Here is a 60290-nt window from a genome sequence, read left to right on the forward strand (position 1 = left end):
ATTGATTGAAGAAACCTTCCTAGATGCACTTAACAAATTCTGCCCCATCTGAACTTCTTGCACTGGGAAGTTCCCAGTTTATATTAAGGAAGTTGAGGTCTCCTATGACACCAAACCTATTGTTTTTCCATCTTTCCTTAATCTCTCTGCAAATCTATATTTCAAAGTCCCAGTGGCTGATGAGGGGACAGGGAGGGGAGGATCTGTAGTACAATTCCAAGGTCTTAGAACGTTTGATTGTTTTACATATGAAGAGTATATTATGTCTGTATTCTACCTAGTCTGTATGTACTGCTCCCCTTGTGTGTGAAGTAAGCACACACTAGGAAATACAGCACAATTCAGCGCTAAGCCAGAGTCCACTCGAGTGAACACAGGATATAGTGTCCAGGCTCCAGGTGCTTTATTGGGCAGCACTCACATATATGGTTGAATAAGTGTAAAACTGACAGAGAACAGAAAATGCCCTCAGTATTTAATGCAGCAAACTTATGATGACTATAACTCACACATTCATAAGAAATTAGGAATATATGAAGCTAGACTTACATACAAGATATTCAAAAATTACACACAACATCGGTAAACAAAGTTTTAAATTACGTAAGAAGATTAATATCATGTAAGCATTCTTTAAATTACCAAGGCTGGTTAAACACTATATTGATAATCAGGAATAACCTTTTACTTACATAAACATGAGATATTGCTCAAATAGTGTTCTCCTTTATGAACTAAAACAATAATGGTTTTGATGGCACAAATGAAAAAAAAGATGGCACAGGGTTGTGAAAACGTGCTTTAATCTGACTGAAAATCAAAAATGGCTGTCTTCCTCTTGCGGTCCAACTGAATTTCAAAATACAATGTTCCGGTTTTTATTTAACAGATAATAGCTTGAACATTGCGTGAGTACTTCAACAAACAGACTGGAAGTTTTTTCATCAAGTCAGTAGTCGGCTGTTTTGGGGTGTATACATCTCGAAAGTTGCTATGACAGCTTTCTGAGTAAAAACTAGTAAGATTTAAGATAAGGATACTGACATTGGAGATTATCAGAAAAATAATTGAATGAAATGGTTTCAATGAAAAACTACAACAAAGATGGACAAACAACTAATGTGCAAGAGAAGACAAGCTGTGCAAATACAAAGAAAAAACAAATAATAATAAAAATTGTAATAAATAGTATTGAGAACACAAGTTGCAGAGTCCTTGAAAGTGAAGCACCAATGCTTGTGGCATCAGTTCCTTGTCGAGGTCAGTGGAGTTAAATATGCTGGTTAAGGACCCTGATGGTTGAAGAGTAATAACTGCTTCTGAACCTGGTGGTGTGGCACCTCCTCCCCGATGGTCGTGGCAGGAAGAGAGCATAGGCTGGATGATGGGACTCCTTGAGGATGGATGTTGCTTCTGTTGCGGCAGTTTTACTTGTAAATGTGCTCAAGGATGGGCAGGGCTTCACCTGTGATGTACTGAGCTGTATCCACTACCTTTTTTGAGACTTTTCTGTTCCTGGGCATCGGTGCATCCATACCAGGCCATGATGCAACCAGTCAGGATACTCTATTAGAAGTTTGTCCAAGTTTTAGATTATATGCCAAACCTGCACAAATGTCTAAGAAAGTAGAGACACTGCTGTGCCTTCAATGTAACAGCACTTGCATGTTGGTCCCAGGACAGATCCTCTGAAATGATAATGCCAATGTTCTGAATGTCTCCATCTTCGATTCCCTGATGAGGACTGGTTCATGGACCTCTGCTTTCCTCCTCCTGTAGTTAATAATCAGATCCCTGGCCTTACTGACACTGAGTGTGAGGTTGTTGATGTGGTGGCACTCAGCCAGATTTTCATTCTCCTTCCTACAGTATATGCGGATCCGTCACCACCTTTGATTCAGTCGTCAGCAAACTTAAATATGTCAACAGAGCTTTGCTTAGCCTCACAGTAATAAGTATAAAGCAAGTAGAGCAGGGGGCTAAGCACACAGCCTTGTGGTGCACCAGTGCTGATGGTGATTGTGGAGAAGGTATAACTGAGTGGGATCTGCAAGCTGGAAATCGAGGATCCAATTGCACAAGGAATTATTGAGGCCAAGGTCTTGGAGCTTATTGATTAGTTTTGAGGGGATGACAGGATATTATGAACACTTTATTTCTATATAAATATCCTACTTCTATTTATTATAAGCACCCTATTCTAGAAAGTTATTATTATTTTGAAAAGTCCATAGTTCCTGTTATCATTAATAAATTAACTTTAATCAATGAAAATTGGATCACAATTATAGCCTCTGCTGAAAAACAATTATTGTTTGAATAGCTTTGTGAAACATTAAAGAATCTGAATTTGAGTATTTTTGGCAATGTTTCGGTGTACTTCAATAATTTCCACAGAAGTTTCCACCCAAAGGATCTTTTTTTACATGCTAGCTGAGACTTAGGCAAGCAGCCCACATGAATATTCATTACTCTGGCCTGAACTAAATGTCCCCAACTTTTCACACTTGCTTTCAGCCATCCTAATTCGTGGAAATACACCAATTTGTGGGATCAGGCTGGTGTTCCTTTCCACATTTACAACTTTGCTCCATTTTCCACTATGGAGCTGTTGGACATCCCGATCACTCCCCCACCCCTCCACAGAAAAGTGCTCAAAAAAAACGTAGTCATATCTGAACTGCTTTGCATCACAATACAAATGAGACCCAAATCCAAAAATAGTTGAAGGCTCTCTACTGTGGGTGGTCCATTTCCTAAAGCTTTCACATGGTTACCCCCACCTCCTGACCTGAATCATAAAGTTGCTATTATTATATGGCCTGGCCTTCCTTGGTTGGGGTGCACTTCCTTACTCTTGATTAATGAGATTTACTCTCTCCACTGTCTGCCCCACACGAGTGAATGTCGAACATTCTGCCCCCAGAGTCTTTCATCTGTGGTTGAGCAGCTATTCCCAATGATAAAGGTTCTTTATCCTTCCGTATATAAACAAACTGATAAGGATTGAATATTATCTTAGAATTTCCCATGTTTCCAGAAGATTACACCATGAGATAATTATATTAACAAAAAGAAGGGTACTTACAGTGTTCCATAACACAGTTAGTGGAATACATTATGTCATACCAAAAACTTAACATCATTGCTGCTGCTGGGATTCTTATCAACTCCTGCACAAAAATAAAGACTATCAGGGATAATAATTTAGACAAGAGGGTGACATCATCTGTAGCGGTTAGTAATTTATTCTTCAAATTACTCAGTAATTTAGTAAGTGTAATAACGATAATTCAGGACTTCATAATGACATTTTTGTACTTAATTATTGAAAAGTAATTAATGTTTACAAGCTGACTGCGAAGAATATATTTCTGAGCTCATTAACTGCGCTGTGAAAATATTTATAAATGAGGGGGTAGTTAGAACTTATTTTAAGAGCCGGATGAAGGTTAGTGAAGAAGGCCCCCGAGCAAACAGTCTTGTGAATCTCACTGTTCGGAAGCAGGAAAGCCTAATGAATATAGCTGAGAAACTCATCAATTAAGAAAGAAAGGAGAGCAGTATGAAATCATTAGAAATATTAGGATTCAGGTCAGGGAGATCATGTGAAAGCTGCTGGAGATGATTTTGGACCACCCACACCAATTTATCCATAGTGCCTGATTGTAGCTAGATTTGAACTGTGGGATGAATATCACAAAATTAAATCTATGTGATACAATTTAATAGGAGTATTCTGTGCATGTCAACCAAAAATAAACTTCCTTATTCTAGTCTTCTGAAACGTTGCATGCATCTTCACGTTCTTTTCCAAAAATAATACTTCAGCTTGTCATCTCAGTCATACAAGCAACAAAGAATACAAATGATACAAAGAGGAAATATAATTGGACCCTGCTGAGCCTTACTTTCAGCACAAAATTCACTTCTTGAAACTGATTTCTATGCTCAACCCATTGACTCTTTTCCTGGGCTTTGTTTCCACTGTGAGAAGCTAATAATTTATCAGAAATTGAGTGGATCATACAGCATTCATCCAATGCCTATTCCTATACAGTGTGCAATGACCCTAAGGTTCAACCAGTGACATTCCATACCAGATTTATATAATGCTATTCCAGATTTTATATAAAGCATGGCATCAAATATCCTGTTTAACATTGTAGTGGATATTCAGAGCACAAGCAAAGTTAGGAAGATAGATTGTCAAAAATACCACAAGGCAGTGAGCATATCATCTTCCATTAACCCTCTAGTTGTTTGCTTATACTGAATTTCATGCCTTGTAATGGAGTCATCTTGTTGGATCCTTGGCTGAACTTTGGAAGCCAAATTTAGTTCAGCACTAAGGGCAACTCTGTTGCTTGATTATTCCAATGTAGCTGTACCCTCTGTCTCTCTGCTCAAATTCTTCAATAGTCTTGGCACAGTATTTCCAAGAATCACACAGCAAACTTCCAAAAACCTAACATGCACTAAATTCAAAGGCATCCTCATCCTCACTCATTGGTTCACTTTTAAAATATCATGATTCCCAACAATATATTCTTCCATAATCTTACAATAACTAACCTCTGTGAATTCCTCCATCTCTATTTTCCAGTTTAGGCCTCACTATCACTCAGTTCCTGTAAATTAGTTTTCCCCTCACCATTGTTCCCCTCTTAATAATCTATCCTGATATCCTTGAAATACCCATTATCTTCAAGATGTGTTCAGCAAGCAGCTCCTTCATTTTGTGTTTGGCTACTTCCTGTGATCCTTGCAATGATTCAATAAGTAATGCATGTAAAGGACAGGAAAGATCACATTGCCCATAAATCTGTTCCACCAGGCAAATTGAGTAATTTAATTTCTGAAATTAAAACATTTAGATATGGTCAGAATGACATTGTTCTGCACAAATATGTCAATATTTCAGCAATAGATGTTGTCAAATTCCTTCCTATTTCATTGTTGGCTGATTTATTTCAGATATCTTTAAATTGAATCATCAAACATTCAAACTCTTTATTTAGAGTGTAACTACATAGACTAATTGATGAAATACTTTGAGATTTATTCCATACATCTTTTCTAATCCTATTTACCTGCAATATCTCCCTCTTTCATAAATTTATACTCGGTGTGTACCCAGTGTAATGACAACCTGCAAAGTTAGATACTGTTAAATAAACTATCTAATACAATTCTTTATGCAAATATGATATATTGCTCTTTAACACCTCCTTAAATAAAAGTGCCAAACAAATTAAATCTAATCTTCTCAATATTTTAATAATCATAATTGTATGTCAATATGAATGGGCAATGCCTATTGGCACTCTGATAACTTCAACCCTTCAAACTGAGTGTCATTTTGAATGTAATTTCCTGATGAACGTGGATGCCAAAAAACTGAATCCTATTGCAAATGCATTTTTTCAACAATAGCAACTGCTAATTTGCAATTGGATGTGATTAACTTAGCTATGTGCACTAATTTAAGTTCAAACATCGCACAGTTTTGAAACAATGTGGATTTATTCCAGCCGGTTGAAGCACCCATATTGATAGCTTCATTCTCCATATTGCCAATAAGGCCACGGGGCTGGACCCCTGCAGCTTTATCAATATGCCATTTTAACAGATGACAAAAGGCAGAAATCACATACAACAATCAAGAAACAATCAAAAGCTCTTCTATTTGTCTCATTATTTTACTAATGAACACACAAGTACACATATTGTGACATATATATGTCAGCACTGTAATCTCAGGTCAGGTGGCAATGTCTTCCTTGTATCAGTGGAAGCACACTTCTGTCAGTTTCTAGAAACTTCAAGCCGTAAGCTAGGTAGACTCAGTGTCAGAACTGTTGAAGATGTTGCCTTCTCAGAAAGGCAGCGTCCATTATTAAGGACCTCCAGCACCCAGGGCATGCCCTTTTCTCACTGTTACCACCAGGTAAGAGGTACAGAAGCCTGAAGGCACACACTCAGTGATACAGGAACAGCTTCTTCCCCTCCCCTCAAATAAACATTGAACTCTTGAACACTACCACATTTTTTAATACATATTATTTCTGTTTTGGCACGATTTTTAATCTATTCAATATATGTATACTACAATTTATTTATTATTATTTTTTCCTCTTCTATATTATGTATTGCATTGAACTGCTGCTGCTAAGTTAAGAAATTTCACCACACATGCCAGTGATAATAAACCTGATTCTGATTCTGATTTCAGTTCAGTCATTTGACAGACACATTTCTGTAAAGGATTCAAAGGTATTTTTATTTTAAAAGGAGCTGCAGAAATTCCCCAGTGTTTAGTCCAATATACACAATATATCAATGAACAAATTTGCAAAGGGAACCATCAATATCGTCAGCTCGACCAATAAGAATAAACTCATAATGCATGTGAGATCTCGCAGTGTCCAATTTCACTGCCGAGTTCCCAGTGTTAATACAGTGACAACACTTGACTGTGTTTCATTGGAATTTAAAACTTTACTTGTCATCTCATTATGAATTCACACACTTTTAAAATGTATTAATAAAAAATGATAAATAACTGCTTGAGAATTTTTGCAAGCAGATGACCCTGCTAATTTGCAGCCTATCAGCGAGAAACAGAAACTTCTGGAAATGCTCAACAGGTCAGGCTGCACCTGGGGGAAGAAAAACAGACTCAACATTTCAGGATGGAGCCATTTGTCAGGTTTTGTTTTAGATTCTCAACATCTGCATTTTTAAAAATTTTCACAGTCAGCTGGAAACTCTACCTAGAAATTCTCATATTCAGTTGCACAAACACAGGCCCTTGTCTGAGTTGTTTGGTGACTTGAAGTACACAAATAAATCCCTGTAATCCAGCTATTTTATTAAAACAATAGAAACTGCAGGGAGTTCCCAAATTCATTGATATCCAAACAGCTATATTTAATTTGTGGTTGAAGTCTTGGCAAGTAGTATGTGATTTGCCTTTACAGTCTCACTATCATATTCAGAATTCTTCGTTGACTTTGGCTTACATTGCAAAGTAGGCAAGCTTTTCCTGTGCCAGAATTTCCATTATTTTCCACCATACATCTGTCAACACAAAGATGCAGATTATTAGAAAGTCTGTGCATTGTCGCTCTGTCTGCTTGTTTAACTTCTGTGCTTCAGTCTGTGCCCTTGTGAAGGAACTCGTATTCGTTAGCAGACTTAGGAACCATGGGCGCCATGGGGATTGCAGTGCTGGTTTGATGGAAAAAATAAATGGTGCAATTTGGATGTTTGTTTGTCTTGTGCTCCTCAAAACTGAGGATAGTTTTGTCATGTTTATATTTCATTTAGGTTGATTTTGTATAATGAGACTTTTACCAAAGTGGGCACATCAAGGGTACAGGTTTCATATAGATGGGTGACCACTAGTTAGAATAGGCAGATAGTACAGGGTTTCCTGTGGCCATTCCCATCACTAACACATGAATCTCTTTGGATGCTCTTGAGAGGGATGTTTTTTCAGGGGCTCTTCACAGTAATCAGATCTCTGCCATTGTGACTGGCTCTTAGGCTAAGTGGGAAGGGTGCTATCATAATGGTAGAGGAGTTCACAATGAGGGGGACAGACAGGAGATTCTGTGGCCGTAGAAGAGACACCAGGATGGTATGTTATGATATATGAACGGATACGTAGACTGTTTATGGAAAACTTCAGATTCAGATTAATTTATTTACCACATGTACAAAGAAACAGTGAAAGGCTTTGTTTGTGTTAACAGCCAACACATCCTAAGGATGTGCTGGGGCAGCTCACAAGTGTTGCCACACATTCTGGCGCCAATATAGTATGCCCACAATATCCAGCAGAGCAAAACAAGTAACACCAATAACAGCACATTGGTAGAAACAAACCAAGACAACGGCAGCAAAACAAATTTGCTTCATCCCTCCCACCCATTCACATACTGATAGGCCCCCAACCTCCTCCAGGCCTCTAGTCTCCAGTCCTTGACCTGGGCTCATGGAGTCACAGTCATCAGGCCTCCGCTTTCCAGACATGCCATTGGGCCCCTGACTTGCAGACTTGCAGATATAGGGCCTCCAACTTCCAGACCCTGTGAACCAGGGGCTTCAATAACCAGGCCTCAACTTCCTGACTTGCTGACTTCAGTCTTCAACATTTGGTATCGACCCCAGGACTTACTGATCATTGATATTTGAAATCAGGGTCTCAAACTGCGGACTTACACAGACCTCTGACCCTGGGACTTGCCCACCTGAAGCGTCACCAGTCTTCATCCACACGGCCTGCTGACCTCAGTCATCGACTACAGGAATTACTTGTCTTTGTGCTCAGTGCCCGCTGACCCAACATCCATTTGTGGTGAACACTGACCTTCTATTGCAGAGTGCTCAGTCCTAAAATCCAGTGAATTGTATTGCATTGACAATATTTCTTACATCCTTCACATACACGAGGTGTAACAATCTTTACATTACGTCTCCTTCTAAATGTTAGTGCCTGCCCTAACTCTTCATTTACTGCCCTTGATCGCTAACTCTCCTAATCTCTGTCCTTAAACACTACCCTGTCCCCTAACTCCCCACGCTTCCCTGAAAGCATCCTTGCAAACCGAAAGCTGAATCTGAGCCACAATCTCAATGGACATTGCAGCTCGGCACCATCTCCTGCAGAAGGAAATGATATATGACCAGATATGCACATAACCTGGCACTAGTAGAGTGATCACTGAAGTCGAGTAAGGTGTTCTTCTGAGGGGTTGTCTATCAGTGGTTCCTCAGGTCGATCCAGGATCCATACATTCTGGTGCAGTGTGGGCAAGAGTAAGTGGTGACTGTGCTTAGTGACTGGGTCTTTCGGTTCTTCATTCTCACCTTTCACAGCTGTCGCTTGCTCTCTGTGGCACAGCAGGAGTCGCTCTGATGTAGCACAGCTCCTTGTTGAACACATTTCTACCATATGCATCTATTGAGTACAGTTTCATCCCAGTTTTTAGATGTAATGTTAAGTTTCTCTGGCGGATCTTGATGTCATCTTTGAAGCATTTCCTTTGTCCAGCAGGGGCTCACTGACCTTCCTTCAACTGGGAGTAAAGAATCTGATTGGGGAGACATGAGTTAGGCATCCGAATGACATGACCTATTCATCAGTATTTTGTTACTTTATTGTGGTGAAGATGCTGTATTGGCCTCCTCCAGTACGCTAGTGTTAGTGTGTCTGTCCTTCCAGCTGATCTTCAAAATCTTTCCTAAGGCTCTTTGGTGGTATTGTTCCAGGGCTTTCAGGTGTCAACAGTACATGGTCCATGATTCAGCTCCATTCAATAATGTAGGAAAGACGACTGCTTTATAGACCAAAAGTTCTCTTAGGACCTGTAGGTCATAGTCTTCAAAGACACTTTTCCTTAATCTTGCATAGGCTCCACTAGCACTACTCTGGTTGATCTCTGGGTCGATGTTTGATTTTGAGGAGAGAATGCTGCCAAAGTAGGGAAGGTAGTCTACGTCTTCATTGACAATATCACCAACTTTTATGGTGGGCTGGATAAATGGCTGGTTGGGTGAAGGCTGATATAGAATTTCTGTCTTTTTTTATGATCAAAATGAAACACAGAGCCCTCTATGTCTTGGCGAAGGCATTCAGGATACATTGGAGGTCTTCTTCATATGGTGCTGCAATGGCATTGTCGTTCACGTTCAGAAGCTCTGTGGTACCAGTGGTGCTGACCTTGTTCTTGGTCTTGAACTGGTTGAGGTTGAAAAGCATGATTGGGATTCCCCATGGCAGGTCTTCACCAGTGAGGTTAAGAGATGGCAGCAATAAAGATGGAAAATATGGTGGGTGCAATGATACTGACTGCTTGACTCCTGTCTTCACAGTGAAGGTTCTGGTTCAGTGCAACTATTGTTGAGTACTGTGGTTGACACGCCATCATACAGTAGCCTCAGTATTTGTAACTACTTGTCAAGGCAGCCATGTCTTGATTGTATATTCCAGAGACGTCTGCAGTCAACCATATCAAATGTCTTTGTCAAATCTATGAAAGTCAAGTACAAGAGTTGCCTTTGTTCGTGGTACTTTTCTTGTAAGTGGCATCCTGTGAAAATCATGTCTGCAGTACCTCTGGATGGTCGGAAACGACACTTATAAGTATTCAAGGAGTACTTCTTCAGATAGTGGAAGGAGTTGGTTGACAAGGATATATGCAAGTCCTTTGCCTGTTGTTGATAGGAGGAAGATGCCTCTGTAATTGCCACAATCTGCCTTGTCTCCCTTCCTGAATACTGTATGGTTGCTATTAGAGTATCCCTGAGCTCTGAAGGCAGTAACCTATTTTTCCAAGAATAAGGAATAAGGCATGTATGTGTTGCAGGAGTGCTGGTCCACTTTCCTTACGGATCTCTGCCGGGATCTCATCAAGACCAGTGGCTTTATTGTATTTCAGGCTCCTGATGGCATCATGGACCTCTCTCATACTGGGAGATTCCCTCATGTTGTCTCTCACAGGTCTCTGGAGGGGTTGGTTCCTAAACTTTGGTTCCACAGTGCTGTTCTTAAGAATTTTAAGAAGTTCTTGAAAATGCTCTCTCCATCAATTGTTAATATCCTTCCAATTCATTAGCAGTTCTTCCCATCATTTGACTGCATGAAGTTTAATCTGAAGTAACTTGGACCATAGACTGCTTTGGTGGTACTGACGAAACCTCTTGTGTCTGGTAGTCTCTGAATTTCCAAGGTTTTCTCTGTACACTAAGAATTTTTAGCTCCTTCGTCCTATGCTGTACATTTGCCTTGGCTCTGGGATAAGATTCTCTTTTGGCCTTGCTGCTGATGTCATTCTGCCAGACAGAAAAGGCTTTCCTTTTCTTGGAGATAAACTTTTCTATCTCCATGTTATTATCATCAAACCAATCCTGATGTTTTCTGGACCTGTACCCAAGGATGTTTCAGCAAGTATCAAGGATGATGGATTTAAGCAGACTCCTGTGTTCTTCGATATCCCTTGGATATTGCTGTTGGAGGTTTTCTCCACACGAAGCCAGAAGATGCTGTTGGGTAGCATTGTCCAGCAGGCTCCTCAGCTTTAATCTTGGCCTGGTCTGCTTCTTATGAACCCTCCTCCCTATCATGAGTCTCATGGAGATCATATGATGATCTATCCAGCAGTCATCTGTTCCAGTCCTGGCCCTTGTGATATTCACATCATGACAGCCCCTAGCTCAGACAATGACACAGTCAAAGAGATGCCATCGTTTAGATCGGGCACGCTGCCAAGATGTATTGAATTTTTTTTCTGGGGAAGAGAGTGTTTGTGATGATATGAACATGCTCAGCACATATAGTGAGAAGCAGTATCCCATTTGAATTGATGTTGCCAATCCGTCCTTTCCTATGATACCCTTCCAAAGGTTGAAGTCCTAACTGACCTTGGCATTGAAGTCTCCAAAGAGAATTATCTTATCATCCTTGGGGATGCTCAACAGTGTCACATCTAGGCAAGCACAGAAGGCCTCTTTTTCATACCCACGTGAGTCCGGAGTTGCTGCACAGGCACTCATGATGGTTGCCTTCTGGTTGTTGGCAAACACCAAATGAATGGTCATGACACGATCACTGATCACCATGGGAAGTTTAGAGAGCTGACTGACAAATTGGTTCTTTACTGCAAACCCAAAGGATTCGGCTTTCCATTTCCAGACGAAGGTGAACCAATCTTCTCTTCCTTCAGTTGCCTGTCATCTGTCAGACAGGTTTCAAAAAGAGCAGCTGGGTTAATCTGGCAATTCCCTGCAGTTTTCCTCTCTAGTCGATCACTGGTTGCATAACTTATCAGAGTATGTACATTTCAGGCTCTAAAGCATATGGTGATCCGATTGGATGCAGTGATTCAGTGAGGATATTTTGAGCCAGGCTATTTTAGGGCACCTTTTCTAGCCCCTTTCCCAAATGGGGTGAGCAGATGGATCCTAAATAGGGATGTTCGTTTGTGAGTTGAACTTGCTCTTTCTGTCTCAGTCCAGGAGCCCAGTGACTGGATCAAGCACCTACCAACCAGTGTGCCAGCTCATGACTAGTGGCTTCCAAACGTCATAATTCTGCTCCCCTCACCACTTGCTGATTGCCGTAGGACTTAATCAAGCACACTAGGATGGATTCATTTAATGGAAAATGCCTGTGTGTGACTTTGTTTAACATGGGAAGGCTGATGTACTGGCAGCCACCACACGGTGCTTGGCAAATTGGGAAAAGGGTCCAGTGGCATGGAGTGTAAGTCAACTGGGTACCTTTCAGTGCTGTAGGCTTCCTCCATTTTCACTGATATTGTGACATCTCATTATCTTCCGCCAGCTCCACCAGTAAGATCTTAGTTGGATGGCTTTTTGTCTGGAACCCCTCCCTTGGCCTTACTGTCATGGGTGACACGACAAGGAGCTAAACCTCAGATGGCATTACTCTCAGGATCTCAGGGACTCACAAGCCTCTTCACTACGACAAGGTGACAATCCTCGGAAAAGGTCCCGGTACTACAACACAATTGTCATAATACTTCTGAGAACCTGCCTCCCGGGTACCAGGTCAACATTGTCTCTGAGCGGCTGCAGAAATTTCTCAAAGGGGAGGGCAAACAGCCAGAGGTCATTATACTCCATAAGACCATAACAATAAGACATTGATGCGCAATTGCGCCATTTGGCCCATCAAGTCTGTTCCGCCATTCCATTATGGCTGATTTATTATCCCTCTCAATCCCATTCTCCTGCCTTCTCCCCATAACCTTTGGCGCCTGTACCAATCAAGAACCTATCAACCTTCACTTTAAAAAATATGTAATTTTTTGTCCTCCACAACTGTCTATGGCAATGAATTCCATGGATTCACCATCCTATGGGTAAAGAAATTTCTCCTCATCTCAATTCCTCCACAAAGGTTAGGGGTGTTGTGGATAGTCTGGAGGGTTGTCAGAGGTTACAGCAAGACAAGAACTGTTAGGAGGGGAAACAGCTTCTTCCCTCAGACTGCAAGGGTACTGAACTCCGTGCAAGGTTAGCAAGGACAGGCCAGAGAACTACAGGGTGGTGACCCTGACTTCATTTGTAGAGGATTTACTGGAGGGTATTCTGAGGGACAATGTACTCTATCACTGGATACTTAATGCCCATTCTGGAATAGTCAGCATGGTTTTGTGTGTGGGAAATGATGACTGACAAATCTTTTGGAGTTAAGGGGATAGATGAAGGTAGGGCATGAACATTAGTAAAGCTTTTGAAAAGGTCCTGCATGGCAGGCTGATTGAGAAGATTAAGTCACATGGGATTCAAGGGGGAGCTAGTGAGATAAATTTAGAACTAGTACGATGATAGGAAGCAAAGGGTGATGGTTGAAGGTCAATTCTGTATCTGGAGGCCTGTGACTAGTAGGGTTCCCAGGAGTCAATGTGGGGATATCTGTTATTCATTGTTTATATAAACTATTCGGATGTGAATGTACTGTATATTGCATGATTAGGTTTGCTGATGATACTAAATTAAGGGATCTTGTTGATAGTGAAGCAAGTTACAATGGATTATAAAGTGATCTTGATCAGTTCAGAAATGGGCTGAGCAATGGTAAATGGATTTCAACCTAGATAAATAAGAGGTGATACATTTTGTCGGGATATGAATTATACAGTGAATGGCAGAAAACTACGAATGCTGTGGAACAGAGGGATCTGGGAGTACCAGTGGTCAGTTCACCGAAAGAGGCTGCACAAGTAGACAGGGTAGTGAAGAACAACACACACAAAATGCTGATGGAACACAGCAGGCCAGGCAGCATCTATAGGGAGAAGCGCTGTCGACGTTTCGGGCCAAGACCCTTCGTCAGGACTAGCTGAAAGGAAAGATAGTAAGAGATTTGAAAGTAGTGGGAGGAGGGGGAAATGCGAAATGATAGGAGAAGACCGGAGGGGGCTGGAGGGTAGTGAAGAAGGTGTTTTAGCATGCTGGCATTCATTAGCTGGGGCATCAAGTTTAGGAATAGGAACATTATGTTGCAGTTATCTAAGTTAATGGTGAGGCCACACTTGGTGTATTGTGTACAGTTGTAGTTGCCATGTTACAGAAGACTGTCACTGTCTTTTCCCAAGGGGTATGGAGTCCAAAACTAAAAGACACAGATAGAGTAAAAGAGGGAAAAGGTTTAAAAGAGATCTGAAAGGTAAATGTGATTTCTTTACATGAAGGGTAGTGAACATCCGGAATGAGCTGCCAGATGAAATCAGATTTATTATTATTGACTTAGATGATATGAAGTCTGTTATTTTATGGCAGCAGCACAGTGTAAAGACATAAAATACTATAAATTACAATAAATAAATAAATGAATACAAAAATAGAAGAGTCAGGTAGTATTCATGGACTGTTCAGCAATCTGATAGCTGAAGGGAAGAAGCAGTTTCTGAATCATAAGCATAGGTGTTCAGGCTCCTGTTCTTCATGTCGGGCCCAGGAATTTGAAACTGCTCACCCTTTCCAATGCTGACCCCTCAATGAGAACTGACTCCCCAAACTTGCTCCTTGTTGAAGTCACCAATAAATTCCTTGACTTTGCTGATGTTCAGTGCAAGATTGTTGTGACACCACTCAACCAGCTGATCTATCTCACTCTTGTACACCTCCTCATCATCATTTGGGATTCTGCCAAGTATAGATTGGGCGCCATGGTAGTGTAATGGTTAGCGCACCACTATTACAGCACAGGGTGTCGGAGCTCAGAGTTTAATCCTGGAATCCTCTGAGAGGAATCTCTCCATGCCCTTCCCATGGAATGCCTGCATTTTCTCCGTGTCTTCCAGAGTCAGCCCAAAGATGAACCAGAGAGGTTAATTGGACATTGTAAATTGTCCTATGATTAGGTTAGAGCTAAATCGAGGTTGTTGGGCGGTGTAGCTCGATGGGCCAGAAGGGCCTATTTCTCGTTATGTCACAAAATAAATAAATAAACGACATAGTGCTTGATAGTGCTTAGCCACACAAGTGTGAGCACAGACCACAGGGTTAAGCATGCAACCTTGAGCTGCACCAGTGTTGATTCTCAGTAAGGGGGAGATATTATCACTGATCCATACTGACTGTGGTCTTCTGACGAGGAAGTTGAGGATCCAGTTGCAGAGGGGTTTAGAGGCCCTGGTTTTGAAGCTTTAATTTGCATGACTGGGGTTAAAGATTGCGGTCATGTACGTTCCTGCTGTTGATGATTCATGCTTAGTTCTCAGCTGCCAGATCTTTTGTGAGTTTATCCTAATTAACACAGTTGTTGCTCTGCAAAACACAGTGGTATCCTTGGTGGGAAAATGGGATTTTGTCTTTCCATGGACTTTGGAGCAGTCACTTCTAAAAGTGTTGCCCCAAATTAGTTTAGTGCTATCAAGATCAGGCAGGTTCATCCTAGTTGGTTCTCTGCTTCTGTTTGATATTGTGTTCAGTGGTGATTCAAGATTTAAGATTTAATATTCAAGATTCAAGATTGCCTCATACCATTTTCAGTACACAAGTGTAAAGGAGAATGAAATAATTGTCAGTCTGGAACCAAAGCAGCACAAAAAAAAAACACAATGAGATAAAGAACACAAAAATAATAATAAATTCACAAAAAACACATAAGGTAAGCCCATAAAGTGATGCAAGGCATAGGAAAGTTTGTACATAAGGTGGCTGATCGGAAATGATAAAATAATGGTGGTTGGAGGTGTTGATTAGCCTTACTGCTTGGGGAAAATAACTGTCTTTTGAGTCTGGTGGTCCTGGTGTGGATGTTACATAGCCTCCTGCCTGAAGCAGTGGAACAGGCAGTCCATGAGCGGGGTTGGTGGGATCCTTCATGATGTTATTGGCTCTTTTTCAGCACCTATCATTTTACAATTAAACATAAAGGTTCAACTGTAAGTAGATGTGCAGCATAAAAAGGTCTATCAGTGAGAACATAACTTTTTTAAAACATTTTTTTCCTTTTTTTCCTGGTCTACTGGCCTTGATGCAGAATAGATAATCAAGCTCCAGGCCTTCACCACTGCACCTTCCAAACTGAGCTATAGGAAATGCATTACAAATGCTAAAGGAATCTGTCTTTACTATAAACAGATTTGTGCTTTTGTGTTGATTGCTAAATGTGTGGACAACATGAAGATAGGTGGAGGGGCAAGTAGTGTTAAGGAAGAAGGGGGTTTGCAGAAGGACTTAACCAGATTAGGAGAATGGGTAAAGAAATTACAGATGGAATACAGTGTAGGGAAGTGTATGGTCATACACATTGGTAGAAGGAGTAAGGATGTATACCATTTTCTAAATGGGGAGAAAATTCAGAAGTCAGAGGTGCAAAGGGGCTTGGGAGTCCACATGCAGAATTCCCTAGATTAACTTGCAGTTTGAGTCTGTGGTAAGGAAGGCAAATGTCATGTTAACATTCATTTTGAGAGTATGAAGATAAATGCAAGGATGTAATGCTGAGGCTTTATAAGACAATGGTCAAACTGCACTTAGTGCATGAGCAGTTTTGGGCCCCTTAACTAAGAAGAGACATGCTGTCATTGGAAGAGTCCAAAGAAGGTTGATGAGAATTATTCCAGGAATGAAAGGGTAGTGTACGAGGAGCATTTGATGGCTCAGGGCCTGTATTCACTGGAGATGAGAAGAATGAGGGGGGAATGTCATTGAAGCCTAAATAGCGTGGATGTGAAGTGGTGTCCTAAAGTGGGGAGCCTAGGACCAGAGGGCACCATCTCAGAACATCGCTTTAGAACAGCAATGAGGATGAATTTCTTTAGCGAGAGGGCAATGAATCGGGGAATTCATTGCCACAGATGGCTGTGGAAGCCAAGTCATTGGGTATATTTAAAGCGGAGGTTATCAGTTCTTCATGAGTCAGAATGTCAAAAGTTACAGGGAGAAGGCAGAAGAATGGGAGTGAGAGAATACTGTGGTCTGCATGCACCAGTTAGACCAAAGAGCCTGTTTTTGTGTTGTGTTATTCTATGATTCTGTGGGAATTAAGTGACTGCAGTGAGTGTAACAACTACTAGACCTTTGTCTTGTGAACATAATGGGAAATTTACCATGTTGCCTTGACCAGAATGTAGATGTTGGCCAAAGTAATTTACCCTGAATGCAGCATGGTTTTAAATCTGTGAGATTCACAATTGATACAATCTCAGTCGGGCATCAGCAAAAGAAATGCTGTGAACAAAAAAGACCATTATGTCTTTCTTCCCTTTATCAACCTCACCAAGATTGTATGAGTGGGGTGGTTTACTCATGCTGCTGAAGGGAATTGGCTGCTTGCCAAAGCTATTCAGTGTGATCTTTTGTTTTCATAATAATACAGGAGATAAGGTTAGCTAGCTCTGAGACTGCACATGATCTCTAAAAACAGCAGCAGGGTTAGTCAGGATGGATTCTGGTTCTGCCACTCTAGATGCTCTCTATTGATGTGGTTACGTCTTATGTCCTTTTGCAGAGGGTGTCCATTTACAAACCTAAACCAATAGAAATTTAGGTTACACACACGTTGCTGGGGGAACTCAGGAAGTCAGGCAGCATCTATGGAGGGGAATAAACAATTGAAATTTGATTAGTTTTGTTCACTGACTGCCAAGACGAAGTATACTGGGTCATCTTTAGGGAGTGACTCCAGCCAAAATGGTGCACCACTATCCCATACAAGGGTTTATCTGCAGCAGCTAATAATGATCTTACTTGCTCACATAATAATTTTCAGTTGATCATTAACACCTTGAAGACAAATGCCATGCCCTGGTCAATGGCTTATCACTGTTATGGAAATAAATCTGTAACCCTTAAGTCCTTATGAACTTGTAACTTCTGTAAAATGTAATGTGTCAGAATAGAACCTATGAAATCCCAGTTTGCTGTTTTGGATGGGAGGCTTACAAGTGCCTCTGTGTGTATGATTTATCAAGACGTATGTTTTATGACAGGAACATGTGTGTTTTATGGAGGGAGGATGTTTTGACAACAGAGGTAAACATGACACAGCCTCTTAAGAACAAATGTCAGGAACTAGATAAACATGCAGATAATGGAGGAATGTTATGGAATGGAATTAATTACTGTTCTCTGTAAGAAGTATAGAAGTACTTTGTTTGAGATATAAGATTGAAGCTATTTCCAGACGATAACGTCTTGCAAGTGAATAAATGTGTCCATAATTTGAACCACTCTGGATTTGTTGTAGTATGTTTCTGTACTTTAGAAGACCTAGCTGAATGGTATATAACACTGTCAATTAGAATTTATAAATAGTGACTGAAACTTGTTGAGAGCACTGTAAATCAAGATGCCACTTTTCACCAACATTGCATGATGCTGAATATGGTGCATTGCAAACATTGCAAGTGTGTTTTCCAATCTGAGCTGGAGCGTGTGGCTAACAGTTAGCAACCTAACAGAGACATCTAGATTACTAGTCCATCAAACTTGTGCCCTCTGTACACTCATGTAGTCTTGACAAAATATACAAGCCATGAGGAAAGGCCTAAACTTTTGACCTTGCTACTTGAGTATCTGACATCTAGTTTTTGGTACCTCATCTACCTAGATGACCAGTGTAGAGATCCAAGAGTATGATACATCTGTCAACATACTTTCATCACTAATATAGCTGTGTCTGTAGTGGATTGCACACATTCATTGGATGGATGATTAAAAAGAACAATAGAAAATAGCTGCAGGGATAGATCATATGACCCCTCAAATTTGCCCTGCCATTTAAAATGATTATGGTTATCTGCTCCAGTCCTCATCTCCTCTTCTCTGGCAGATCCCCATAGCCTTCAATCCACATAATAATGAACAACACAACTGTTTGTGCCCATGACAATGTGCCAACCCACGTAAACATACTCCATGATCAATCTGACCCTTCCCTACACAGCACATAACCCTCCATTTTCCCTCCATTCATGAGCCTGTCTCTGAAGTGTTCTAATTGTATCATCCTCTGCCACCATCCTAACAGTGTGCTCCAGGCATCTACCATACACTGTGTGAAAAACGTACAATTGACATCCACCTGTAAACTTTCCTCTAAGTGCCTTAAATGGATGTTCTCTGGTATTAGTCATTGCTACCCTGGGGAAAAGTGGCTGTCACTCTATGCCCCTCATAATCTCATGCACCTCTATCAAGTCACCTCTCATCTTCCTTCATTCCAAAGAGAAAAGCTCGAGCTCTCTCTACCTTTCCTCATAAGACATGTTCTCTAATCCAGGCAGCATCTGGTAAATCTCCTCTGCACTTCTTGATTGTGACAAGGCAAGTCAAGTCAAGTCAAGTCATTTTTTATTGTCATTTCGACCATAACTGCTTGACAGTCCACAGTAAAAATGAGACATTGTTTTTCAGGACCATGGTGCTACATGAAACAGTACAAAAACCACACTGAACTATGTAAAAATGACACAGAAAAAAAACTAGACTACAGACCTACCCAGGACTGCATAAAGTGCACACAACAGGGCAGGCATTACAATAAATAATAAACAATAGGCACAGTAGAGGGCAGTAAGTTGGTGTCAGTCCAGGCTCTGGGTATTGAGGAGTCTGATAGCTTGGGGTAAGAAACTGTTCTCATCCTTCCCATAATGAGGTGACCAGAAATGAAGACTGTACTGCAAGAGTGGTCTCACAGTTTTATAGAGTAGCTACCTTACCTTTTGGGCTCTTGAACTTAATCTCCCGTCTAATGAAAGCCAACACATCATATGCATTCTTAATCACCATATCAACTTTCATTGCTTTGAAGGATCTGTGGACTTGGACTCCAAGGTCCCTCTGTTCTTTCGCATTTTCCCAATCTTCAAAAATTTATCTAGTTCCTCTTTAAATGCTCCTAGTGATTACCTTCTGCATTCTGGAGATTTACTATTCTCTGTGAGATATGGCTTTAGATGATCATCCCTTAATCTTGTTATTAGTTCCATCGTTCGAGATTCCCCCATTTATGTAAACAACTCTACGCCCTTCCCATCATGACCTCAACTGATGTAATATGTTTCAATATAATCATTGCTCATTCTTCTAAACTAGAAAGAATACAGATCCAATATCTTTGGCAGTTTATGAAAGGACAACCTTCTCCCAGGAATCAGCCAGGTGAATCACCTAGACCTTTTCCATGAGTTTCTCTCAGAATGTTCTGGATGGCAAACTGGACAAGGTCACTATCTGGATGTCCATATCTCTGGTTCTTGAAAGCAAGATATAAAGATAAATATATAAATTCTGCAGTTGCTAGAAATCCAGAGCCACACACACAAAATGTTGGAGGAACTCGGCAGGTCAGGCAGCATCTATGGAAATGAACAAACTATTGACATTTTGGGCTGAGACTTTTCTTCAGGACTGGGAAGGAAAGGGGAAGACACCATAACAAAAAGGTGGGGAGAGGGGAATGAGGACTAGCTAGAAGGTTATAGGTGAAGCCAGGTTTGTGGGAAAGGTAAAGAGCTGGAGAAGAAGGAATCTGAAAGGATAGGAGAGTGGACCATGGGAGAAAGGGAAGGAGGAGCTGCAGGGGTAGGGTGATAGGCAGTTGAGAAGAGGTAAGAGGCCAGGTGGTGAATAAAAGACAAGAGAAAGGGGAGGGAAAATTACTGGAAGGGGAAATCGATGTTCATGCCATCAGGTTGGAAGCTACCTAGATGGAATATGAGGTGTTGCTCCCCCACCCTGAGAATGGCCTTATTGTGGCAAAAAAGGAAGCCATGGACTGACATGTCAAAACAGGAATGGGGACAGGAGTTCCTCCTTCCTTTTCAGTCCTGAAGAAGGGGCTCAGCCTGAAATGTTGACTGTTTATTCATTTCCATAGATGCTGCTTGACCTACTGAGTTGCCCCAGTATTTTGAAGATAAAAGGGTGTCTGCTGCAGACATTGTTGGGACTTCTGGTTGACTGTTTAATGGGGCATCAGAAGAGGCAAACAGAAACAAAAAAGCTCACCTGGCTGAGGCCAGCAAACTTCCAGCTTAATAGCTTGATTTGCATCATGTTTACTATTATGCAGCCTGGTGACAGACCCTTCCAGCCCATTGAACCTGCGCTGCCCAATTGCACCCATATGATCAATTCATCTACTAAACCTGAGACCACCAGATCAGTGTGAGCTGCACCAGATATAGTTCAACAGGGAGCTGACCACCAGGATGCAAACCATAATCTGGGACTGCTGGTTGGTCTCATTCGCTGAATCTATGAATGAGTCTATGAAGGAGCTCTGGAATGTTGACTGCTCATTAAGATTCTGGGCTCCCCCCCGACAGCCGATGGAGGCGGATTCATGTGGGACGGTGCTTGGAGTACACCACGATATAATTGCGACCGTGTGCTCCTTCGGGAGGGAATGCCAGAATAATATTAGCGGTGTTAAAATTGCTGGAGCGAAACACGTAACCTGTTGCCCGATGTTCTTTGTCCCCTGTCTACAGTCCTCTCACTTCCCAGGTTAAACACAACTGCCCGCACCGCCTGCTGCACAGGCACCGACGCTGAATTTTGCAGTTGCGTCACCTTTGACACAAACAAGAGAGAGAGAGTTGCGGGTCCGCAAGCCAATAGGGCGATACCGGCCCGGTCTGGCATGGGCTTTTTCGAGAAACTAATCGCACGTCTGAGACTGCGGCGCAAGAATGCCAATGTTCTTTGTTTGGGGCTGGACAATAGCGGGAAGAGCACCATCATCGATCGTTTGAAACCTGCCAGTGTGAGTAACTGGAGCTGCAGTTCACAATGGAATTAAATTCCCCTTCCTTTGTGTGTTACTGATTACAGTCACGCCCCATGAGGAGGCGATTTATTCTATCCCCAAATATAACATAGAACAAATGAATGAGGGACACGAGAGGTACTGCAGATGTTTAAAATCTAGAGCAATACATACAAATGTGCTGGAGGAGCTCAGTAGGTCAGGCAGCATCAATGCATGGGAACCAACTGGGAAGGCGCACAATACATACTACATCCTAAGGAGGAAGGGGTATTATCAACGCAAGATGACAAGAGACACAAGGCCAACATAAAGCCAAAGAGAGGACATAAGTTAGAGCAAACATTAGAGGGAAGTTAGATGATTAGGAAGCTTTTAAAAACCAACAGAAGGCAAGTAAAAAAAAGTCATGAAGAAGAAAAAGATGGAATATGAAAGTAAGCTCGCCAGTAATATTAAAGACACTACTAAAAGTTTCTTCAGTTACATAAAGCATAAAAGAAAGGCTAGAGTGGATATCGGAGTGCTGGAAAATTATGCTGAGGTGGTAGTGATGGGTGTCGAAGAAATGGCAGATGAACTGAATAAATATTTTGTATCAGCCTTCACTGTGGAAGACCTCGCAGTGTGCTGGAAGTTCCAAAGTGTAAGGGGTCATGAAGTGTGTGAAGTTGCCAGTAGTGGGGGAGAAGGCTCTCGGGAAACTGAAAGGTCTAGAGGTAGATAAGTCACCTGGACCAGATGCTGTAGGTTCCAGTGTTCTGAAAGAGATGTCTGTGTCATGGTCCCAACTGGTAATTCCCCATCTTGCCATTATCTTGATTGTGCCTTAACTCCTGTCGGCTAATTCCCTATGATTGCTAGTCCCATTAATTACCGCACACCTGGTTCCCATTAGCGAACATGGGATAAAACTCGGGCGTCACAGCCATGCTGTGCCAGTTTGTTGGTCGACTCTAGTGTGAGTAATCCTCGTTTCCTGATTCCTTAGGACTGTCAGTTCTAAGCTCTGCATCATTTCCTGGATACTCTATGTAAACCTTGCCTCTGTGTAAAGACTCTCCTGAATACTGGTTCCCTGTTTGCGACAGTGCTAACGCCTCACGACTCTGCCTCCGCGCCTGTGTCCTGCACTTGGGTTTGTCCTCAGCCTCGTCCTTGCAACCGTCTGAAGAGATTGTGGAGGCATTCAAGGATCAGAATCAGAATCAGGTTTAATATCACCAGCATAGTGGCAGTACTAGATTTTGGAATGGTTCCAGAAGACTGGAGAATTGCAAAAGTCACTGCACTCTTCAAGAAAAGAGAGAAGCAGAGAAAAAGAAAGTAATGACCAGTTAGTTAGTGGTTGGGAAGATGTTGGGACAGATTGTTAAGGATGTGGTTTTGGGGTAGTTGGAGGCACATGATAAGATAAGCCATTGCACGGTTTCCTCAAAAGAAAAACTTGCCTGACAAATCTGTTAGAATTCTTCAAAGAAATAACAGGCAGGATAGACAATGGAGAGTCGATTGATATTGTATACATGGATTTTCAGAAGGCCTTTGACAAGGTGCCACACATGTGGCTGCTTAACAAGTTATGAGCCCATTGTATTAAAGGAAAGATTCTAGTATGGATAAAGCAGCGGCTGATTGGCGGGAGGCAAAGAGTGGGAATAAAGGGAGACATTTCTGGTTGGCTGCCAGTGAATAGTGGAGTTCCACAGGGGTCAGTGTTGTGATTACTTCTTTTTACATTATATGTCAATAACTTTAATGATGGGATTGATGGTTTTGTTGTAAAGTTTGCAATCAATATAAAGATAGGTGGAGGGGCATGTAGTTGTGAGGAATTAGGCTACAGAAATTTGAAGACAGAATAGGAGAATGTGTAAGGAAGTGGCAGATGGAATATAGTGTTGGGATGTGTATAGTCGTGCACTTTCGGAGAAGAAATACAAGAGTAGAGTATTTTCTAAATAGAGAGAAAATACAAAAATCTGAGGTGCAAAGGGACTTGGAAGTCCTTGTGCAGGATTCCCTAAAGGTTAATTTGCAGGTTGAGTCTATGGTGAGGAAGACAAATGCAATATTGACGTTCATTTCAAGAGACTAGAATATAAAAGCAAGGATGTAATGTTGAGGCTTTATAAAGCACTGGTGAGGCCTCACTTGGACTGTGAGCAGTTTTGAAAGGATGTGCTGACACTGGAGAGGGTTCAAAGGTGGTTCACAAAAATGATTCCAGGACTGAATGGCTTGTCAGCATTTGATGGCTCTGGGCCTGTGTTCACTAGAATTCACAAGAATAAAGGGTGACTTACCCCTCAGGGATTGAAACCTACTGAATGGTGAAAGGCCTTGATAGAGTGGATGTGAAGAGGATGGAGAGTTTCCCATTGGTGGGAGAGTCTAGGACAGGGAACACAGCCTCAGAATAGAGGGCATCATTTTAGAATGGAGATTAGGATGAATTTCTTTAGACAAAGAGTGGTGAATCTGTGGAATTTTATTGCAACAGGCAGCAGAGGAAGCCAAGTCTTTATGTATATTTAAGGCAGAGGCTGATAGTTTCTTGATTGGTCAGGGCATGAAGGGATACAGGGAGAAGACAGGAGATTGAGGCTGAGAGCAAAAATGGATCAGCCGTGATGAAGCAAGCTCGCTGGGCCAAATGGCCTAATTCTGCAACTATATCTTCTGGTCTTGTGGTCTAAACAGTCAACATTTGGGCCGTGACCCTTCATCAGGACTCATGAATGAGGTGTTTGTGACATTCCAGGAATTGGCTGACAATCCAACTAGAGAAAGAGTATGACCATCTACATTTCTCCACGATTTGTTCAGTTCTGAAATTTTACTTATCTGGAATCAATTTTTTTCCCCAATCTTGACTTTTTTTTCTCCATGGACACTCTGAAACAAATCCCTGCAGATGGTAGAAATCTTAAATAAAACAGAAAATACTGTCAGGATACATGACAGGGTAGCCAGTATTGTCTTAAGTGATATGATATATGAACATATATGTAGACAGAGTATGGAAAGGTGCAAAAACAACAGGGCTGTAATAGTGACAGACTTTAACTTCTCCAGTATTGACTGAGAATTCCTCAATACCAAAAGCTTAGATGGGGTGGATTTCTTCACTGCATCCAAGAGGTGTTCTTGAAAAAGTATGTGGAGAGTCCAGCCAGAGAAGAGAACAGACAGGACCTGGTTTTAGAAAATGAGATGGGCCAGATGACAGACCTAATAATGTGTTAACAGGATTTCCTGTGGAAGCCCGCATCAAGGAGCACAGGAGGTGTATCGTTTGGGTTACCTGGAGAAATCGTAGGAAGCAGAACACTGCATTTATAATGGCCACAGGATTAACTTAGATGGCACAAAATTATCGTGCTTGGCCAAGTGCCTTTGGGACCACCTGGTAAAGGAAGCCATTGAAATAAAACTAGAGGAAAAGATTTTCAACAAAGATGAGGGTCTTGCTCTAACTAAGAACTGGAATTTGATTGTAAACAAGGTGGATGACGACTAACTGATCAGGAGGGATGGAATGTGGGGTTATAAATACCACTGGACTATACATGTCCAAATCTGATGAAGATGACAGAGCTTGTCATTAAAATGTTTGTTATAATCGATAACTGTAACCAGTGAGAAGTCCGAAAAGAGTTTATTCATCATATCCACCAGGAAAGCACTAAATTCTTTTTCAGTGGGTGAATACTTTGGGAATACCAACCACATTTTAACATGTTTTTAAATAGTTCTGAGTTAGGATAAAATTGGATTTTGCAGGAACGTACCAAATTGGGGAAGGTAAAATTATGACAGAATAAAACTGGAGCCAAGGGGCATTGACTGGGAGCAGTTGTTTTTGGACTAGTCCATGACTGATATGTGGAAGTCATTTAAAGGAGAATTTATCAGTGTTTAGGATTGGCATGGGATAATGGATAGTAAGGTATGGGAACCTTGGGTGACCCAAGAGGTCCAAAATTTAGTCAGGAAGAAAAAGGAAGCACACGTAGGGCTTAGGAAGCTAAAATCAGAGTGAGCCCTTGTGAATTATAAACATAGCAGGAGAAAACATGAGAGATTCTGCAGATGCTGGAAGTCATAAGCAACAGACACAAAATGCTGGGGGTATTCAGCAAGTTAGGCAGCATCAATGGTGGGAAATAAACAGCTGATGTTTCAGTTTGAGACCCTTCTTGATGAAAGGTCTCAGTCCAAAATGTCCACTGCTTATTCCCCTCCATAGATGCTGCTTACTGAATTTTTCCAGCATGTTGTCTGTGTTGCTCAAGATAGCAGGAAGATGCTCAAGCAGGCCTTTAGGAAGGCCAAAATACTCCATGAAATGTACTTGGTGAGCAGGGCCAAGGGAAAATCACAAGGCAATTTATGCTTCTATTCAGAAAATCTGGATAAGGAGAGGACAAGGTCTACCCAGACTGAAAGAAAGAATTTACTTGCAAACATTTTATCACCATGCGAGGAGATATCATCAGCGTGCAGTTGATTGTGGTGTGTCCTCTGAATGTTTAGCCTTTATATACTTATCAATCAGCTGATTGGTCATCCTTTTGGAAACTCAGTTGTGATGTGGGAGGAAATCTCGTAGTTGTGTCCTCCGAATGCATGGCCTTTATACATTATCAATCAGCTGATTGGTCATCAATTGGGTTTCCAAAACGAGTAAGGCCAAGCATTCGGAGGACACACCACAACCAACAGCGTACTAATGATGTCTCCTCACATGGTGATGTAACATTTGCAAGTAAATTGCCAAGATCGGAGAACAACTCAACCCATCCATCAACCACCTGAGTTACACATCTTCTGAATTATTTCCAATAAAGAAAGAAATATGGGCTTGCAATCAGAGCAATGTGGCTGAGATACTACATGACAAACACAAGAAATTCTGCAGATGCTGGAAATCCAAAACAATACACACAAAATGCTGGAGGAACTCAGCAGGTCTTGCAGCATGTATGGAGATGAATAAAAGAGTCGATGTTTTGGGCTGAGACCCTTCTTCAGGACTGGAAAGGAAAGGGGAAGAAGCCAGAATAAAAAAGGTGTGGGGAGGGGACGGAGGGCAGTTAGAAGGTGATAGAGGCCAGGTAGGTGGGAAAGATTCTGCTTGCTGCTCTGTGACATTTACCCTACTGTCCACGGTGCTGAGGCTGTGGCCTGCTCCGGCTGCTCTGGGTTTTGTGTCGATCGACTCTCTTTAGTTCTGAATGCTGTTATTTGCTTTTATTGTTTGCACAATGTTTTTCTTGTCACCTGTAAGGAGATGAATCTCGAGGCTGTATAATTTATACATACTTTGATAATATATAAGTACTTTGAACTTTAATTTTGTATGCTCTCCATTTTGTGTATCCATTGTGCTGGCTGAGATTTTGCATTGACCAAAAATGAAACTGGTCTTCATGGTTTTATATTCCAGTTGGCAACTAATTGTCGTATTGCAAGTTCAGAATTCCTCAAATGCCTTTGTAATACCTGAACTGAAAATAGATGGACTGCAAAACTTATTTTTCATATTTCAACTGTTTTACATTGAACTTAACTTGCCTCCTATTTTTTTCAGGCACAAGTCCAAGAGATAACACCGACAATTGGATTTAATGTAGTGAAATTCTCCACAGTCAGGTATATATAAGGCATTGGTGAGCCTGTACTGTAGTGGTTACCCTGTTATGGGAAAGAGTTATTAAACTAGAAAGAGTGCAGAAAAAACTTACCAGGATATTGCCTGAACTCGAAGGCATTGAGTTACAAAAGAAGAGGTCGTGTAGACTTGGACTTAATTCCCCAGAATGGAAGAGATTGAGGAGTGACCAAATAGAGGTCATGAGGGAGCAAGGCAGGGTAAAACCACATTGTCTTTTTCTTAGGGAGGGGTTGATAAAAACAAATGGGGGCTTAGGTTTAGGATCAGAGGCGAGAGATTCAAGAGACATCAAGGGCAACTTCTGCATGCTGAATGAACTGCAGGATGTGTTGGCTGGGGGGGGGGCAGGGTGGGGGCACAGCAGCAATGTTTAAAAGCTATCTATAGATAACTACATAGTTGGGAGGGGATTAGAAGGCTATTGGCCAAATGTGGGCAGATGCAATTAGTTCATTGGTGACACAGCAAGGACAAGTCGGGCCAAATGGCTTTTTCCATGCTGTACGACTCCAAAGATTTGACTTCTTTTGTTTGCATTCATTTGAGTGATTTCAAGAGTGAGTTGTCCAAATTTCAGGATCTTTCTTGGGGGGGGGGGAATTTGTATATGATTGATAGAAGCTGTTTCCATTTGCCTGCATTTCACCAATATACCTTGAACTCTTTCCTAGCCACATACCTACTGTATCTCAGTGTCTTTTAAATTTTGTTATTGTGCCTGCCTCAACCACTTCCTCTGACAGCTCATTCTATAGGAGCATCACAGTCTGTGTGATAAAGTTCTCCCTCAGGTCCCTTTAAATTATTCCCTTTCAATTTAATCCCTGGGGGAAAAACTGCATAATAATAATCAGATTTGAAATTTTCTAGAACTATTTCAGCTCTCATGGAGAGATATTAATTTAGCCAAGTTCACAACAAGGCTCAGATTTGAGGACATTGAACTACCAGTAACATAAGCTTCCAGCTTCATTTATACCCTGTGCATGAATGCCAATGACAATGAGCTTGAATTTGAGCTTTTTTTTCTTTGCTCTATGCTTACAACTTCTAATGACAATTTGGTTGGTTTGGAGAAAAGTAATTGTATTCACAAGATTACAGAAATCATTTATTCTTCTTCACCTATTTTTTCATAATTAGTTGCTTTATTCTATTTCAGTTTGAACTTTACAGTGCTTGATATGTCAGGCCAGGGAAGATACCGATACCTCTGGGAACAGTACTACAAGTAAGTGGCAAGTAAATAATGTGCTTTGTTAAATGATTCAATACCATGGTGTCTTCTGCACAGAATCTGGAATCCGCTTTATTTACAACAATATATTTATAATTTCCAACCCTATATTTTTGAGTTACAAAGCGATCAAAAATGTTGCACAATGCATGTTAAAAAAGGAAAGGAGAGCAGAAGTTAGGAGGGTGAGTGAAGGTGGGAATGGTACTTTGTGTATGTTGGAAAGAGAATGAAACTGGAATCAGTGCTTTCAGGTAAGGGAATGAAAGGACATAGCAGCTCTTACTGAGAAAAAAATGAAGCACTGCTGCAAACTTCCTTTGGTTTAATATGGTTGGTTGCTATCTTAAGATAAAGTCTGTTGGTTCCGACTGCTTAATTCTTAGATTAATCCAGGGTTTCTCATCTGGGGTTCTGAGAGAGAAATGATGTAAAAAAAAAACATCGCTGTTTGAACTTCATGTGACGTGTGATGTTAGCGCTTGCAATGGTGGGCAGTGACCGAGCAGCCCTGTTAGCAACCTCGTTAGAGGTCTCAGCCCAGTATGGCAGTGCACAGTAGGACTCTGTTTATCTGGTTGCGTCCATTCTCAGCTTTTGATGCGAGACAGAGGAGACTGGTGATAATTGGTGAGCTGTATTGCACAGAGTGGAGAACGGTAGGCTGATGAGGAACCTCTGCCTCCTAAGTTACCTCCTCCAACTTCCCCTTATGTGCCGCTGATTGACTTACGGGAGCGAAGATGAAGAATAGCTGCAGAAACTAACCTACTTAACAGACACTTTTCATCATACGAACCAGTTGAACAAGCTTTTGCAAGGCCCTGAAGAAAATGTTTTGACTTCAAGTGACAGGATTCTTTGATTTAAAAGGAAATTGTATCTTTGGAAAAATCACATTGCAAAAGAAAATCTTGAAATGTTTCCACTGCTGCTTGGGCTTGAGAGTGAGGAAGGATATCGGAAAGTCTCAAGACTTATTGAAAACCACCTGGAAAACCTGTAGAACAAAATTGAACAGCATTTTTCCTCCCTTTCAACACAGTGTATGACTTGGTGAGGAACCCTATCTCTGATTCTTCTGCTCAGTCCTGAGAACTTGACTTTGAGAGAAGAGGAAGAACTTTGTGAGCCACAGTCTGATCGTGCACTCAAGATAGTATTTACTGATCTGCTTCTGGACAAGTTCTGGATTTCTGTGAAAGAAGGGAATCCTGCCATTCATAGGAAAGCAATGAACATTTTGCTGCAGTTTTCAACTTCTTACATGTGTGAGCAAGCTTTTCTTGTTAAACAAGTATCAAGAGCAAGGTTAGAAATCGTCTCATTTCAGTTAAGGTGAAATCTTGTGTGCTTATCTCAGATTCGACCCAGAATTGAATATATGTGCAGCAAAAGACAAGAACAGGTTTTACATGCTAGGTCTATATTTGAGCCTGATTATGTCACTTAGCAAGAGAATGTTTTTCCAAAGTCTTGTATAAAATTGTGTCTCAGGCTATATTTTATGCATATTGCTTCAGCTTATTGCTTCAAATTTACTATTGAACATTGTCAATAAATTTTCATGTTGCAAATAGCATTAATTAAAATCAATTTACAACCTTTATTTAAATTAAATCTACCGAGTGGAATCTTTAGAAAAATTAAATCCCATTTTGGCTTAAGACAGTTATTTAACAAAAATTTATTATGTTTCCCTTATGAGTTTTTAAAATTTATGAAAGGGAATGAAAGATTAAAGAAAGGTAAGCTAAGCTTAACGACCTGCTTTTTCAAGAAAGGTTGGCCAAAAATTTATTCTCTATTCAAAAAAGCATTAACAATTATTTCTGGATTATTATAGTGTCTATAGAAAGTACTCCACCCCGCCCCCCCGGAAGTTTTCAAGTTTTATTTTTTGAGGTCTAGACTCTGATTCCAGGACATCAACTTTGTTTTTAAGCCATTCCTGTGTAGCTTTGGCTTTATGCTTGGAGTCATTGTTTTGCTGGAAAACTAATCTACTCCCAGTCTTGCAGACTGCGTCGTTTTCCTCCAGAATTTTCCTGTATTTTGCTGCAATCGTTTGACTCTGTACCTTCACAAGCCTTCCAGGGCCTGCTGTAGTGAAGCGTACCCACAGCATGATGCAGCCACCACCATGATTCACGGTAGGAGTGGTGTGTTTTTGATGATGTGTGGTGTTCGGCTTACATCAAACATAACGTTTAGTCTGAAAGCCAAAAAGCTCAATTTTAGTTTCATCAGACCATGGAACCTTTTTTGCAGCAGACTTTGGTCTCCTACATACTTCTACATGGTAAACTCTAGCTGAGATTTCATGTTGAATTTTTTCAACAGCGTCTTTCTATTTGCCACTCTCCCATAAAGCTGGAACTGGTGAAGCACCTGGGCAACAATTACTGTATGTGCAGTCTCTCCCATTTCAGCCACTGAAGCTTGTAACTTCTTCAGAATTGTCGTAGGTCTCTTGGTTGCCTTCCACACTAGTCCCCTTCTTGCATGATCTCTCAGTTTTTGAGGATGGCAGGGATTTACAGCTGTGCCACATTCTTTCCATTTCTTGATGATTGACTTCACTGTACTCCAAGGGGCATTCAGTGACTTGGAAATATTCTTGTATCCATCTCCTGACTTGTGCTTTTCAATACATTTTTGCAGAGTTACTTGGAGTGTTCTTTTGTCTTCATGGTGTAATTTTTGCCAGGGTAATGACTCAGCAGTTGGACCTTCCAGATACAGGTGTATTTTTACCACAATCAATTGAAACATCTTGAATGCACACAGGTCTCCAAAACAGATCCCCATTTAACTAATTATGTGACTTCTAAAACCAATTGGCTGCACCAGTGATGATTTGGTATGTCATATTAAAGGGGAGTGATTGCAATGCAATAAATTATTTTGTGTTTTATATTTGTAATTAATTTAGACCACTTTGTAGAGATCAGTTTTCACTTTGACACGAGTCTTTTTTTGTTGATCAGTGTCCAAAAAATGCCAAATTAAATCCACTGTGATTCAAAGTTGTAAAACAGTAAAACATGAAAACTTCCAAGGGGGTGAATACTTATTATAGGCGCTGTATATCTACAACTTACTGATCACACTAACCTAACGTGAGCTGTAGATATTTTCATTTTTATGCGAGGGTTCCTCCAGGGCAAAAAGTTTGAGATTAGACTGTTTATTTGTTATTTTCTTTGCAATTTAACAACTAATTATCTGCTTGTATTTTAAGTCGTTGTATGTACATAACAGTTTAATATGCCTCTAGTGGCTATACAAAGTATAATTCTGGATAGGTCTCTTTGTTCTGCATTAAGTGAATGAGTGTTTTCTCATTGGATAAAATGGTACTGCAGTACTGAATAATAGATTTTGAATTAGTTAATTCTTATGTATAGATTTGCCTTATCTCTGTAGAATAAAAATAGCTGCTTTATGCTAGGCACCATCTTTAGTTTTTCTCTTTCTCTGTTCAACTGGTAAACCCCTGTAGACCCCGTCACTATCTGTTCAACTTGCCTCTTTTCTATCAACTCTTAATATGAGTGATCATGAAACAACAAGCTTTGTGCTTCTTTCCTGACTTCTGAAGAACCTTTGACTTTAACACCAGAATCCAACAACACCTTATTTAAATTGGAGATAACAAATGCAGATTTTATCTAATTGGGGGACATGAGGTAGTTTGACTGGATATCACCATAATTTGTATGTTTACAACTTTAACCTTACCAAAGCAGGACCAAGTAAAAATGTATTCTTCAGCTTCTTTATTGTGTGTGAACGTGTGTGTTTGGAGTGTGATTAAGGACAGAATGTCAGCCTGAAGGTGAATGATAACTTAATTGCTGTTGGAGGAGATAAGCAGATAGATTGCTTGGTTAAGAAGTAAGGCATAATCATGACGTGTGTTGTGGTAGTTAGGAGTTATGTTCCTGTGCCACTCAGTCAGCCATTCCCACATGGGAGGAATTCACGTATTGTACAAGCACCGTTATCAATGAAGTTCAGTTGGATATCCTGCATGCTGGCCTTCTGGTGTGTCTGAGAAACATAGAAACATAGTTTCTCTGCACTTTTCCTCAATATCAAACACAACATGGTGTCAGAAGTGATTGATCATCCATGAATTGGTGCTACAGACCAGGTGAGACCCCCAATAAGCAAGAAGTTATAGTAAGACTATTCTTGTTTGCATATATGTATGAAAAATATCCAGAAACTTATCAACCTATATAGTTACTACATTTATGCATCATGAGGCTAAGCTGGGAACTGGCCAGGGTTGCTAGGCAACACCTTCAGGCTACATCTGAAAGTGGGGATATATTAATCTGTGTGCCACTAGCGTGGGGAAATGCATGGAGACACAGATACAGCAGAGAAGTCAGTCAAACTCTCAGGGAGAGAAAAGACTTTTATGGTCCAAATAAATGAAAAAATAGATAAACAAACAGGAAAATAGAGCAAATACCTGCAGTGCCTTCGTCTACTTACTTTATAAAGCTCCCTGAGATATTTGATTTTGCTAAACAAGTGGACTTTGGGAAATGGCTCTGATGCTTTGAGCGTTTTAGAGTTGCAAGCAATCTCACTCAGGCTTTAGAAAAGCATCAAGTAAGCACAGTGATATACTGCATGAGTGACAAATCAGATGACATCTTGGGTGGATTAGGACTGAGAGATGCCCAGAAAAAGGAGTATAAAACAGAACAGGACAAGTTCAAAGAATATTTCACAGGAGAGCATAATGTGATATATGAGAGGGCGAAGTTCAACTCCAGAAAACCGGCAGATGGCAGTAGAGCTCAGCTCAAACAAAAACAAAACAGACAAGTGAAACAAAGAGCAGATAAAATGTCCAGCTACAGGAGATGTAAGTCTGCATTTGACGTCAAAGAGTTCTGTCCAGCAAAATAAGTGAAATGCCATCAATGTAATAGAGTTGGCCATTATACAAGCCAGTGTCTCTCAAATACAGTTCTAAAGGAGGTCAAAGAAGACCATGTTTCTGACGAAGAAACAGCTTTCCTTGGGACTGTATATTCAAATAGACAAGGTTGGTGTACAACGTTTCAGTTGAAAAATGAGGCCATGATGTTCAAAATGGACTCTGGGTCAGATGTCACAGCCATCCCTGAATGTCTGTTCACAAAACTGGTGAAGAAAACGTGCATTATGCTAATCCTAACAAAGAATGTGTTCATGGGGACAGGGAAACATAAGCTCATTGTGAAAGGAATGTTTACTACCGTACTTCCATCTGTAAAAATGAGAAACAGTTAAAAGAGGATGCCTAGGGTGTTCAGTATCTTCTTACCACAACTGGGGCAACGCGCCGTCGAGAAGCTGAACCACATTGCAAGGTTGGATTTGCTAAATAATGTTCAGTGGCAGGAGAAGTATCGGAGTTATTCACAGGCCTGGTGGTATTGAAAAAAAGAGTACCTTATCCAACTGAGACCAAGGGTGACGCCTACTCTCTGGCCACAGCGAGGTGTATTCCAGTCCCATTGATGAACAAGGTCAAAGCTGAACTTGAAAGAATGGGGGTGCTTGACATCATAACTAGAGTGAATGGACCTACTGGCTGGTGTGCAGGCGTTGTTCCTGTTACCAAGCCAGATGGCATAGTGAGCATCTGTGTTGATCTAACAAAATTGAATAATTCAGTGAGGTGGGAGAAGTTTATTCTGCCTCCTGCTGAACACGCATTGGGTATGCTGGGTTCTTCACCAAACTAGATGCAAACTCAGGGTTCTGGTAGATCCGTTTAACTTCCGAGTCACAGAAGCTCACAAAATTTATCACACTATATGGACGCTATGCCTTCAGGAGACTCCCTTTTGGCATCTCATCAGCCCCTGAACTCTTTCAGATGAGGATGAACCATATTTTGGAGGACTGGAAGAATAGTCTGCCACAGGGATGATATCTTCAGAGGCTCAGGCGAGGGACATGACAGAAGAGTGGAAGCTGCCTTGGAGAAACTGAAACACCTGGAATCACCTTGAACAAAAAAGAAATGTGAATTTGTAAAGTTGGAGGTGACTTTCTTTAGCCACCAACCATCCTCGGAGTACAACCTGATTAGACCATAAGACATAGGTGCAGAATTAGGCCATCTGGCCCTTCGAGTCTGCTCTGCCATTCAATCATGGCTGATCCCTTTTTTCCCCCCTCAACCCCAGTTCCCAGCTAACTTCAAGACTAACTTTCAGACTAACTGGCAGGAGTTTGGAACATGAAACAACCTATGAATGTATCAGAGTTCCGCAGTTTCACTGGCATGGTAAAGCAGCTCAAAGTTCATTCCAGATTTGGCAGAGAAAACAAAGCCACTATGTGACCTCCCCCCTCGGAGAAACATTTGCACCTGGGACGCACCATAGGAGAAGTCATTCCCATCACTTAAAGTAGAGCTTATCTTTGATCCAAACAAAGTAACCAAGGTCTCAGCAGATGCCTCTTCGTTTGGCCTAGGGGTGTGGTCATGCAACACTGCAGTGGTGTATGGAAACAGGTGGCATATGCATCAAAAGCACTGACTCCTACTCAGCAGTGAAAAAGAGACACTGGCACTTGTGTGGGTTTGTGAACACTTCAGCTGCTCTTTGATAAGCACAAAATCCCTCCTTGAAACAGACTACAAGACATTTGCCAGCCTTCTCAGCTTGAACTGCTTGGATGAATTATCTCCACACCTGCAAAGATTCAGAATGACATATGTTATACTGTTATGACAGTGAACATGTCCCCAGTAAATATTTCACAACTACAGACATTCTGTTAAGGGTGGCGTGCAAAATTGAGTGGATGGAAGCTGACTCCTCCCTCCTGGAAGATATCGACATCTATTTAGCTCAGGTACATGAAAGCTTTCCTGCATCACAGAGTAAACTGGATGAAGTTTGTGCTGAGTTGAAAAGGGACCAAATCTGCAGCAAGGTCATGCAATACTGTGAGCAGAGATGGCCAACTGTTCCAAAGGGAGCTCACAAACTCAGACCTTACTGGCTTAAGAGAGACACTCTCACCATTCTTGATGGTTTGCTGCTAAAGGGCTCCAGACTCGTCATTCCTGCTTCCGTGCACACCAAAATCATCAATCAAATGCACCAAGGATATCAAGGCATTGAAAAATGCTGCAAGGCAATTTGTGTGGTGGCCTGGTCTGAGCACACAGCTGGGGAATTACGTAAAACAACGTGAAGCATGCAGGAAAGTGCACAAGAATCATGCTGAACCTCGCTGTCCCACAGAATTCCCAGACTTTCCATGGCTAATTGGAGGCAGGGACATTTTTTTTTCTTGCTTATTTTTTTAAGAGGCAGAGACATTTTTGAGCTGAAAAGGGACAAATATCTTCTCACTGTGGATAACTACTCGTGGAATGTGTAGGAGTCCAAGCTGTCCGCTACATCCTCAGCAGCAATTATACAGCACCTGAAAGATGTATTCGCTCACCATGGAATACTAGAGACACTTGTGTCAGACAAGGCTCCACAATCCATCTGCTCAGAATTCAAAGCCTTTTCTAGGAACTATGAGTTCAAACACCAGACAAGCAGTCTGTGGTACGACAGGCAAATGGAGAAGTGGATAGAGCAGTGCAAACTGTCAAGAGTCTCCTACAAAAGGCAAAAGACTCCTACAAAGCAGTGCTAGCTTATCGTACCACACCTCTTGTGAATGGCTGCAGTCCATCAGAGCTGTCAACGGGCCAGAGACTGAGAACATGTCTGCCGGTTCTTCCTTCCCTTCTCCAACCTCACTCACTGGTCTTAGACAAAGTGAGAAACTTTGTGTCAGCAAAGCGTGAGAAAACGAAGAGCATGCATGATCTCAGACGCAGAGCAAAATCTTTGTTGCCGCTCGGGAGTGGTGAAGCTGTTTAGATTTCAGACCAATTTGCTAAAGGAACAATAGTCTGGCAGCATGTACCATGATCATTTGTGATCAGAGCATCACAGGGTGAAATCAGGCCGAAAAGGCCTGCGCTCGTGCACCTTCCAAAGTTCACTGAAGGCAGAGAAATAAATAGAGTGGCTGATCCTTATGATGAGGACCACTTACCTGAGGTGCATGCACCTGTCCAAGAATCTCCATCCACTCCTACACTTCCAGGAACCTATACCAGAGTTGTTTATCTGTCCCACCACAGAGATATACTCCGTAGCCTAATAGCTCGGGCAAGTGACCAAAGAGGCAGAATAATCTTCTCACTTTGCCAGAGTGTTCAGATAGCCCACCCTGACCTCAATTAGATTTTGTTATTTCTAATAAAATGACTGTTATTTTTAAAAAAAGGAATTGGTTAAAAAAGGAGTAATACAAAGAGAGAGAGAGAGACTACTGAAAACAAAGCAGAAGACAGAAAGACAGACACGCATACTTTATTGATCCTGAGGGAAATTGGGTTTTGTTACAGTTGCACCAACCAAGAATAGTATAGAAATATAGCAATATAAAACCAGAAATAATAATAAGTAAATTATTCCAAGTGGAAATAAATCCAGGACCAGCCTATTGGCTCAGGGTGTCTGACACTCCGAGGGAGGAGTTGTAAAGTTTGATGGCCACAGGCAGGAATGACTCCCTATGACGCTCAGTGTTGCATCTTGGTGGAATGAGTCTCTGGCTGAACGTACTCCTGTGCCTAACCAGTACATTATGAAGTGGATGGGAGACATTGTCCAAGATGGCATGCAACTTGGACAGCATCCTCTTTTCAGACACCACTGTCAGAGAGTCCAGTTCCACCCCCACAACATCACTGGCCTTACGAATGAGATTATTGATTCTGTAGGTGTCTGCTACCCTCAGCCTGCTGCCCCAGCACACAACAGCAAACATGATATCACTGGCCACCACAGACTTGTAGAACATCCTCAGCATCGTCCGGCAGATGTTAAAGGACCTCAGTCTCCTCGGGAAGTAGAGATGGCTCTGACCCTTCTTGTAGACAGTCTCAGTGTTCTTTGACCAGTCCAGTTTATTGTCAATTCGTATCCCAGGTATCTGTAATCCTCCACCATGTCCACACTGACCCCTTGAATGGAAACGGGGGTCACCAGTGCCTTAGCCCTCCTCAGGTCAATTTATAATGTTGGCAATTATGTTTATGTAAGCAGCATAAATTATGTGCTATGGGTAAAGTGAACTGATTGCTCAGTTTTGTGACTATGATTTCAATGCAGCTCTATAGACAAGAAGTGCATATCTAGTTTTTCATTTTTTCAAGGCAAGATGTTGTGGTAGTTAATAGTGGTATTCCTATGCCACCCGGTTAGCCACTCCTACATGGGAGGAGTTCACATATTGTACAAGCAGCATTATCAATGAAGTTTTGTTGAATATTCTGTATGCTGGCCTCCCGGTGTGTTCTCTGCACAATCCCTCAGTATTGAACACAACAATATGAACATGGAGAGCTGGAACGATTATGTGACTTTGAAAAGGTTGTGAATTGAATGAAATTTTGGCCTGGGATTTGCTTGAAAATTGTAGCAATTCTGTAGCGATTTGCTGATATCATAGTAACAAGAGTCATGTGGCCGAACACATTTCTGTGTTCAACTGAGAATGCCCACAAGAAAATGAATCACAATGTATAGTAGTATATGGTGACATATACGTACTTTAATGATAAATTTACTTTGAACTTTGAACATTGGTGGAATTCCTGCACATTTAAGCTTCCAGATTTGCTTGCAGGTTCATTCCTAGGTTAAACCTGATGTGGAAACAACTAACTCATTCATTTGCATTTTTATTTCACGGCCCTGAGAATGAAATAAAAGAACAAAGTGGTTGTATCATTTATTATGTGGTTTTAAATGTTTTTAAATATTTTAGGTGATTGTTTTTAAACATATTTTATTTCGTACTTAACACTGAGAAGCATTCAAACAATATCAAATACATTCAGAAGAATTGGAAAATGTGACAGCTTTGGGTGCTGGCCAGATCAGGAGTGTGGGTTACGTGAGTGGGATTTGTGCTATCCTGCCAACATGACTTAATTGAGACTGTGGATCCATACTAGACAGAGCCTTGTTTGTCAGATCCACAGGCCTTTCAACCAGCAAATTCTTCTTTATGGATGAACCAAAAGTGAGCACCACAGCAGACAAATTGCCAGCCATTTTCTGTGACTGTTTTTGGTAAAGGAGATGTAGTCAATCCAAGTTTGATGGGTTCAGGGGACAGGGCCAGGAGGCGGGGTGGGGGCAGGTGTCAGGTTACAATACTTTTTAACCTGTAGCATATTTGGATTGAGATGTGGTTGGTGATATTGTGGATATTAGTGATCTGAAATTGTGAAAATTTCAGGGCCACAGACAGTTCTTCCAGCTGAGGCGACACTTCACCTGTGAGTCGGCTGGTGTGGTATACTGCGTCTGGTGCTCCCGGTGTGGCCTTTTATATATTGGTGAGACTCGACGCAGACTGGGAGACCATTTCACTGAATACCTACGCTCTGTCCGCCAGAGAAAGTGGGATCTCCCAGTGGCCACACATTTTAATTCCATGTCCCATTCCCATTCTGATATGTCTATCCATGGCCTTCTCTACTGTCAAGATGAAGACACACTCAGGTTGGAGGAACAACACCTTATATACCGTCTGGGTAGCCTCCAACCTGATGACATGAAGATTGCCTTCTATAGCTTCCGTTAATGCCCCTCCTCCCCTTCTTACCCCATCCCTGATTTATTCATTTTCCCCCCTTCCCTTTTTGTTCTCTCTCTGCCCATCACTCTACCTGTTCTCCATCTCCCTCTGGTGCTCCCCTCCCCCTTTCTTTCTCCCTAGGCCTCCCCTCCCATGATCCTTACCCTTCTCCAGCTCTGTATCCCTTTTGCCAATCACCTTTCCAACTCTTAGCTTCACCCCACCCCCTCCTGTCTTCTCCTATCATTTCACATTTCCCCCTCCCTCTCCTACTTTCAAATCTCTTACTATCTTTTCTTTCAGTTAGTCCTGACGAAGGGTCTCAGCCCAAAACGTCGACAGTGCTTCTTCCTATAGATGCTGCCTGGCCTGCTGCGTTCCACCAGCATTTTGTGTGTGTTGTGAAAAGTGAAATGCTTTGTTCTTTTCTATATTTATTCATAAAGTGATTAGGTGAATCAGAAAGTATTAGTTTAATATGTTCTCATAGGAACAACTTGTAGAACAATTTTTGTGTTAACATTTGTATTCTCCATTATTTTATAAAATAATGAGGCAATGTAGGCTCTTCTCAGTTTCTTAGAAGTCAATGTAATCATATTCAGTACTTGATTGTCAGACATGACAACATTCGGGCAGTAGGCATTTTGTTGAATTTGTGAGTCTCTTTCCAGAATCTTGCATGTGAAGCAATTTAAAGAGAAGGGTGGACTACCTGTCTGTTGGATTATCACATACAAAATGTTGGAGGAACTCAGCAGGTCAGGCAGTATCTATGGAATTGATTAAACAATCAACCTTTTGAGTTGAGACCCTTCTTCAGGACAAAAAGGACAATAAACGTCAACTGTTCATTAATTTTCAAAGATGCTGCCTGACTTCCTGCGTTCCTCCAGCAATTTTGAGTGTGTTACTCTGGACTTCCAGTATCTGCAGAATCTCTTGTGTTTATGTTGTCGGATTATCTTTATTTTCATAAATAATTTGTTTGGTGTTTAGATTTTGTGATTTAGAAGTTGGTTGCATAGTCTTAATTAGACTGTATTACTTGATATTAATAAATATCATAAGGATAGGTACGTAGAGGGGTGGTGCTTTGAGGGAATAGGCCAAATGCAGGAAATTAGGTCTACCTGGATGGGCACTGAAGTCGGCATAGAATTGTTGGGTTGAAGGGCTGTATCCGTGCTGAATTGCTCTTTGACTATATTGAGTAAGGTTGGAGCCTATCAAGTTATGCTTCATGTCTGTGATGTTTGATTGTGCATGTGTAGAATATAGAACATATTGACAGGCAATAGTTTTTGCTTCCATTGTAAAAAGGAAACTTTTTGATACATTTGTAATTCATACTGTGGACAACAGTATTTTATGAATAGAATGCTGAAAATGAATACAATTGTTAATTTATTTCTAAATAACATAGTGCCATTTGGTTTCTAATTGCTTTTGCTTTTATTTCAGGGATGCTCATGCAATTATTTTTGTCATTGATAGTGTGGATAAGCAGCGGATCAGCGTAGTGAAAGAAGAATTAGAAAATCTCCTTATTCATCCAGGTATTCTTGGAATTATGTGGTAGATAATGTAGAGAAATCAGCCCACATGATTTTTATAAGTCTAGGTTCAAGGTACACTTATTTCCAAAGCATGTACAGTATATGTCACCATATACAACCCTGATTCATTTTTTTCAGACATTCACAGTAAATACTAAGAAATACAACAGAATCGATGAGAAACGACACACAAAGAATTACAAATAACCAATGTGCAAAAGCAGTCAAACTGTGGAAATACAAGTAATACCAACAATAAATAAATAAAACTGAGAACATGAGTTGTAATGAGCTTAAAAGTGAGAATCATATCAGAGTTGGGGTGTGTTAAGCTATCCACGCTAGTTCAGGAGCCTAATGGTTGAAATCTAATAACTGCTCCTGAACTCGGTGGTGTGGAACCCAAGGCACTTGTACCTCCTTGCCAATGGCATAAGTCTGGAAAGGCTAACATTTGTTGCTCATCTCCAACTTACACCAGCCTGCCATAGATGCCACAGCCAAGAAAGCTCACCAATGCCTCTACTTCCTCAGGAGGCTACAGTAACTTGGTACGTCCCTTTGGATATTCACTTATTTTTAATCGATACATCATAGAAAACATCCTAGAAAGATGCATCACAGCTTGGTATAGCAACTGCTCTGCTGTGACACCATTCTGCACATCCTAGAAACCAGTCTCTCCTCCATGGACTCTGGTCTATACTTCTGCTTGGTAAAGCAGCTAGAATAATCAAAGTTCCCACTCACCTGGACATTTTCTCCTCTATACTCTCCCATCAAGCAGAAGATAACAAAAACCTGACAGCATGTACCACCAGCCTCAGGACTCTGTTATAAGACTATTGAACAGCTTTTTAGTATGATAAAATGACCCCTTGACTTCACAATCTACCTCATTGTGACTTTGGAACTTAATGTCTACCTGCCCTGCACTTTTCCTGTAACTGTGATGCACCATCAATAACTCACGCTGAGACTTAGGAAGTGAGATATCGGCTTTTATTGACTGAAGAACAACACTACATCCTGGGAAAACGAGGGAAAGCAGCAGACCACAGTCGCCTTTATACAGGGGTCTGTGGGAGGAGCCACAGGAGCAGTCAGACAGGTATATCTAGTTCACCACAAACTGTAACACTTATTTCTGCACTCTGTTATTGTTTTACCTTGTACTACCTCAAATACACTGTTGTAGTGAATTTATTGTATGAACAGTATGTTTTCCACTGTATCTCAGAACATGTTACAATAATAAACCAATTATCCTTCAGAAGCTTTTGGTGAATCACCACAGTTCTTTTGATAAAAGTGTTTTCAAGGTGCTGATTGACTGAGAGGCAGTGATTACAAAGGAAATGGTGATTTATTTTTAAGTCACGTTGGTATGTCACTTGAATTTTCTGCTAGTAGATTTTCCATAACACTTGTTATTGTTATTATGAGTTACTTTCCTCTCAACCGAATAAATACTGATATTTATCCTGAGGCAATAGTAATGGTTCCTTGGCTTTTGCCAATTTTTTCTAGGGTAATATAGATGGTGAAAACCTGCTAACTTTAGTTTTTACTTTCCCTATCATTTAGCCTCACTTGTTCCACTTCACCCTAATGCTTAAATATCTAGTTGGTGTTCTGGCATCTATTGTTGTCTAACTGTCACTCCCTGTAAGGAAAGGCATGAATGTGGCAGCGAGAGTATCCTTCATGATCAATCAACTTCAAACTTGTATACTATTTATGTTTGTACAATGAGCACATTTACACAGTTAAGGATTATTGTACTGAGACTGTCTCCAGAATATTTAAAAAAAGCCAAATTAAGCAAGAAATATTATGTTCAGAAAATGCAAAATAGAAACAGGAATAGGCCATGCATCCTCAAATATGCTGAACGTGTTTTTATTATGCTCAGTAAGATAATGGTTGTTTTCTTCCTCGATTCTCCCATCGATCCAATCCCTGGGTTCCCTTACAGCAGGGGTTCCCGATCTGGGGTCCATGGACCCCTTGCTTAATGGCATTATTCTGTGGCATTAAAAAAGGTTGGGAACCTCCGCCTTAAAGTATCCTCAGTGATTTTGAGCGTTCCAAAGATTCACAATTCTCATGTTAGTCCTAAGTGCCAACACTTTCTTTAGAGACTTCATCATCTCCTAATTCCATCTCCAACTTGTTCCCTGTGCATTTCAGGACTCTCTAGCTAGGGAAAATATTACCTTTGCATCTACTCCATTAACTTCTCTCAGGATCTTGCATGTTTCACCAATCTTTCTTGAAAACGTTCTTTGCATTCAAATATTATTCTTACAAGTCCCAAATGTTATTACCTCACCTACACAAGATCAACCTTCTCTGGAATCAACTTAATAACTTCAGTGAATTTTTTTAAAAGCAGTAAATATTCGAAAGACTGCATTTGTGGAAAAAAAAACTTTGCTAGGTTGATGATCCCCCATCATCCAGTGAAACTTGATATACACTCAGTGGCTACTTTATTTGTACACCTTGTTATTGCAAATATATAATCAGCCTATCATGTGGCAGCAACTCAATGCATACAAGCATACAGATATGGTCGAGAGATTTGGTTGTTGTTCAGACCAAACATCAGTTTGTTCAGATCAAATATGATCTAAGTGACTCTGGCCACGGAATGATTGTTGGTGTGAAATGATGTAGTTTGAGTACCTCAGAAGCTGCTGATCTCCTGGGATTTTCATACACAACAGTCTCTAGAGTTTATAGAGAATGGTGCAAAAACAAAACAAAAAAATCCAGTGACCAGCAGTTCTGTGGGCGAAAATGTTTTGTTAATGAGAAAGGACAGAAGAGAATGGCCAGACTGGTTCAAGCTGACAGGAAGGCGATAGTAACTCAAATAACAATGCCTTAGAACAAAGGGTGTGCAGAAGAGCATCTCTGAATGCACAGCACGCTGAACCTTGAAGTGGATGGGCTCGAGCAGCAGAAGACCATGAACATACAGAAATACACTCAGTATCCACTTTATTAGGTACCTTCTGTAGCTAATAAAGTGGCAACCGAGTGTATATTACTCCAGGTGTCATAATACTAAAGCCCTGCATTGTTATAGAAAGACTTTTTGCTGTTGGATTGCAACCCTTTGTAATAAAGGCCAACATTCTGTTACCTACATGTTTAGTTTTTGTAATCAGAATCAACCAAGACTTTCAGATGAGAATTGATTAGGCACTTAACAGAATAATTTACAGGGCAATGGAAAAAGAAAGGGAAATGGAATTGATGGGATTGTTGTATCACAACCAACATGGTCTCAATGGGCTGATTGACTTACTGCGCCATAACAATTTTATGACTGTATGAACTGGAAAGCAGAAAAAAAGCATCAAAAATATTTTGACAACAATATATGATGAGTAACCTTGCATTGGCTGAGATTATACACCATTTCCCATTTTCTTGCCCTATCACTTAACTTTGCATATTCAATGCATTCTCATTTTCTTATCTACCGGGTAGCTTTGTATGTTTGAAAAAAAAAAGGATATTGTGATTGTGTTCTCACATACTACACAGAAATGTATTTGCATAGGAACTAACAGAACATAATATTTGTGCTTGCAGATGTTAAACACAGACAAATCCCCATTCTTTTTTTGGCAAATAAAATCGATCTGAAAGATATTATGCCATCAGATATGCTCACCCAGATATTGAAACTTCATTACATCCAGAAAAAACATTGGTATCTATGGTAGGTGAAATATCTTGTTATGGTAGATTGGAGAAACAGGTCATTGTGTTGATGGATGTTACTTAACTTCACTGAAAAAGGCATGAGATCCATAATTATTTAAAACACCAATTGTATTGGAAGTGATCATAATGGTATTCAATTTATTGTTCATAGATATCAAGAATATTCATACATAAGTTAGTACTGTTAAAAATAGAAACACACCATTCTTGAATAAATGGTTGTCAAAAAGAGCAAATTAAATTTAAAGGCAGGATTCATTTTGTAGGAGATGGTGAATTTTTGATAGTTGAAGAAATAAGGATGTGCCTATGAAATGAAAGAATTTTATTGCATTCAAATTCAAACGGTTGTATTATTTTATGTTTTGTTGATGATGGAATGAAAGCCTTGATCTAATTAGCAGGTCCACAACAGAACCAATTTCAGAGCAAAATAATGTCAAGCAAGGCTGTGTCCTTGCACTAACAGTCCTTTCTTATTGAATTGCTGTCCCTTGCTTCCAATAAATTCCTCGTCAGATCAAAACTAATCTATAGGATTAACCATATCAGATCATTGAACTTGGTTCTGTTGTGAAGGCAATTTAGGTTGAACATTGGTTAAGCTGCAGTAGGCAGATGAAAAATGTGTTTGTGCCACATTAAAGTAATTCAAGAGAGAGATTCAAGATTGTTTAATGTCATTTCCTGTACACAAGTGTCAGGAAAACAAGATAATTTTTATTCCAGATCCAATGCAGCAGAAAAAAATCCCCACAAAAGATAAATAAATCAATAATACTAAAATAACACAATAAATATAATTAGATATCTTATATACATTGATTGTATGTACATAAAGTGATGATATACTGTACATAAGGTGACTGATGGAAAATAACATAGTAATGGAGTTAGTGAGTGGAGGTGTTGATCAGTCTTACTGCTTGGGAAAAGTAACTGTTTTTGAGTCTGATGGTCCTGGTGAGGATGCTAAGTAGCCTCCTCCCTGTGGGGGTGAGACAGAGTCCATAAGCAGGGTGTGTGGGATCCTTTCCTAGTACCTTTCTGTACTTGATGATGGGTAGGCTGGTGCCAGTGATGTGTTGGGCGGTTTTGACTACCTGTTGTAGAGCCTTCCTGTCTGCTGCAGTGATGCAGCTTATAAAAGTGTTCTCTACTGTGCACCTGCAGAATGACAGGAGTATGGATGAGCAAAGTTCAGAAAGTAGAAGCACTGGCGAGCTTTCTTGATTGTGTAGAACGTGTTCTGGGACCATGCGAGGTTGATGACTTCTTTACAAGTACTGTATACAAGAGAATGAGCCTGATAATTCAACATGCACAAAACAAAGCTTCTTTATCAGTCTGGCCCCACTACTCAATATTGCCCTCATACAATAAAAGTTCACGATAAATTCCTGTAAATCATGCATCACATTTTAGATCTCTGAAGCCCTCTCTCAGTGATGGCAGACATGTGTTAAAATTCTACCAAGCAGCAATTCCTGCCTTCCCTTTTTCTTCTGAGACTCATTACCTCCACAAAGTTGTCTAAATCTGAGAAGGATAAGTGAATTGACATCAATGTTGTCTCCCAGTCCATTCTATCACCAGCACTGAGGCACTAATTACACTCAGTCTGATCCATTGTACAGACTGCACCATTCACATGACCACCACTAGTCTCTCGAAAAAGACACTACAAAATTAATAGGTAGGGAAAGGAAAATATTCAGGAATATTCTAAATGTCTGCTTGATAAAAATGCAAAATCCCTACTGATACCTGTGAATGCCTGGTCCATGAACACTGAAAGCAGAGGAACAGCATTTGGGTCATCATTGAAAACTCCTTGCTATGCACGGAGAGCGCATGAAATCCCAGTGTAAATAGTAGAAAAGGCGTATCGCCTTTCATTGTTGGAAATGGCAATTAATTTTCAATAAGTCTTCTATAGAGCCACGTGACCTACCTGTCAAAAAATATTCATCAGATTAAGAATTCTCATATGAATGAAAGATTGATTAGCGGATCCCATTCTCTTGAGTTACACGTGACAGTGAGATTTGTACTGAGTAGTCAAAGGGACAACCTCATTTGTGTTTTTACAAATGTGATGAAAATTGGAGGCTCTTTGTGCTATGTTCTGTAACTTCAAAACATTAAATTAATTCAAGGAAAAACAATAGAGCTGGGAATGCAAGTCTTAAGTTTGTTTTTTAAGTGAAGCATGTACATATCATGTGGTAGTATGATAATATATACAAGTCACTCATTTTTAATCTAGAACCTATAATGAACTATTTAATCAAATAAAGAATACTTAACAACATATTTACAATATTACTCAAATATTACTGAATTATTAAATATACAATACTGGATATTTAATGCTAACAGTGTCTTAATTTATATCCTTTTTTAAATCAGCTATTCTAAGTCACATGGTTTGATCTGGTATCTGAAGCTGAATGGTTCAATGCCTGAGCCAATATAATTTAGCACTAGTCTTTAGTCACCAACAAACAGTAATCTATTAGCAAATGTTGGATATGTAAAGTTATATTCAAGGCTTTAGTGACATACGTGAAAGAAATATCTAGGATAGCTCTAGTTATTGTTATCAATAGAAGAGAGAGAGAAAGAAGATGAATATACTCTTCTCGGGTTTCCAGCCAGGTACAGGTATTAGTTATAACCAACTTTTTGATGACAAACTCTGGTATCTTCATCAGGGATGATGCCTGGGCATGTCTATTCTGGTGGTATGTATACTGCCATCCTCCGTTCCTCCAGATTGGTTAGTCCAATCAGGTTTCCATTCTCCCACCTTGTTTACAATCGAATTCCAGCTCTTAGAATGAGACCTTCATCTTTGTTATAATTCTTATCCTCTAGTTTTATTTCAATAGCTTCCTTTACCAGCTGGTCCCAAAAGCCATTGGCATGGCACAGTAGTCTTGTGCCATCAAAGTCAATCCTATGGCCATTACGAATGCAGTGTTCTGTTACTGCCAGTTTCTCCAGGTAACCCAAAAGGATACACCTCCTGTACTCCTTGATGCAAGGGTATCCACCATGCAACCCATACGCTACCCCACATTCACAGGGAATCCTGTAAACACCAGCCAACCTGAGTCCTAGGTCATCTTTTACCCACATAAGTTGTGAGTTGACCTTCCTTATGGGTTTGTGGATGGTTTAATCTGGCATTTATTCATCATATATGACAGGAAAGCACTAGATCCTTTTTCAGAGAAAGAAGATGTTTCATAAACTTAAGGAAATATGTTGAAGGGTAAAAGTACAATAAAGAGCACGTGAGCAAAATTAGTAACTTCCCAGAGGAACCAACAATGAATAAAATGGGTTATATGTTGGGAAATTAAATTTCATAGCAGTCCAAAATACAACTCGCTCTATAGTGGGAATATTAAAGACATGGGCTTCAATGGTCTGACAGCCCTCTCTTTCAATCTCCATTTTCATTATATTACATGGCCATTCTTTACTTACCTGCTATCAAAACCTTCATTCATGTCTGTGATGTGACTGGACAGTTATTTCAATTAGTCCCTCACTTTCACCCTCTTTAACTTTATGTTCATTCAAAACTCTGAAGCCCATCTCTTAACTTGTACAGGTAACCCCGCATTTCTCAGGGATTGTGTTTCTAAAAACTGTACACATTGCAATTTTCTGTGATGCAAATCCCCTTTTATCCCATTGAAACTCGTATTAATAATGGAGAAGTGTTCCCATGGGATGCCTTTTTCCCACATTTAGTCATTTTATCGTTTATCACAATCACCGCCCTTATTTAAAATTAGATTTAGGGGACTAGACTCTGGGGAGGAACAAGGCTCATGCAAACGAAACAATAAATGTTGTCAATTTTTATTTTTAATCACTTAGTACTGTGGGGTATTAAGAGAAAGTGGCTCACATATGAAAAAACAGTGGCAGTGCCACACTCAGACATCTGTTGACATGTGTTTGGATTGGAGAGGGCATGACAAATGAGGGACTTTGCTGTGATTGCCAACCCAATCGATGCAGTGGTGTCATAGCCACATGTTTTGCCCCACAATGTTGAATGACAAAATTTGTTTCTTTTGTATTTTGTCATTATTCTTTTTCCTACTTAAATTCAATAAAAGCAAAATTTGATCCATACCTCAAGATTTTCAGTAGTTATTTGTGAATTCCATATTGGCAAATTTCTGTTAACCAAGCAGCCATAAGGTGGAGGTCAACTGTATCCATCTCTGTTTATTCATCATACATATGATTATAATCGATATTGGGTATTTGTTAGGCACAAGTCAATTTTAAAATTCCCTTCATTGTTTCTAAATCCTGACATATCCTTGCCTCTCCATCTCTGTAAACTCCTATTCTATAATTTCTCAAGATATTTTTGCTCTTTCAATTCTCCCTTTTGAGTAACTCAGATTTTAATGGCCATGTCTTTTCTGTCAAAGTCCTAAAGCTCTGAACTGCATTTATTTAACCATTACACTTCACTCTCACTTTCCTCCTTTAAAGCACTCCTTGAAATCTATCTTTGACCAATTCTTCAGTCGTTTGTATTGGCTTCTCTTTATGGGCTTGCCATTAAATTTGTAAAAGTTAGAGAGAAGCACATGGAATGTTCTGTTTTATTAATGGTATTACAGAAGTACATTTTTTTTCAATTGAGTGAAATCTTAATTCCAAAAATGAAATTAAAATATTTTAAAAAATTGCTTCATTGTTTGAATACACTTTCCCCATTACACTTGTAATGTTTGGATACATTACAAGAGATTACATTGAACATCTCTTGTAATGTAGGTCAGGAGAACTTGTAGAAAGAAGTCTTAGGCTGCAGAAAGATATTGATTGATAGGTGAAGAGCACTGAAAATTAGCAGATGGAATTTAATCCAGACAAATGAGAGGCTATGCATTTTGGGAGCTTTAATGAGGCTAGGACATATACCACAAATGGTAAGGTTTTAGGGAGTATTGTAGAATAGAGGGAACCTAAAATACAAGTCCCTATATCCTTGAAGGTGGCAACATAGATAGATAACATGGTTAGGAAGGCATTTGAGAAACTGGCCTCTATTAGGCAGGCCAATGAGTACATAAGTTGGGAAGCTATGCTCCAACTTTGTAAAATCGCATTTGGAGTACTGTGTGCAATTGGGATCATTAAAATATAGGAACGATATATCAGCAATGAAGGGTGTGCAGAGGAAATTCACCAGAATATTGTCTGAGACAGAGCTGGTCAGTTTTGAGAGAAACTAGAGAAGCTAAGTGATCTCTCCTTCAACCAGAAGAGGTTAAGAGGGGACATGAATGACTTGTATAAAATTACAAGGGGTAAGGCTAGGGGAGTCTACAAGAAAGCTTTCACTACTTTAGAAGTAGATAAAACTAGAGACGTAGATTTAGGATAAAGGGAAGGAGATTTAGATGAGGCAGTTCACCTTCAGAAGGTGAAAGTAAGTGAAATGCACTGTTCTGTGAGTGCTAAATCTCCTGTCAGTAACTAAGTATCTAGAGGAGCACTTGAGTCACTTTGGCATAGAAGCCCATATACGAAGTGCTGTGCATGGCATTGATACAGAAAATGCTCACAGGTTGGTGTGGAAGAGTTCGGCCCAATGGTCATTTCCTTTCTGTACGATTCTATAATCAGGAAAATGTTTTATGAGCAGCATTGTCATTTTCATCCTTATGTTTGTAGTCCCTGTAGTGCTCTGACAGGGGAGGGACTTCAAGAAGGAATGGAATGGCTACAAGGTAAGAGTAGAGAGTACTTTATCCAATTATTTACATTTACATTAGTGTATTGTTCATACTATTTGAATGGTACAGCAAGTTCTGCAGTTGGAAAAGTGATTTGGAAATCAGACAACACTATTCTGACCTGGCTGTCTAGTGTAGGATTAGATGTGCAGTACATCCTTCCTAGAAAAAGCAAGCTTTGTAGTGTCATCTTAGTTTCCTTACACCACAGGCTGTTATTGTAATGCTCACGCGATCGGCTGGTGTATGTCTAGGGGAAAATTCGTCCACCCGCCAAACCGCGCCTCCCGTATACATGGATGCTGTGAAATGAACACTAGTACAAACTCACACACACACAATATCAAACCGCACACCATGTACGTTTACAGAATACACTTTATCAATCTTACTAAAACTAAGTGATTGATAGCAATACAATATATGAAAGAAAAGAAAGGAAAGAAAAGGCGCCAGGGGTTCAGTCAATTAGTGCACAATCGTTGGAGCTCAACCATCGAAGTCTTTGGTCCACTATTCGATCTTCTCCAACCTCCACGACCCGCATGCCTGGGACCAACCTCGGTGGTCGACCAGAGCGCATCCAGCACCGTCCGCCTTCCTCGCAATCTCCTCTCCAGCTCCCCAAATGTCCGCCAACAACAGCTCACAGACCCACAAGAAAGAATAACATCTATCCCAATTGGTTAACAAATGAATACAATTCTCATTATCAGTAATTATAACCCAAACAAGCTGCAAGGGAAAGCAATCTCTCACCTGTTACCATAACAAAGAAATATTCCTACTTTTACTTAACAAAGAAGCCATTTTGATTAACATATGCAGTAACATAAGAAACCCCTTACATTATTCTGTTCTTGAATGTACTGTAGTTGTAGTGCAATTGGTTTCATGATTTTTGTAACTTGTTTTTCTAGTGTAAGCTACTATAGAGGATATTGTGCAAGATGAGAAACCACAAATCAAAAACTGGCAATATGGGTGGGTCATTGTCTTTTGCCCAGCAGATTCAGGAAAATTAAAGAAGAGGTGGTGAATTAACAATATAAAAATAAAATTTAAATAGAACTATCATACTGAAGAATCTAATCACATACATTAACCTACCTTATTCTATCTTCCCACTACCTGGTCATTGCACCCCACACCCTGCCACCACTCAAGTCTTACCACTTACTTCCCACTGCAAAGTCCCCCTAAAACAATTCCTCTATGCCTACTCTAAAGAATTGACCAGTGTCATTTTAGTAGAAACAATACAACCAATCCAAGAAAATCAATAAACAAATTTCAATCCCAAGGCTGCAGCGAGTGACTCACCTTATGACACCCCAAAGCCTTTCTACTATCTGCAACACACATAAGGACAGTGATGAAATGCTCTCTCCCTGCCTAGATATGTGTATCTCCAATAACATTCAAGAAATCCAACACTCACAGGGCAAAATAGCTTACGTGGCTGACACTTTATTCAGCACTGGAATTAAAACTGGTTTATTATTGTTGCATCTACCCGAGATACAGTGAAAAGCTTGTCTTGCATGCTGTTCATACAGATCAGATCATTACACAGTGCATTGACGTACCAGAGGTGAGAACATATTAGATCTGTTAATGCCAACATGGTGCTTCCAAGGCTGTCTGCCCCGCCCCACCTTGGATACTCTGACTACTTACCTATTATACTAATTCCTGCGTACACTGATTAAATGGGTCAAGTCAGTTCAAAGGGAGGCAAAGACCTGGCCAGAAGGTGCAACCTCAGCGTTATAGGACGGTTTGGAAAACACGGACTGGAGCATGTTCAGGGAGGTGGATACCTCTGACCATCACATTAACGTTGATGAATATATGGGATCTGTGACTGGCTATACAGAGAAATGCATTGAGCGTATCGCCGTGATTCTGTGAAGGCAAATCAGAAGCCATGGTGAACAGCAGAGATCTGGGCACTGCTGAGAGACTGGGGTGCTGCCTTCAGTTTGGGAAATAAAATGGGTCTTAGGTCAGCAAAAGCTGCACTTTTCCTATATCAAGAAGGCAAAACAGGATAATTCGGACAGAATTTACAGCCATTTCTGTTACACCAGAAATGCATGTGGCAGGCATTCAGACCATAACAGACTACAAGACCTGCAATAATGACAGTGAAACCTCTCTTCCTGATAGGCTGAATGACTTTTACGTACAGGTTGATGACAGAACGATGTACTGCTGAGGAAGGCCCTCCCCGCACATGAGGTACAGACACTCTGACTGGCCACAGATGATGGGAGGAATACCTGAGGTAGGGTCAACCCACATATAACTGCGGGGCCTAATTACATACCTGGTTGGTTACTGAAGGATCGTGTAGCCCAGTTAACAGAGGTTATAACAGACATCTTCAACAGCTCTCTGGAACGGTTCACTGTCCCCGCAGGCTTCGAGGCAGCCACCATCATCCCTGTGCCCAAGAGGATGACAGTACCTGCCTTAATGACTACCATCTAATGACACTGGCCTCAGCAATAATGAAGTGCTTTGAGTGGCTAGTTCTGAACCACATTAAATCTCATCTTCCTGCTATATTGGACCCTTTCCAGTTCACTTAATGTACAAATTGGTCCACTGACAATGCCATAACCTCCTAACTCCACTCCATTCTATCCCACCTGGAAAATGGTATTTCATACACCAGGCTGCTATTAATCGACTTCAGCTTGGCATTTAATATGATCATCCCTGAGAAGCTGGTAGGTAAACTGTCATTGTTGGGTATCAACACCTCTCTTTGTAACTGAATCTTGGACCTCTCAACAGAAGACCACAGTCAAATCGTTTGGCAGCAATATTTCTAGCTCCATCACGCTGAGCACTGGTATACCCCAGGGGTGTGTGCTCAGCTCACTGCTGAGGCATTACTGTACTGCCAAATCCAGCTCAAACCGAATCATTAAGTTCTCTGATGATACAACCATAGCTGGTCTTATCTACAATGAGGAGATGGCGTACAGAGAGGAGATATAGCAGATTGTAGAATGGTGTGAGCATAACAATTTGAGTCTCAACGTGGACAAGACTAAGGAGATTATGGAATCTAGGAAGGTGCAAGCTGATTAACTCCTCATTGCACATAAATAGCTCCTCTGTGTGGACCAACAGATTTTTGAGAGTACAAATACTGGACTATCTCACCTGGTCTCTCAACACCATCTCTTTAATTAAGAAAGCACAGCAGCATTTCCACTTCCTGAGGAGATTGAGGTGAGTGAGGCTCCCCCCACCCGTTCACCTTTCTAAGGCCACAACAGTAGTTAGCACGATGCTACTACAGCTCGGGGTGTCGGAGTTCTGAGTTCAATTCTAACGCCATCTGTAAGGAGTTTGTACATTCTCCACGTAATCATGTGGGTTTCCTCTGTGTGCCACGGTTTCCTCCCAAAGTCCATAGACCAGTGCCAGAAAAAGGCCAGCAATATCATGAAGGATCCCACCCACCCTGCTTCTGGACTGTTTGTCCCACTCCCATCAGGGAGCAGGCTGAGGTAGGTCCTTGTGATCTACACAAGGATCACTAGACTCAAAAACGGTTACTTTCCCACCTTCTCCAACTAAATCACCCCACACTACCACTACTTTATCACTTCCTGTCAGAGTCATCTGATGTACAGACACTCCTCTGCTTGTGCATCCACTTTGGTTGGCTATAACATGCAGTTTTGTGAATGGTGTGGTCTCGAGCTGTTCTGCATGATTCGAGCTGGTTGCTGATTGAGAACAAAGAGCCATAAATTACTGATTGTCACTTGCTGGGAAGAGGGCAATAAATGGATGCTAGCCTGGATCAGAGCCAATAAAAGGTATTAAAGGTCAGACACGTAACCTACAGCCAATGGCACTGGAATGTAACATTTGAATTGGTGAGGAATGAATACAAGAGCAGACACTTCAAGTGTGCTGCAGCAATGACCTGGTAGAAGGTTCACCATGGTGTTTGTGAGGTGCCCATGGACATGTGGAAATCCCAAATGGAACTACGAGGAACGTATGGCCAGCAGCAGAAACTCTTTTTTAATTGGTAAGATCTTTTCTGTTCTTTGACTTTTCACGGAAGGTCAGGAAAACTTAAATGTGCACACAGGTATTTGACTGTGTAAGTTCATGAGTTCTTCCGTTGAGATAATTAAGGTATTTGTCAGTAATTGCAGATTCTTTCTGTGCCTTCCTGATCATTATTACAAGGGATGATTCCTGTAACACTATCCTTAATGCCTTTTTGGGTTTAAATAAAAATTAATTGGATTCATTCTTGTTACTAATTAAACACATCACTAAGAATTTCAGAGGATGTCTTAATGCCAGAAATGCCTCTTCCTATTCATTACATTTCATAATTTTATGGTTTGTGTATATCATGCACAATGTACTATATAATATTTTAGGGGAAAATTTATTGCAAAGTTGCATTTGCTTGAATAATTTTGAGAAACACTTTTTCATCTTCATAGCCAACCACTGATAGGTTCCTCATGCTTTAGGAACTCACACTACTTTTAAGGTGGTTGCAGTAGTTGTTCAAAAAGTGAAAGAACTCAACTTCTGTTGCCTGAATGACTTGATAGGGTAAAGACAGAGTCCAATAGGATTAGTTTGAGTGATCTTGTCTTTGTTTAGAAAGTGGAATGGGGCCCAGTATTTATACTATTTTAAAAACTTCAGTAAACAATGACATCACAATGTCCTTATGCAAATCTATATTTTCCAGATTGCATCATTGAAGAAATGAAAAGGAAATGAACTGAAGCTAGCAGATATGATTGAAGCTTATAAAATTGAATAAACTCTTATCTCATTGTCTCTAATGTTTTGTGTTTATTATGTTGCTGCAAATTTTAAGTGCATCTGCGCATACAAGTACTTGTGCAAAACTTGACTTGAACAAAAATTAACGAGAAAAAAGCTGCCATTAACCATGTTGTTATAAATCGTATGGCGGATGTACTCTCCAAAATGGGATTTGGGGAGGGAATCCGGAATTGGATCAAACTGCTTTACACGGACATCTGTAGCGCAGTCCAGGTCAACGAGTGGGAAACAGACAGCTTCCCCATCAGGTCTGGAGTCAGGCAGGGCTGCCCTCTCTCCCGTCTTGTTCGTGTGCTGCATAGAACCCTTTGCCAAAGCCATCAGGAGGGATGAGGGCATAACAGGGGTGACGCTGCCAGGCAGCGGAGGGACACGAGTCAAAACCTCCCTGTACATGGACGACGTCACCGTCTTCTGCTCTGATCCGAGGTCAGTTCGCAGGCTGATCAGCATCTGCGAACAGTTCAAGCAGGCGTCGGGGGCCAGGGTCAACTGCACGAAGAGCGAAGCCATGCTCTTTGGCAACTGGCCCGACTGATCCAGCATTCCCTTCACCATCAGGGCTGATCACGTGAAGGTGTTGGGGATCTGGTTCGGAGGGGTCGAGGTGTGCACCAAGAACTGGCAGAAGTGGACTGCCAAGGTGGAAAAGAAACTGGAACTGTGGGGAGGGCGCTCCCTATCGATAGCGGGCAAGAACCTGGTCATCAGGTGTGAGGTGCTCTCAGGGCTGCTGTACTTGGCGCAGGTGTGGCCAGTCCCCCGCTCCTTCAGCTCAGAAATCACCCGAGCCGTCTTCAGATTCGTCTGGGGATCCAAGATGGAGCGGGTCAGACGGACCACCATGCACAACGGGGGCAAAAATGTCCCCAATGTCGCCTTCACCCTGATGGCCAGCTTCGTGTGTGGCTGCATCAGGTTGTGTGTGAATCCCAGGTACGTGAGCACCAAGTACCACTACGTGTCCAGGTTCTACCTGTCGCCCTGGCAACGAAGGATGGGTCTGGCCCCTTTCCCGCGCAACACTCCTGGTCAGCTGGTCGTTGCTGCCATACCTGTCCTCCATAGAGAAGTTCTTTCAGGTCAACGCTTTTGACCACAGGGCCATCAGGCAGTGGTCAGCACGTAAGGTCCTGCAGACACTGCAGGAGAAGGACGTGATGGACACAGTGGGGTGGTTCCCTGAGCAGACCGTCCAGTTCATCTGGCAAAGTGCCTCATCGCCGGACCTCACCAACAGGCACCAAGACCTCGCCTGGCTGGCGGTGAGAGGGGACCTCCCAGTCCAATCACTCCTGTACACCTGGGACGTCGTCTCCACACCCCTCTGCCCACGGGAGGACTGCAGTGAGGAGGAGTCAGTGACCCACCTCTTTGCACACTGTGGGTTCGCGGAGAAGGTGTGGAGGAGGATGGAAGGGGCAGTGTCGAGGTTCATCCCCAGCAGCTGCGTAACAGAGGACTCTCTGATCTACGGGCTGTTCCTGGGGATGCACACCGAGACCAACATCTGGTGCTACTGGCAGATCATCAACTCAGTCAAAGACGCTCTTTGGTCGGCCCGAAACTTGATGGTCTACCAGCACACGGAGATGTCCGTGGGGGAATGCTGCTGACTGGCACATTCTCGGCTGCAGGAGTACGTGCTGAGGGATGCACTCAAACTCGGTGCAGACACCGCAAGGGCCCAGTGGGGAAGGACCACAGTCTAGGGTTCTTCTCCTGTGGGAGTTGAGGGGTGGGGGGGTTGGGGGTATACCCCCTGAATGTAAATATGAAAGAACAAAGTGCCACATGGGTGGCAAAACTTTTGAACTTTGAAAATGTAAAGACAGTAATGGTACCAACTGTAAAGAATTGAAAGTCTTTGAATGGTTATTGTATATAATTTTATTTTTGAATAAAGTATATTGTGTTTAATTTTAAAAAAATCTGCAGTTTGATCAGCATATCTGTCAACTCCCTAGATGTCCAGAAAGTTTTCAGCTTCAGAATCCAAATCTTTATAAGTAACAGAGTGAAGACATTTGATAACAGGGCAGCCCCTTAACGTTACATTGTACCCACTAGTTCTAGAAATATATGGCTCATGGAAATAGATTTCCAATGTACACCCCACTGAGAACAAATCTGAATCTGATTTCAAAGGACAACTTTCTCATCTCTGATATCATTCTAGTGAGTCTTGCTGCTCCAAGGAAGCAAACCACAGACTGACTATTTGCCAATCCTTTCAAGGTCCCCTTTCACTATCATATTGGTTAGACAGCTAGACAATTGCGACAACACGTGACACTGAATGGTAGGTTTTGAAATCCTTGCAGACTGTCAGCATTTAGATAGTAAACAGTAACAATAACTATACCATTTAGAAATGATGTTATTTTACAGATGTCTTTTTAAAAATATTATCTTAATAATATTGAACAGGATTATTTCTAAACAAGATGGCAGCATGTCTAGATGCAACAGTATAGCACTGTTTTGAAAACATGGATCGGAGCATGTTCAGGGAGAACGCTACACACGACCATCATATTAACATTAACATTGATGAATATGCGAGATCTGTGGCTAGCTAATTGAGAAGTGGACAGACAACATCACTATTATTAAACACATCTATGTGAGAGCAAATCATGAGCCACGGTTGACAGCAGAGGTCCGAGTACAGCTGAGAGATTGAGATGATGCTTTCAGTTTGGGGAATAAGATGGCACTTAGGTCAGCAAGAGCTGCACGTTTCCTTGATATTAGGAAAGCAAAATGGAATTATTCACATAGAATATACAGCCAGACACCAGGGATACGGGGTACATGTGGCAGGGCATTCAGACCATAACAGACTACAAGTCCACCCTGTATATTAACTGCAGTGATGCTTCTCTTCCTGACAGGCTAAAGATATTTTATGCTCGGTTTGATGCATGGAACAAGCAGATGATGTACAGGCGAGGAAGGCCCCTGTTCCCCACGAGGAGCAGGTACTCTGTCTGGCTGCAGATGATGTGAGGAAGACCCTAGCCAGGGTCAACCCACATAAAGTTGCGGGACCTGATAACATACCTGGTTGGGTGCTGAGGGACTGTGGAGCCCAGTTAACCGAGGTTCTAACAGACATCTTCAACATCTCTTTGGAACAGTACAGCAGCATCTCTACTTCCTGAGGCAAGTAAGGCTTCACCTCCACCCCACCCCCCACCACCATTTAACCAATTTTTACAGGACCACCATTAAGAGTGTTCTGACCAACTGCGTCACTGTCTGATACAGGAATTGCAAGCCACCTGACCACAAGTCCCTACAAAGGATTGTGAGGACTGCTGATCATCAAGGTCTCTCTTCCACCCATTAGAGTTATTTATCTGGAACACTGCATACACAGGGCCCTTTGCATTGATAGTGATTCCTCCCATCCATCCAACAGTCTCTTTGGACCCCTACCATCAGACAGGAGGTACTGTAGCATTAGGACAAGGACCGTTAGGATGGGAAACAGCTTCTTCCCCAGGCTGTAAGGCTACTTAACTCCCTGCAGCCATCCAGGTTCATCATGTATGAGGTGCCAGTAGCGTGATACTTTTAAAGCTTCAAAGTACATTTATTATCAAAGTATTTATAAATTATACTACCTTGAGATTCATGTGCTTACAGTCAGCCACAAAACAAGAAACCCAAAAGAACCCTATTTAAAAAAAAGACCAATACCCAATGTGCAGAGAAAAAAAACACAAATCATGCTCACAATAAAAGGAAGCACAACATTCAGAAGCAAATTGAGTCGACAGACGCAGAGCCCAGAGCAGGTCACCGCCTCAGTCTTAGTTCATCACACAGTGGGGCAAATTGCTGCAGAGCTTGCAGACATGAAACGAGGAGCAGTCTCACAGCCTCAGCACCGCGGAGAGAAAAAAAATCTTGCAAACTATAAAAGCAAGCAACAGCGTTCAGAACCAAATTGAGTCCATAGACCCAGAGCCCAGAGCCTAGAGCAGCTGGAGTAGGTCCATAGCTTCAGTTCATCACACAGCAGGGCAAATCGCCATGAAGCTCAGACACAAAGCACGGAGCAGTCTCCCAGCCTCAACTCCATGGAGAGAGAAGTAAACATCGTGGAATTGTGAGTAGAATGAGTCTGAACCTTGGCTCCAGTCCTGACACCTTGCCTTTCAGTCTCTCTGGGCCTGTGTTTAAATTGTCTGAACACTAGGACCTAGGCCTCACCATAGCCATATACTCTGCGCCTGTACCCTGCTGCCCAGCCCTTGGCTGTTCTTGACCTTTCCAAATTGGCTTGGCGCTTAGATCGATCCAATCCTGCTCTCGGTTTAGGTGTACAGGTACTGAAACTCGTCCACACTGGAGCCTCTCTGATCTGCTCACTCTCCTGAACACACCTTGACCTTGCTTCTTCTTGTATATGCTACACTCTGACTTTGCATCCACATGGCTCAACCATTGAGTCAGCCTTGCCTTCGCTCACCTCTTCATTGTTCATGGTGATAGTTTACCACAGAAAAAGAATTATTAATAAAGTACTTAGTCGTATATCTTGCCTTACAAAGCAACAGTAAGCTGTCACCCAACTTCAGCAGTGCCAACTAACTTGTATCATATATGCACCTTATTATTTGTTAAATAATATTTTATGTTATGTGTGTGAGGTATACTTACTGTGTTGTGCACCTTAGCCCGGAGGAATAAAGTCTCGTTTGGCAGTATACTTGTACATGGTTAGAAACATAGAAAACCTACAGCACAATACAGGCCCTTCGACCCACAAAGTTGTGCTGAACATGTCCCTACTTTAGAAATTACTAGGCTTACCTATAGCCATCTATTTTACTAAGCTCCATGTACCTATCTAAAAGTTTCTTAAAAGACCCTATCGTATCCACCTCCACTACCATCGCCGGTAGCCCATTCCACACATGCACCACTCTGAGTAAAAAACTTACCCCAACATCTCCTCTGTACCCAC

At 41.2% G+C, this 60290-nt stretch overlaps 1 protein-coding gene across 2 annotated transcripts; it reads left to right on the forward strand.

Annotated features, from left to right (window-relative positions):
- Nucleotides 1–21582: 21582 nt before the first annotated feature.
- On the forward strand, nt 21583–55300 carry LOC140734064 (ADP-ribosylation factor-like protein 6). Of its 2 annotated transcripts, XM_073057642.1 has the most exons (7): nt 21583–21763; nt 27363–27424; nt 28609–28677; nt 40837–40931; nt 44541–44670; nt 50397–50452; nt 55209–55300. In XM_073057642.1, the coding sequence occupies exons 1-7, from the start codon at nt 21641–21643 to the stop codon at nt 55238–55240; spliced, it is 567 nt and encodes a 188-aa protein (XP_072913743.1). In that variant the 5' UTR covers nt 21583–21640; the 3' UTR covers nt 55241–55300. The 2 variants fall into 2 exon arrangements, with proteins under 2 accessions (XP_072913743.1, XP_072913745.1); XM_073057644.1 differs by lacking the exon at nt 50397–50452.
- The last annotated feature ends 4990 nt before the right edge of the window (nt 55301–60290 follow it).

The sequence above is a fragment of the Hemitrygon akajei genome, chromosome 10 (genome assembly GCF_048418815.1).
Source record: "Hemitrygon akajei chromosome 10, sHemAka1.3, whole genome shotgun sequence".
Lineage (NCBI taxonomy): Eukaryota > Metazoa > Chordata > Chondrichthyes > Myliobatiformes > Dasyatidae > Hemitrygon > Hemitrygon akajei.

Coding starts and splice junctions, on each gene's coding strand:
- LOC140734064 (XM_073057642.1), top strand. CDS start 21,641: ATGGGCTTTTTCGAGAAACTAATCGCACGTCTGAGACTGCGGCGCAAG. Junction 44,671..50,396: donor AAAAAACATTGGTATCTATG/GTAGGTGAAATA, acceptor TTATGTTTGTAG/TCCCTGTAGTGCTCTGACAG. Junction 50,453..55,208: donor AGGAATGGAATGGCTACAAG/GTAAGAGTAGAG, acceptor TATATTTTCCAG/ATTGCATCATTGAAGAAATG.